The 70763-nt window shown below is 51.4% G+C and overlaps 1 protein-coding gene across 2 annotated transcripts; it reads right to left on the reverse strand.

The window, feature by feature from the left end:
• Window positions 1-3118: 3118 nt before the first annotated feature.
• On the reverse strand, window positions 3119-51502 carry LOC147355878 (sodium/glucose cotransporter 1-like). 2 transcript variants are annotated; one of them, XM_086349088.1, is made up of 15 exons: window positions 51305-51502; window positions 46599-46670; window positions 43550-43654; window positions 41712-41771; window positions 36575-36679; window positions 34977-35082; window positions 33864-33944; window positions 28774-28994; window positions 21264-21399; window positions 18638-18745; window positions 17276-17426; window positions 9865-10033; window positions 7377-7592; window positions 6069-6168; window positions 3119-4070 (listed from the first exon to the last, which is right to left on the reverse strand). In XM_086349088.1, exons 1-15 carry the CDS (start codon window positions 51419-51421, stop codon window positions 3796-3798), a joined length of 2022 nt encoding a protein of 673 aa, XP_086205214.1. In that variant the 5' UTR covers window positions 51422-51502; the 3' UTR covers window positions 3119-3795. The 2 variants fall into 2 exon arrangements, with proteins under 2 accessions (XP_086205214.1, XP_086205213.1); XM_086349087.1 differs by lacking the exons at window positions 3119-4070; window positions 6069-6168; window positions 7377-7592; ... (2 more) ...; window positions 18638-18745; window positions 46599-46670 and having other exon boundaries at window positions 20084-21399.
• Window positions 51503-70763: the final 19261 nt, after the last annotated feature.

Genomic DNA, 70763 nt, shown 5'->3' on the forward strand with positions numbered 1-70763 from the left:
TTCGCTTACCCAGAAGGGACATAGGGACGCCTGCCTCCCTGGGGCCCCCAGGGATGAGCCCCAAGCAGGCCCCCTTGTTCCGGGAGAGGCCGGCTGCCAGGCCCAGGGGGGCTTTCAGGTTAAGTCTCGTTCTCAGGAAAGGTCCTGTAAGAGGGGCGCTTTGAGGGCTCCGTCGGCCTGCCCCGTCGCCCTGCCCCGTCGCCCCTCCGCCACGGCGCGCTGGCTCCAGCTCGCCACCTCCTGGCCACCGAGACCCGTGCACGGGGCCCCTCCCTCCCTGTGGCGGCCGTCCTGGCCCTCCGCCCAGGGCCCTGGTTGCGCCCTGCTGGTCTCCTCTGTAGAAAGACCCCCCTTTCCTAACCTGGCCGATCTGTCCCGCTCTCCTGCACGGTCTCGCCCACCTGGCGGGCTTCCTCTACCAGCTTCCCTTCTCAGCTAGGGCAGCCCGCTGTCTTCTCTCCCTGCAGTCTGAATCGCTAGCGCCAGCTTCTCTCCCGGGTCCCGGCCCCCTGCAAGGAACTTAATACCGACCCTTAAATGTCTCCATGCAAGAATTAATACCAACACTTCACCAACTGCTTTAAAAAAAAGACAAGAGGCAGGGACACTTCCCAACTCATTCCATGAGGCTAATATCACTCCCATCCCCAAACCAGGCAAAGACCTCACGAGGAAAGAAAACTATAGACCAATGTCCTCTACGCATATAGACACAAGAACTCAACCAAATATTAGCAAACCAAATCCAGCCGCGTGAGAAAAGCCTTATATACCACAACCAACGGGCATTTCTCCCCATGATGCAAGGTGGGTTCAACGCGTGACGACGAACCAATGGAACAGCGTGCAAAGAGAATAAAGAACAGAAATCACACGGTCACCTTCACAGGTGCAGGAGAAAGCATTTGACAATCCAACACCCATTTCATAAAAAAAAAACAAAAAACCTTAAAACTAAAACAAAAAACTCTCAGCAAAAACATCCCTGGTGCTCCAGGGGTCAAGAACCTGCCTGCCAGTGCAGGGGATGCGGGTCCCAGCCCTAGACTGGGGAGATCCTCCATGCCACAGAGCAACTAAAAAGCCCGTGTGCCAGAGATACTGAGCCCACCTGTCGCAAGTCCTGAAGCCCGCGTGTCCGAGAGCCTGAGCTCTGCATGGGGGAAGCCACCCCAGTGAGAAGCCCATGCAGAACGACTAGAGCGTGGCCCCACTCACTGCAGCTAGAGAGAGCCCAAGCATGGCAGTGAGGGCCCGGCACAGCCAAAAAGAAACACATAAACAAAGCTTGAAAAACTCAGCAACACAGGGATAGGGTGGAATTTCCTCAACATGATAACATCTGCTAACATCATACTCGACCGTGAGACGCTCGATGCTTTTCCTCCAAGATGGGGAGCAAGACAAGGATGTCCGCTCTCACTACCTCAAACTTGACGCTGTACCAGAGGTTCTAGCCAGGGCAGTTTAGGCAACAGAATGAAACAAAAGGCATCCAGGTTGAAAGAAGTTGTCTGTACTTGCAGGTTACATGATTTTATATGTGAAAAAATTCCAAGGAATACACTTAAAAATATAAGAATAAACAAATTTCACAAAGTTACAGGTTCCAAGATCAAGATACAAGTTTTGTTTTTCTGTACCTGAGCAATGACCCATCTGAAAATGCAATTAAAATAAAGGGTAGGGGACTAATAGAAACCGTCGTGTATAAAATAAATAAGCTACAAGGACATACTGTACAACCCAGGAAATAAAACCAACCCTTTGATAATAACTATAAATGGAGTGTGACCTTCAGAAATTATGAATCACTAGGTCACGCACCTGTAATTCACATAATATTGTACATTGACTATATCTCAACTTTTTAAAAAGCCTCATTTACTGTAGCATCAAAAAGAATAAAACACTCAGGAATCAACTTAGATGTGTAAGACTTGAGTGCTGAAGACAAAACACTGTTGAAAGAAGCGAAAGGGGCCCTAAATGAATGGGGGCCATCCCACCTTCACGGATCAGAAAGACCGAACATGGGCAAGGTAGCACAGAGCGTCTTCACGCGACTCGGAGCCCGTGTGCCCACACGGAGCCCTCCTCGTCCACGCCTGCTCCCGTCCTGCGGGCCCGGTGCGGGGGCTGGGGCGCCCTTCGCCCATGTGCTCAGGCTGGAGAGCCGTTGCTGGGCCCTCCTTCCAGAAGCCCAGCGACCCAAGCCCTGTCCCTTCTGCTTGCTGGCTTCTCTTGGTGCTGATCGGCTCCCTCGTCTTTCCTGCCACTGACTTGCCTGGATCCCTCTAACAGCCTCCCGGTGGGTGTTCTCACCTCCTTTTCACCTCCCCGGCAGCACTCAGCAAACCGGGTCCTATTCCTTCATGGCTGAAGCTTCCAGTGACTCAGGGTCCCAAAGCATGTGAGGCCGGCAGGTCGGGCCCCTTCCCACCTTTGCCCTCCACGCCCCCAGCTCTGTGCCCGGGCCTGCTCACACCCTCGCCCTCGGCGCCCCCAGCTCTGTGCCCAGGCCTGCTCACACCCTCGCCCTCGGCGCCCCCAGCTCTGTGCCCGGGCCTGCTCACACCCTCGCCCTCGGCGCCCCCAGCTCTGCGCCCGGGCCTGCTCACACCCTCGCCCTCGGCGCCCCCAGCTCTGTGCCCGGGCCTGCTCACACCCTGTCACTCTGTCGCCCCGCTGGCTCACTGACCTCCTGCTGTAGTCAAGGGAGGCCTCTTCCCTGGGGCGCCCCTGCCGCTGTGCGTGTGTGCAGAGGCCGCCTCTACTGGGTTTCCTGACTGAGCTCAGTCTCCTCTTCTGTGGAGTGTGGCTGATCCTGGTCCTTCCACCTGGGCTGGGTCCACAGCTTGAAGGTGGTGATGACCCCGGCAGGGAACAGTGGGCCCACCCTCCGCACCGGCCATCCCCACTGGTGCTTCGCTCTGCTTCCCGAGACCATGAGCCCTGCCCGTGACGGTTCCCAGCAGTGCTGGCGCACAGTAGGCACTCAGACATGTCCGCTGAAGGACTGAACGGGGAAAGACGGGCTGGTTCTGACCACACCTTCAGAGGGTGGTTTTTGCAACGCTGGTAGGCCTCCCACAAACCCCTTTGACGTATCTGAGACTTTTTCTAAAGATTCATTTATTCTGGTCTGAGAAGAAGAAAGAGGACGGGGTGGCTGAGGGCGCCCCTGCAAGGACACAGCCCAGGAGTGGCCTCTACCTGACTGCCAAGGGGATCCAGCCCAGGGCTCGCCTCCCAGGAGCAGGCAGACTGAGAGGGACCAGGCGGAGCTCGGCAAGGAGGGGTGTTTCCTCTCCATCTGTCCCCAAGGGGCGCAGCCAGACAGAAGCGAGCTGCAGGGAGGCCTGGTCCTCAGGCAGGGACCAGCTCAGCCCACCACCGTCCAGGCAGGTGCCAACGCCTCTGTCCATGCAAGCCCTGCCTGTGTGACCTTCGGCAGTGGGCTCAGCCCCTGTGGGTGGGCATCTTTGCCAGCAGCGTACCTTTCCAGAGGAGGAGAGGGCACTGCCAGTGGAGGTGGGCACAGGAAGGAAACGGTGGCAGCAAACACAGGCAAGGCTCCCAAGGGTCTCAAGAGGCGAAACGCCAGAGCCAGCGTGGAAGCCAGCGCCTGTGTGCAGCCATCTGAGGGCGTGGCTCAGCGAGCAGAGGAGGCGTGCTCGCCCGCGGGCCCTGCCCTCGCCGCGGGCCTTGCCGCCCTGGGGCTCAGGGCGCGTGCTGGGCGGTGTGAGCCAGGCCCCTCGTCCGGGCCGCCCCAGGCCCCCTCCCGCGCGGCCGCTAGTGGAAGTAGATGTGGCAGAGCGCCGTGAGCAGCACCAGGAGCAGCCCGCAGAGCCCGAGCGCCTTGCTCCAGAGGAGCCGCTCCTCCGGCGCCTCCCTCTCCTCTGTCCCTCCCGACGTGGCACGGTGCGCCGTCCCTTCAGCCATGTCATTCTGCTCCGTCTCAGGCACGCCCACCTCTTCCGGGGCCAGCTTGGGGCTGGGCAGCAACTCCAGGCCACAGAACACGTCCCAGGCCTTCCAGAGGCAGCCCCTGTCCTCTACGAACGTGTCTGGAACCGAGGGGATGGGCACAGTCAGGAGGCCACACACAGGAGGGGTCTTCCCAGGGTCTGGCGTCTCGTGGGGAGCCCTGAAGGGAGCCCAGTGGACCGGCTCCCCGTGCAGACAGTAAGCCTCAGCCCTGGCTGTGGAGTGCCTCCCACCAGCCTCAGGGGCACAGAGAGTGGGGCTGGGGGATCACGCTCGCCTATCATCAGCAGAGACTTCAGCCAGCCCAGAGCCCAGCTGGCACAGGGCAGGCCTCCCCTGCGGGCCTACACCGAGCCCAGCTCTGCAGGTCCAGGGCAAGAGGCTGCTCCTCGGAGGACAGAAGAGCCCCGCTGCCCTGCTCTCTCTGCTTAGCAGCCCTGGGAGTGTCTTCTCCAGGCAGTACCAGCCTCAAGGCCTGACCCAAGGACCTTCCGGGTCCTTGGAAGGGGAAATGTTTTCTCCAGGAGCAGGGGGAGGCCCAGGAACTATAGGCAAATTTCCATCCGTATCTCTGGGCCAAATCAGTGAAACGCCTCCCCCTGGGGCTTAGCCGTCCTTCTGGTGTCTGGCAGTGCGGCCGCGCAGGCCAGCACCACGGCCAGCTCCGAGCGCACACAGCCAGGAACGGTGCCCTCCCTGACGACGACAAGCAGTGTGTCCAGCAGTGCGTGCGGCGACCTGCTCTGCGTCTCACCCCCTTGGGCAGCGGCCGCGCCAGCTGTGCCCCGAGGCTGAGGCAGCACCGGGATCGTGGAGCTCGCCGGCCGGTGTTCCAGGGGCCTGTGTCACGGGGGAGGGGCTGCCGCCGGGGACCCCAGAGACGAGGGCCTGCGTGGCGGTGAGAGGCCTGGCCTCTCAGATGCTGTTGTCAGCCGCCAGGCCCAGAGGGCTGACCCCCCATGCGGCCACAACCCAAGGGCTATCTGAAGGGAGGCAGGACAGGCCAGTGGCCGCGAGCATGTGCTCTGCAGTCAGCCTGCCCGTGCCCGACCTCCCAGCCCCACCACTGCTGGGTGGTGTGCGGAGCCGGGGCAGACACTTCTGGGTGGGGCCGCAGTCTCCCCATCTGTGAACCAGGACGACAATGGCCCGTCACACCCAGCGGCTGGCACATCCCACATGCACGGCAGGTGTGCACCAGCGTCCTCGTGGTCGTCCACCCACGACTGAGGACAGGACTGCGAGGGGCCCCAGGGACACACCCTGCACGTGTGGCCCTGACGAGCAGTTCCCCCGTCCCCCAGAGAGAGCACTCCCGAGAGCCTGGCACCCTCCAGAGACCCGGGGCCGCCTGGCTGTAGGTGTCAGGAGAGGGTCCCTGGCAGGAGTGGAGGTGGGGCCCCAGGACGATGTCCCCCAGACATGCCTGCCACAGCGTCCCCTCGGCGCCCCCCCCGCCGCCCCGGTCCCTGGCTGCAGACTCAGCGCTAATCCCGTTAGGCTTTATCTGCTTGCGTCAGTGCTTCAGGAGGTGCGGGTGCCCTCCCCGCGGCCGCACACGCCTCTCTGACCCCCCTGCTGAGCGCTTTCCCCTGGGCCTCCTGGAGACCCCGACCCAAGCCTCTCCTGGACACTCTCCCTGCTGGGACTGAAACTCAGGTGTCCGCAGCGGTGTCCCTGGCGCCCTCGCGGGGGCAGCTGCCCACCACTCCTTGCGGACAATGCCCGCCTGCGCCCAGGAGCCTCTGGCTTGAACCGCTGTGAGAGTGCCGTGACCCACTGTCCCTCCCCCACCCCATCCTGGGGCACACGGTAATCCGTGCATCCCTCCCGCTCCACCGCAGACACTTCTAGATTGCCAGACGCTTCTGTTTCTCCGCCCCTCGCTTTGTGCCAGACCCTCCCCCGCTCCCCCTGCACCTGCTGACGCCTCCCACCTCCATATTCCTGGGCCAGAACCCCAGAGAGGGGTCTCGGAGGCATCGCGGGGCCTCCGCCTCGAGGCGCTTCTGGGCGTGGAGACTGCGGGCTTGTGGGCGGGAGCAGGCCCCTCCAGTCGCTGGCTTCCGGCCTCTCACCTGGCTGTGCCTGGGGCTCGGGGCTCTTCACCTCTGTGTCCTCATCCAGGTCCACCCTCTCCTCCTGGCTGTTCCGCAAACTCCAACAGAGGCGGTGGAGCTGAGGGGAGACAAGGGGCCTGTTGCCACCAGGGCCCTATTGTCGGGGTTTATGGTGTCACAGCTGGGCACCAGGGTCTCCAGGGACTGAAAAGAGGTGTGGTCATTGGTTCCAACAAGGGAGGAAGGAAGGGGTGGGGAAAGCGTGGTGCTCAGGAACCCCGGGTTTCAGTTCTGGCCTCGCGAAGGGCGAGCTCAGTGTCCTGGGCTGGACACTGGCGGCACGAGGCACATGCTCAGCGCACCTTCTGGCGACCGAGGTCCAGGAAGCTGTGCCCTCCAGGCTGGGAGAAGCGGCCCCGCACCCCTGGTCTGCTGCTCCTGGGTCACCCACAGGGTGGACCCAGGGGCTGATTTCCTGCTGGAAGAACCTCCTGGCTGTCAGAGACGAGCGCTCACACGCAGCCCAGGGGAGGCTTGGCCTGCCTCATCTTGGGTACTCGGTGTCCTGGCCCCGGCAGGGCTCTCCCACTCACACTCTGCAGGTGTCTGCAGGCGCAGAAAGCGGCCGGAGCAGAGGCATGTTCCCGGCCCAGCTCCCGTCCAGACCCCAGGGCGTGTGTCTCACAGGCCCCTCCCTCCAAGCGCCGCCTCCCTTCTCTTCCCCGGACCCTCCCTGCTGGCCTCCAGCTCAGCCAAGCCTGGGGGTCCTGCTGGGCCCACTGGCCACGCCTGTACAGGTGACACAGCGGCGTCTGCTCAGGCCCAGCAGGCCGCTGGCTGGCTCTGGAGTCACGGACAAGTGACCGCACTCCTCGGAGCCCAGGCATTTTATATTCCAACTAGAGTGGCAGACGCCTCTTCCTGGGCAGGGCAAGCGGCCGGACAGGAGAAGGGGCGTGCGGGCCGCTGGCCACAGCTCTGCGGGCATTCCTGTCGCCCCACCCCCACCCGCACCCCCACTGGCCAGGCGGGCGGCCAGGACGACCCTGCTTCTATGAACTCACACCAGAGTGAGCGACCTCAGTGCTTCACAGAAAATTTGTATTTTGAAAGTCAAACGTCTCACTCTGGGTGAATGCTTCATTGGAGGATCGCCTTTTAGTTCAGCTCTGTGCTTAAGGCAAGGAGGTTACTTGCCTGTTTCTGACCCGTATGTCACCCCGACCCCCAGCCCTCCCGCTTCTCTTCAGCCGCTTTTCTCCCAAGCTGCTCCCAGGACGCAGGGCCCGCAGGTCGGCCCCAGAGCACGCCCACGGCAGCACTCACATGTTTGTCTGGAATCGGCACGGTGAACATGGAGATGCCCAGGACGGTGATGAGGCTGATGGTGAAGAGGATCATGGCGAAGTAGAGGTAGTGCACGCCGCAGATGATCCGGGGGCACTTCCTGTTCACGGAGCAGCTCCAGGGCCCGTAGGCAAACTCGGACAGCATGCGACAGGAGCCGATCACAAGGCCGCTGGCCAACCCCCAGAAGGCGCCCTGCAGAGGAGGAGCCCAAGTCACCGGGAGCAGGGTGGCCTGAGCCGAGTCGTCTGGGTCTAAGCTGAGCCCGGCACAGCAAGGGCTTCACGCGCCCTGCAGAGCCGTCTCGGCAGCGGGAGACGACACCGCCCGGACGAACAAAGACCGAGAGGCGCGCACACTCTACCAAGTCCATCGGAGAACTCAGGGAACACTGGAGACACGTCGAAGTCAGATGACGAAGACACATCCCAAACAGTGTCCGAGAAGACCTGTCTCGCCTGCTGCGGTGGGGGCACCTCCATCTCCCCAGCTACTCAGGCACAGACCCAGGAGACGTCCCTGGCCCCTTCCCCCCCAACCCTGCCCTGCCCTCGATCGACCAGTGAGTCATGCTGTCACTCCCACGGAGACCACCTCCGTCACGATCGTCCGCTGTCTCTCACACGGGGCCTCCCTTCCTGGTCTCTCCTCGCCCGCAGTCCGAGGAGCCCGCGTGAGCTCTTCGAAGCATGGGTCAGGGAGTGCCCTGTCTCTGCAGAAGCCCTTGTGGCTTCTCCTGGCCGCCCTGAGAAGCAAGGCTCAGCTGCTCCGCTGACCTCACCTGGCTCCGCCCTCCTGTCGGTCCCCTCCAGCCACCAGGCATGCCCTTTCCCTGTCTGCCAGGCCTCTGCACGTGCCCTTCTTCCTGCTTCGGTCTCTCCCCAGATCTCGGTGGTTCTGGCTCGCCCTTCAGGATGCAGGTTCTAGGCCACTTTCTTAGGAGAAATCTCCCACGACCTTGGCTGATGTCCTTGTGCTCCACGCCCTGCCCCCAGCATCTGCCCTGCTCACCTCCATGCTTCTTTACTTTCCCCTCCCCTTCTTTACTTTTAAGCAGCACTACCCCACTCTCAGAAATCCTATCTGTTCACTGGGTACCGTCTGTCTCCTCCACAGAGACATTGTACTCCTCAGCCTAAGGACTTGGACTTGGGCTTGGAGCCAGTCTCAGGGACGGCTGGATGTCGGAGGAGGCAGAGGATGCAGTGTGTGCAGGAAGAGTCCTGGAGAAAGAACTGAAACCAAAGGCCAGGAGAGTGGTCCACAGGCCCCATTTATTGAAGGAGACGTGCAGGAAAGGGAAGACCGAGGGACAGATGAGGGTGAGAGAGAGGGCCTGGAGAAGTTCTCCAGGCCAAGAAAGGGACCCACAACATGCTGTAACCTTGGACCAGGGTAGCCGGACAGCCACTGACAAGCTCCCCAGTTTCCCTTGGTGGCAGCCCCAACACCCCGAGAGTGACTCAGAGGTGGGAGGCAGACCGTTCTGACCGCCTGCTCCTCTTGCCCACGCCCCTCCCAAGCAAGCACAGGGAGGAGCATTTTCAGAACCCAGACGCCCCCTCACCCCATTCTTGGTGCTAAACTGAGTCCTGGTGAGCTGAGCCGTGGCTTGGTGGTAAAGAATCCACGCCAATGCACGAGACTCAGGTCTCATGTAGGTTTAATCCTTGGGTTGGGAAGATCTCCTGGAGAAGGAAACGGCAACCTACTGCAGTATTTTTGTCTGGAAAATCCCATGGACAGAGGAGCCTGGTGGGCTACAGTCCACGGGGGTCACAAAGAATCAGACACAACTGAGTGACTGAGCGTGCACCCACAAGCTGAGCAGAGCAGAAAGCTCTAGCCAACTGGCCTGGAGGACTGAACACCTGGCCTGAGCCTGCAGGAGGCAGCAGCCAAATGGAGGTGGACAAAGAGTCTCACGGCAAAGCAAAGACTCCGTGGGGAAGGACAGGGGCCACAGAGGGCAGGGGACAGGCAGTCAGCACCGCACGTGACCAGCAGCACCCAGGCCCGGGGGCTGCATGCGGAGCAGCCAGGGCTGGTGGGCAGGCAGGAGCCAGGTCTCAGAGGCGCTGAGCTCAGAATGCGTGCAAGGCAGGAAAAACAAGTCCGGATGTGACTCAACTAACCAGTGAAAAGGTTCTGGCAAACCGTGCTTCCAGTCTCACGGGTGAGATGATCGAACCGTTAGTTGGGACCTTTATCTAGTTCTACATGTGGTGAAGAGATGGTCTTCGTGAAGGGAAGGTGGTAGGAGCCTGGGGCTGAACATCCCCCTGAGCGTCTGACATCTCTGAGCAGGAAAGCATCCTCCTGCAGAGGCCAACAGCAGAGGGCCCTCCTGCGGCTAGACAAGCGTGCAGGAGGGCCCCACGCGCTCTGCCCCGTGCAAGGCAGGGCCGGAGCCCTGGGAGGGCGGAGCCTGCTCCCACCCGCCCACCCCGCGGTGTGAGCCACCTACCTGCTCAGTGACCCTCTTGCAGAAGACGGCCAGCAGGAACGTGGCGGCCACGGGTGGCGTCAGGTAGCTGAGCAGCGTGTGCATGTACTCAAACAGCTGCTCCCTGTGAGCCACCTGCAGGGCAGGCACCCAGGCGACCGAGACGGCGAGCAGGACTATAACAAAGAGCCTGCAAGTTCAACCGAAGGTCAGCGACACTGAGGGGTTTGTGCTTGTCTGTTTAACCTGCCAATAGAACACCTGCAAACCATAAACTATGAGCTAGTTCTAATCACTCCTTAGGGTACATTTGGATGCCCGTTCCTTAAGTGTGGCAGAGGAGACAGCATACCCCTAAACACTAACGGGGCCCGAGGGTTCTTAAAACCCCTTCAACTTCTGGACTGGATCGTGCGTAGATTTTCATCACATTTGGAGGGTGTGTCTTGAGGTGGTCATGCTTACAATATACAATACATGGAAAACGTTACTTCCTTGAGGGATAACGCACTTGTACACACTTCAAATGGAGCACTGACGCGCCTGACTTTACAGACTGCTGTCAGCTCCCTTACGCCCTCGGCTGCTCATGCGGGAAAGCTGCCCAACAGTCCACAACGAGCAACCAAGCAACTGGTGAGAGACAGAAAAGGCTGAGCAAAGATTCCATTGCCTGCAGAGGGAACCGCCTAGGGCTTTCCACTGAAAGCAGAGAGTGTGTCCGGGACTAAGAATTCGCCACATGACTAGAGAAAACTGACGCAGAGTCACACTGCTGCTGCTGCTGCTAAGTCACGTCAGTCGTGTCTGACTCTGTGTGACCCATAGACGGCAGCCCACCAGGCTCCCCGTCCCTGGGATTCTCCAAGCAAGAACACTGGAGTGAGTTGCCATTTCCTTCTCCAATGCGTGAAAGTGAAAAGTGAAAGGGAAGTCGCTCAGTCGTGTCCAACTCCTAGCGACCCCATGGACTGCAGCCTACCAGGTTCCTCCGTCCATGGGATTTTCCAGGCAAGAGTACTGGAGTGGTGTGCCATTGCCTTCTCCGCAGAGTCACACTGACCAAGCATGAATGCCAGGCCCCCTGTGTCAGCCTAGAGGGGTGGGGTGGGGACGGAGATGGGAGGGAGGTTCACAAGGAGGGGAGACGTGTATACCTACGCCTGATTCATGCTGAGGTTTGACAGAAAACAACAAGATTCCATAGAGCAATTATCCTTCAATAAAAATTAAATTAATTTGAAAAAAAAAGAGGCCTCCTTAAGTTCAAGGGAATCGGCTAGGAATTTACCTGCATACTTGAACAAAAGCCAATATTCTTCAGAGGAACATGATCCAGAATTTCTACTATTATCTACAATGTTAAGTATATAATAAAACTTTTCTATGAATGGGGAGAAGAAAGAAAATGTAACCTACAGTCAAGGAAAACAGACGTCAAAAGAAATCAACCGCAAGATGGTTCAGGTATTAAAATGACCACAGGCTTCAAAGCAACTACTACAGTTATCTTAAAGAATTTGGACGAAATGATAGTTATGAGTGAATAGATGGGAAATCAAGGCAGAAAATGGAATACTAGAGAAAATTTTAAAACCAACAAAACAGACACTCCAGAACTAGAATTCCAGTTGAAAATATGAAATGAAAAATTCACAGGTTGGCCTTAACAGTAAATTGGAAATGGCAGAAGAAAGGGCCAATATCCCCAAGGGAGACTGTGATGAAAATCGAAACTGAAGAACACAGAGAAAAAAATTTTTAAAATAAACAGTGCCTCCATGAGCTGTGGACAATATCAAAAGGCTAATATGTGTGTAAGCAGAAGAGGGACGCAGCAGACAGACATGCAGAGAGATAATGGTCAACAATTTCCCAGATCTAGTGAAAAACATTAATTTGCAGATTAAGAATTTCAGCAAAACCCAACCAGCACATCCATAACAAAACTGCTGAAAACCAAAAACGAAGAGAAAATTGTAAAAATCCAGGAAAGAAGACGCATTACATACACAGAGCAGTACTATGAATTATAGATGACTTCTGATCAGAAAGAAGAGGAACTTGGACAACTTTAACAGCAGCAATAATAGAATTAAAAATGCACAAGGACCTGGTAAACATTGTTCCAAAGAAGATATTCAGATGGCCAACGGGTACATGAAAAGGCGCGCAGCATCACTCATCAGGGAGAGGCAAGAACTACAGTGCGATGCCGTCTCATACCCGCTAGAAGGGCTGCCGTCAGAAAGACGAGAGATGACACGTGCCGGTGGGGAGGGGAGAAAGGGGCGCTGGGGACGCTGGTGCGAGCGTAAGCTGGTGCAGCCGCTACGGAAAACAGGACGGAGGCGCCTCAAGAAACCAAAAACAGAACTACAGCTCAGGCTAGTTCCAGTAGTCGCCCAGTCCTGTCTGACTCTTTGCGACCCCATGGACTGCAGCACGCCAGGCCTCCCTGTTCATCACCAACTCTCAGAGCTCACTCACACTCATGTCCATCGAGTCGGTGATGCCATTCAACCATCTCATCCTCTGTCGTCCCCTTCTCCTCCCGCCTTCAATCTTTCCCAGCATCAGGGTGTTTTCCAATGAGTCAGTTCTTTGCATCAGGTGGCCAAAGTACTGGAGTTTCAGCTTCAGCATCAGTCCTTCCAATGAATATTCAGAACTGATTTCCTTTAGGACTGACCAGTTTGATCTCCTTGCTGTCCAAGGGACTCTGAAGAGTCTTCTCCAACACCACAGTTCAAAAGCACCAATTCTTCATCACTCAGGTTTCTTTATAGTCCAACTCTCACATCCATACATGACCACTGGAAAAACCACAGCCTTGACTAGACGGACATTTGTCAGCAAACTAATGTCTCTTTTTAATATGCTGTCTAGGTTGGTCATAGCTTTTCTTCCAAGGACCAAGTGTCTTTTAATTTCACGGCTGCAGTCACCATCTGCAGTGATTTTCGAGCCCAAGAAAATAAAGTCTCTCACTGTTTCCACTGTCTCTCATCTATTTCCCATGAAGTGGCGGGACCGGATGCCGTGATCTTAGTTTTCTGAATGTTGAGTTTTAAGCCAACTTCTTCACTCTCTTCTTTCACTTTTATGAAGAGGCTCTTCTTCACTTTCTGCCAGAAGGGTGGTGTCAGCTACATATCTGAGGTTATTGATATTTCTCCCGGCAATCTTGATTCCAGCTTGTGCTTCCTCCAGCCCAGTGTTTCTCATGATGTACTCTGCATAGAAGTTAAAAAAGCAGGGTGACAATATACAGCCTTGACGTACTCCTTTTCCTGTTTGGAACCAGTCTGTTCCATGTCCAGTTCGAACTGTTGCTTCCTGACCTGCATACAGGTTTCTCAAGAGGCAGGTCAGGTGTTCTGGTATTCCCATCTCTTTCAGAATTTCCCACAGTTTATTGTGATCCACACAGTCAAAGGCTTTGGTGTAGCCAATAAAGCAGAAGTGGATATTTTTCTGGAACTCTCTTGCTTTTTTGATGATCCAGCAGATGTTGGCAATTTGATCTCTGGTTCCTCTACCTTTTCTAAATCCCACTTGAACATCTGGAAGTTCATGGTTCAGGTACTGTTGAAGCCTGACTTGGAGAATTTTGAGCATTACTTTGCTAGCGTGTGAGATGAGTGCAAACGTGTGGTAGTTTGAACATTCTTTGGCATTGCCCTTCTTTGGGATTGGAATGAAAACTTAACTTTGCCAGTCATGTAGCCATTGCTGAGTTTTCCAAAATTTGCTGGCACATTGACTGCAGCACTTTAACAGCTTCATCTCTTAGGATTTGAAATAGCTCAACTCGAATTTCATCACCTCCACTAGCTTTGTTCATAGTGATGCTTCCCAAGGCCCACTTGACTTCACATTCCAGGATGTCTGGCTCTGGGTGAGCGATCAGACAATTGTAGTTATCTGGGTCATTAAGATCTTTTTTGTATAGTTCCTCTGAGTATTCTTGCTACCTCTTCTTAATATCTTCTGCTTCTGTTAAGTCCGTACCATTTCTGTCCTTTATTGTGCCCATCTTTGCATGAAATACCACATGACCTGGCGATTCCACTTCTGGGTATATATCGAAAGGAAACACGGATCGCTACCTTGAAGAGATCGCTGTACACTTTACCTGTTTTTAATAGCCAGGACATAGGAAAGCCTAAATGTTTGTCAACAGGTGAATGAATAAAGAATACGTGGTACATGTACACAGCCTATTTTTTTCTTTTCTTTTTCCCCCCACACCTCAAGGCATGTGAGATCTGTTCCCTGACCAGGGATTCAACGTGAGCCCCTGCATTGGAACCAGAGTCTTAACCACTGGACCCAGGGAAAGCGCTCGATTGTTTTCTGTTCGACCTAGCTTTCACTTAATTTTTATTCTTCTGACTTCTTTTGGGCTAATCAAATATTTTATTGGCTAGTTCATATTTTACTGACTTGTTACACATCCTTGAACTGTCCTTATATCGCTCAGTCTAGAGGCCACACATGCACCCTTGACACGCCTCAGTCTGGTACCAGAGAGCCTGAGGCTGTTTACACTCCGTGCAGCCCCTTCTCGCTCCCTCTGGGATTCCTGGTGTGTCCTGCCCCCGTGTTGCTGCCCCACGGACGTCTTTGCTTACTGCTGTCAGCACCCGCTCCCCCGTGTTGCTGCCCCACGGACGTCTTTGCTTACTGCTGTCAGCACCCGCTCCCCCCTGTTGCTGCCCCACGGACGTCTTTGCTTACTGCTGTCAGCACCCGCTCTCTTCCATGTCCCATATACTCACCCTTTATGGTACTCTCCATCCTTCTCTGAAGGTCAGTCTTCCATCCGGGTTATTTTTCCTGCAGCCTAAGACTCCCCTTTCAGTTCAGTTCAGTTCAGTCGCTCAGTCGTGTCCGACTCTTTGCGACCCCATGAATCGCAGCACGCCAGGCCTCCCTGTGCATCACCAACTCCCAGAGTTCACTCAGACTCAAGTCCATCGAGTCAGTGATGCCATCCAGCCATCTCATCCTCTGGCGTCCCCTTCTCCTCCTGCCCTCAATCCCTCCAGCATCAGAGTCTTTTCCTTTGGTATTTCTTATCATGAAATTCCAATGGAATACATTCTCTCAACTTGCATTTATCAGAAAACATGTTTGTTTCACTTTCACTCCGGAGGCTATTCTGATGGGTACTGAACTTCAGGTGGGCAGTGTGTTCCTAGCACTTGAGGATGTCATCCCACTGTCTCCCAGCCTCTACAGTTTCTGCTGAAAACTCCACTATGCGTCTCTGTCGCCCTTTTGGAGGCGATGCGATTCACTTCCTTCTGGCTGCTCTACAGGTCTCCTGTCTCCATCTCCAGCAGCTCCACCACCACATGGTCTGGGTACGGTCTCCTTTGGATCTATCCTGCCAGAGATCTGTGGGATTTCTTGCGTCTCTGGATAGTTGTCCAGACATTTGGAACATTCTTGGTTGTCATCTTTTCGAAATGGCTTCTGCGGTCACACATATATAATCCCAGAGACATAACGTATCACAGCCATCTGTGTCCCCCGTGCGCCTTTTTTCTTCATGCTTTATTTTGGATATTGCTGACTGACCCATTTTCAAGCCACTTACTGTGTCTTCTGCTTCAGCCAATCCCTTGTTAACCCATCGAGCTGTCTTCTTTTCTAACTCATTCGTTTGGCTGCGTCATTGTTCGCTGCAGCGCGCAGGGTCTCTGTGTAACGTAGGATCCTTCATAGCACGTGGGCTTAGTTACCCTGAGGTATGTGGGGTCCCTGACCAGGGATCAAGCCTGCCTCCCCCGCTTTGCGAGGGGGATTCTTAACCACTGGACGAGCAGGGAAGTCTCCACCACTGAGTTCTTAATTTCAGATACTTGTTTTTCAATTCCAGACCTCCTCATTTTTACAAATTCTAATTCTTTGGGAAAGTTCCCAATTCTTTGCATCTATTTTCCTGTACATATTAACCCTGGTTATTTCAAAGTCTTTGTCTGCTAGCTTCACCTGTAGGCCTACGTTCACACGTATGATCCGCTGCATTTCACACATGTGGTAGTATAAATACAGCGGTGAGCAGGGACATTCTCTCCTCTTTTCTTTCTAGCTCCATCAGACATGACTTGATTTTTAGGGTGATACAGATATATTTTACTGGGTTGAAAGGTACCTACTTTATGAAATACTTTTTCATCATCTGGATATATATGATTTTCCTCTTTTGATCCATTAATACGGTGAGGTGTGTTACCACACTTTCTAATATTGAACCACTCTTGCACTTCTGGAAAATAACCACAGCTGGCAATGAAATGTCATTCTGTTCTTTTTAGTATTTTGTTGGATTTGTGTCCACTATTTTATTAACCATTTTTGCATTGGTATTTAACAGTGAGATGAGGCTTTAGTTTTAATTTCTTCTGTGCTGTACTTGTTAGGTTTTGGCATCAATATTTTGAGCTTTATAAAATGAGTATGTCTTCTCTTTCTCCCCGTGTCCTATAACAATTTACATAAAACTTGTATCTGTTTCTTAAAGTTTCTCACAAAAGTGCTTTTTAAAGAGTGAAATGCTAATCAAAATGTCACAGCAAACTCAATTTGCAGGGGTCACACAGGTAAGACAGTGAGCAAGAGGCGCGGAGCGCAGAGAGCATTTGAGGTTCAACGCAGGCCAAGTTCAGCGTGTGGGGCTCGAGGTGGGTCACCCTACGGAGATGACAAGGCCTGTGTCTGCACGTTCGTACCCCTGTGTTATGCCCAGCATTTGTGGCCTCCTGGTGGATGGTGTAGCCCTGAGACGGGTGAGTTCTGCTTACCACGTGGTCAGGCAGACCAGCTCCCTTTTCTGAGCCACTACCCCCATTTGTACAGTAAGAACAAGAACTAAAATTTACCTTTAAAGGCTGTCCTGAGGACTTAGAGAGACCCTGGAATAATGAAACACGCTCGTTCATAAGGACTACTTTGGGGGTACGTTAATAAACTATGCTCATTATCACTGTCTCACCACTTAATTTTCTCCCAAGTATAAACACTTCCCTTTGTGATTATAAAAGCAATACATCTTCACTGCAAAACTGCAACAAAAACAAACAGCACCATACCACGTGTAAAAGCGCTAGCTCTACACACAGTTCAGCTCAGTCGCTCAGTCGTGTCCAACTCCTTGCGACCCCATAAACCCCAGCACGCCAGGCCTCCCCGTCCATCACCAACTCCCGGAGTTTACTGAAGCTCATGTCCATTGAGTCGGTGATGCCATCCAACCATCTCATCCTCTGTCGTCGCCTTCTCCTCCCACCTTCGATCTTTCCCAGCATCAGGCTCTTTTCTACTGAGTCAGTTCTGAGAGCCTAAATGTATAACGTAATGAGTTATCGGGGGCATCATTTCACTGACAGCAGAAACCCGTGAGATTAGAGGAGTACTTCACCTTCCTGTTATCATGAGCTCCTTTTTAGTGGCCGTCGGCCGCATCTGGGGGTAGATGTCCATGGTGAACACGGCGCTGGCACTACTGTATACGGCGGTCAGGGAGGACATGAGGGAGGCCCAGAGGGCGGACACCACCAAGCCGCGGACGCCTGCGGGAGAAGGACACCGCCTGGGCCTCCAGCTCCCCGGCCGCCCAGACATGAGGGAGGCCCAGAGGGCGGACACCACCAAGCCGCAGACGCCTGCGGGAGAAGGACACCGCCTGGGCCTCCAGCTCCCCGGCCGCCCCAGGAGGTGCCCGAAGCCTGCCGAGGAGCATTCCCACACGCTGAATCTCGCGCAGGGTGGCAGTCCAGCCAAGATGGGTCCATGCATGAAGCCTGCCCTTGCTCGGTGACAAGCCTCGCAGTCTCCGGCTGGGTCCTTATAACCAGAGTGGTCACTCTGGACATCAGCCTGACGGCCCCCCTGCAGCCCTGTAGAAAGGAAACCACCGCTGTCCCCCTTTAACACATGAGACCCAGAGGGCCAGGCCATTAAGCAAGTGACGCAGCTCCTGGGCCTCACCGTTCCCACCTGCAAGGTGGGTTTAAAAGCGCTTCCCACACAGGGCTGTTTTTACGGTGAAGACAGCGCCCAACACCAGGCAAGCACCCAGCAGACGCTAGCTGTAAACACGACGAGCTCAGCTTCTGGCCTGAAAGGCTGCTCAGCAGCAGGGACTTCTGTGAGTGAGTCCCTCCTGCAGTCAGGAGAGCCTGGGGGGTAACAGAGCCCGTGCAATAGTGCCCCCCACCCCGATTCACCAGGGACGTGGGCCAGGCCACGCAGCCCTCCCATTGCCCCACGGCCCAGGCCGCAGCACCCGCGCACAGACAGAGGCTCAGCTGGAGAAGCCAGGTAACCTCCTTCCTGAGCTGTGGGGCGGCTGGCGCTTCCTTCAGTGGGAGCTGTCTACATCGTATTTCAGGGGAATCAATGTCTCCATGTTGTTGGCCTGCTGGTACACAAAGCTAATGTGGAATTTTAAGAAGCCTGTACTCTTGGCTTGGCTCCTCTGGAGGTGGGGAAGCAGGTGAGAGGAAAGCCACCCCTCTGTCGTCCCACTGGCCCGAGCTCCCTGCCAGCGGGATGCCGCCTTGCTCCCCTGTGTCTCCAGGAACCATCTGTGGTGGCAGCGTGGGGAGGGTACAGGCTCTGTGGGTGCAGATGCCCGTGAGACCCGAGAGTCCAAGTGAGGAAGCAAGAGGAGGCCCCGAGGCTCCAGCGACGCAGAGGGCCTCTGCCACAGCCTCACCTCCCCTGGGGCCCTTACTTCGGACCCTCCGCTCCCAGCCCCGGGCGCAGCTCCACTGCTTACCGCTAGGCAGAAGCTCCACCACCAGCAGGGGGTAGGCGATGGGGCTGCAGCTGGCCTGCATGCCACAGTACTTCTTACACTCTGAAGGCACAACACACGCCACCTCATCTGCAGAGAGACAATCGCACCAGCACAGGGCCCGGCTCACCAGGACCTCGGGGTGGAGGGATGGTCGCACCAGCACGGGGCCCGGCTCACCAAGGGCTCAGGGTGGAAGTCGGGGGAGGCGGGGCTTCTGCCAGTTCACCGCTTAACCCGCAGCCAGTCCTGAGACCCCAACAAGCCTTCCGGTAACCCAGTCGGGTGTTGGAAAAGCAAACAATAATTCAGCCTCACACTGACTGGAGGGCCACTCGACCTTCTCCCTTCGTCTCGCAGGGGCTGTTATTTCAGAGGGTGTGGGGAGAAATGTGGACAAAGGCAAGTAAATAAGGGAAAGTGATGGGCCATCGAGAGCTTAAATGGGATAAAAAGCTACCACCTGAGAGAAAAGCAGAAACGAGGAATCCTCGTGGACTAGGAAGAGGCAGGTAGGCCTAGGTTCACTCGGAGAGCAAGCAGTTTCACAGGGGAGGTCGGGGGAGCACGGGAAAACCAAGGGGCAGCTTGTCCTCTGCCTGGCCCCACCCCCGGCCAGCAGGCCCCCAGTCCCCCTCAGTGTGGTCCGAGAAGGGCCCCCGGGCCCCTGGCCATTCTGGACACGCCTTCCCCCACAGGGACCGGCCCCTGCCACTCAAGTGGGCTCCCTGAGACTCGCCTGGCATTTATGCCCAGGCGCAGAAAGGAAGCACTCTTTCCGGGGCTTTCTGGGCTGGAGGCTGGAAGCCTGGCGCCACTGGTGGTCAACTCACAGCAGAGAGAGACTGCGAGAAGGCCAGCTCAAAGGAGGTAAAACGCACATCATTTTCAGTCTAGAGCCCTAATGAACACGGGGACCGCCACAGCAGACCAGACTGACGAACCACCAACGTGGGGGCGTGCAAACCCCGGCTCTGGCCGCCTGAGACCCAGAATCTAGGCCAGAGGCCTTCGCGTTACTGGAAAGCCACCCTCTCCCAGAAAGCGGGTGGAGGCCCAGCTTTCGTGCTGACCGCCCCTCTGGCTCTATTCAAATCCCAGGCGTGTGGATACCATCACAGAGTCTGGCTCTTTCTAGGACTGAGAACAAGTGGTCCCAGGCCCTCGCCTCCCAGGCCCCAGTGCAGTCCCCAGGGCACCTGGTGGGTAGGTAGAGGTGGGGGGGGGCGGGCGGGGGAGGCTGGCTCTTCCTGCATCCTGCCGCCCTCCACCACCCCCCAAGCCACCTCTAGAGTCCAGGAGTTGCAGGATTCTGCCCAGTCTTCCTCCTCAGTAGGTGGGGTGGTCTGTGCTGTGCAGGGGGACTGTGGAGGCAGTGCTGCCAAGCCCAGGGGACTCGGGTCCTAGGGAGCATGGAGGAGGGGACTATTTTTTTTTTATATAGTTTACAAACTTTTTTTTTTTTAACGCGGATCATTTTTTAAAGTCTTTACTGAATGTGTTACGATACTACTTCTGTTTATGTTTTGGTTTTCTGGCTGAGAGGCACCGGGGATCTCAGCTCCCTGACCAGGGACCGAACCTATGCTGGAGGGCAGCGTCTTAACCACTGGGCCACAAGGGAAGTCCCATGGGGCCTGTTTTCTACCCTCTGAGGGGGCACCACCTATGAGGCTCCAGAAAGCGCCGCCTGACAGCCAGAGAGCAGGCCTGGGATGCGGGGATGGAGCACGCCTCTCTGCTGGGACTGGAAGGAGTCAGCGCTAAGAGCAGCAAGTCTCCGGGGCAGACTGGCGGCTGGACCACGCTGAGCCACATCTCCCGCACGTGCCCCTTGGTCTGCCGGGGCTGTCGGACACTGCGGCAGAACACCGCGGCAGAAGACTCGAGGGAGCGGCGGCTCTGCCCCGTGGCCGCGCTGTCGGAGTACGTGCGCCATGAAGGTGTAGCACACGTTCGTCGCTCGGTCGTGTCCGACTCTATGTGACCCCGCGGACTGCAGCCTGCCAGGCTCCTCTGTCCGTGGGGTTCTCCGGGCAAGAATGCTGGAGTGGGCTGCCGTGCCTTCTCCCCATAAAGGTGTAAGGGATAAACAGACCTCGTGCCCAGAGGCAGTGCAGCCAGTGAAACGGGGCTGGAGTTGGGTAAGGGACATCACAAAATTAGGACGCTTCTTCATGGAAGCGGGGACGTTTGCGTGGTGCTGAATGGAAAGAACGTGGGTTGTTCTGGGGTTCCACACATGCCGCCCCTGGGCTGAGAGGCTGACGCACCTGGCACCCAGGAGGGCTCGCACGTGTCGCCCACGGCGGCCTCCCCGAGGCCGGGCCTCAGCCCCACACAGACCCAGCCGCGGCTGCAGGCAGCGTCAGCCTCTCCGCCCTGCCGATGTGCCCCTCTGCCATTTCTCTCTTGCCACCTGCCTCCACAGTCCCTGCCAGACTTATGCTCAGCCACGCCCCTCATCTAAACCCATCGCCCCCAAGAAAGCACCCTGGGGCTCCCTGACACCAGCAGGCTGTGGGGGACCTGACAGCCCCAGGCCCTCCCGAGGCCGGAGAGCCAGGAAGTCGCTCAGTGTGAGCGAGCGCAGCAGAGCAGGAGTTACCTGTGTACAGGACACGGCTGATCATCCCTGGCATGACGATGCTGAACATGGGCAACAGCTTCAGGAACCCGCACAGGACGCAGCCGCCCTTCACGTGGGACAAGTTCTTCCCGGCCAGGCAGCCCTGGACGAAGATCTGCAGAGGAAACGCGGGGGCACGGGGGGCTTTCTCAGACTGTGTGAGCCTGGGCTGCCTCTGCACAGACAGGACAGGACAGCTGGGACCTGCAGCAGCAGCAGGGGGTGCCCTGGGGCGGGAAGCGGGGTGCCGACCGCTCACCCCACTCGTCCGGCGCCCCTGGGCACGCAGGGCCTCAGGAGACACGTGTGACAGAGCAGCGCGTCCTGCTCGGCGCACAGCTGCCCGAGCGGATGGGGGCAGCCTGCCCTTGGCCTCATTGCTAGAGCTGCACGCCCAGCGCAGCGGTGCGGCGTTTACCAGCTGCCGCCGGCAAGGACGAGACTCCCGCCCAGAGGACACAGAGCGCCTCTGCCCGTGACATCAGTCCCAGCACAGGTGCGTCCCTCGCAACAAATGGGCGTTCAGAGCTAGGGCCAACCTCACTCGTCTCAGCAGAAACCAGCCAGTGTAGACCCTGACATGCGAAGTCTCCTGGGGGCACATCACGGCCTGTGTCACGGCGCTCTAAGAGGCGGTGTGCGCTCAGCCCAAGCAGGAGCGCACGCGGGCAGATGGAGAAGCACGTGAGAAAGAACACGCAGACGTGGTGTGCTGCATCGAGAAGAGGCAGCATTCTGTAGGAGCTGAAATGATGTGCTAAGGCATACTGAAATAATGGGGAGAAACGCCCGGCGTGTGACGCTGACTAAAAGGCACAGAGTGCAGCAGAGCCGCTGACACTGTGACTCTGTGCCTAGAGAAAGTCCACGGGGTAAACCGGGGCGGCGACAGCGGCTAATCCTGACGGGTAGAATTTTCCTGTTTTTCTCTAATGCTTTCTTGCTTTTCCAAATGCATTACTTTATGAGTAGGACGAAGAACTCAGAGTGGTCCTGCCTCATGCAACAGGCACTGCTTCTCAGGGGGCCAGGCGGCATCCTGCTGCCCGCCCCCCGGCGCCCTGGGGGCCGCTGCTGGGCTGCTGGGCTACACTTCCCTTGTCAGCTTAGCCCTGCGCACAGAAGAGATGGGCTCTAAGCGAGGGGCGGGAGGAGGGCTGGGGCCGAAGCCGACTCTTATTCTGAGGACAGGACAGCCGTGAGGCATGAAGTCGTTGCATGCAGAAAGCCCTCAGCACTCACGTAGGTGGTCATGTGTCACTAAGTGGGGCGATGGACAAACTCTTGTTTAAAACGGCGGGCACTGTTGTTCAGTCAGTAAGTTGTGTCTAACTTTGCGACCCCATGGACTGCAGCACACCAGGCTTCCCTGTCCTTCACCATCTCCTGGTTTGCTCAGACTCATGTCCACTGAGTCAGTGATGCCCTTCAACCATCTCATCCTCTGTCGTCCCCTTCTCCTCCTGCCCTCAACCTTTCCCAGCATCAGGGTCTTTTCCAGTGAGTCAGTTCTTCACATCAGGTGGTCAAAGTGGTGGAGCTTCAGTTTCAGTATCAGTCCTTCCAGTGAACATTCAGGGTTGATTTCCTCTAGGACTGACTGGTTGGATCTCCTTCCTGTCCAAAGGACTCTCCAGTCTTCTCCAGCACCACAGTTCGAGAGCATCAATTCTGTGGTGCTCTGCCTTCCTTAGTTTTCAACTCTAACATCTATACGTGATTACTGGAAAGACCATACCCTTGACTATACAGATCTTTGCTGGCAAAGTGATGTCTCTGCTTTTTAATATACTATCTAGGTTTGTCATAGCTTTCCTTCCAAGAAGCAGGAGTCTTCTGATTTCTTGGCTACAGTCACCATCCACAGCGGTAGGCAAAGGAAAACAGTTTTCCTTCTGTCCATTTCTTTGCCTCTTTTTTAAATAAAATTTTTTCTTAAATCATTTTCTTTACTTGTTTGGAAGTTAGAGATTCTACTTTAATGCTTTTAATAATTACCTGTAAAATTTTAACATGGATACAACTTCATATCTAAAGAAAACCAGTATTCGCACACTCAACAATTTCAGGCGCACAGACAGATTTAACTCCAACTGTGGTCTCCGAGTTTAGCTCTGTCTGTTTTACTTCCCGTGAGCATAAGTACAATGACTTTCAGGTACTGCTTTAGATCTGTGCCTGTGCTGGCCAGCATCTCTAGCCATCCCTTCTGCTCTCCAGGACTTCCTTTTCCCTTATGCACCTCCTTCAGTATCTAGGGACGGTTATGCCTTTACTTTTATTATGTTTAAAATATTGATTTGGCTGTGCTGAGTCTTAGTTGCAGCATGTGGGATCTAGTTCCCAGACTAGGGACTGAACCTGGGCCCCCTGCATTGGGAGAGTGGAGTCTCAGCCACTGGACCACCAGGATAGTCCCAGTATGACTTTATTTTGCCCTCAGATCAGATCAGATCAGATCAGTCGCTCAGTCGTGTCTGACTCTTTGCGACCCCATGAATCGCAGCACGCCAGGCCTCCCTGTCCATCACCAACTCCCGGAGTTCACTCAGACTCACGTCCATCGAGTCAGTGATGCCATCCAGCCATCTCATCCTCTGTCGTCCCCTTCTCCTCCTGCCCTCAATCCCTCCCAGCATCAGAGTCTTTTCCAATGAGTCAACTCTTCTCATGAGGTGGCCAAAGTACTGGAGTTTCAGCTTCAGCATCATTCCTTCCAAAGAAATCCCAGGGCTGATCTCCTTCAGGATGGACTGGTTGGATCTCCTTGCAGTCCAAGGGACTCTCAAGAGTCTTCTCCAACACCACAGTTCGAAAGCATCAATTCTTCTGCACTCAGCCTTCTTCACAGTCCAACTCTCACATCCATACATGACCACAGGAAAAACCATAGCCTTGACTAGACGGACTTTTGTTGGCAAGGTAACGTCTCTGCTTTTGAATATGCTATCTAGGTTGGTCATAACTTTCTTTCCAAGGAGTAAGCGTCTTTAATTTCATGGCTGCAGTCACCATCTGTAGTGATTTTGGAGCCCAGAAAAATAAAGTCTGACACTGTTTCCACTGTTTCCCCATCTACTTCCCATGAAGTGGTGGGACCGGATACCATGATCTTTGTTTTCTGAATGTTGAGCTTTAAGCCAACTTTTTCACTCTCCACTTTCACTTTCATCAAGAGACTTTTGAGTTCCTCTTCACTTTCTGCCATAAGGGTGGTGTCATCTGCATATCTGAGGTTATTGATATTTCTCCCAGCAATCTTGATTCTAGTTTGTGTTTCTTCCAGTCCAGCGTTTCTCATGATGTACTCTGCATATAAGTTAAAAAAGCAGGGTGACAATATACAGCCTTGATGAACTCCTTTTCCTATTTGGAACCAGTCTGTTGTTCCATGTCCAGTTCTAACTGTTGCTTCCTGCCTGCATACACATTTCTCAAGAGGCAGATCAGGTGTTCTGGTATTCCCATCTCTTTCAGAATTTTCCACAGTTGATTGTGATCCACACAGTCAAAGGCTTTGGCATAGTCAATAAAGCAGAAATAGATGTTTTTCTGGAACTCTCTTGCTTTTTCCATGATCCAGCGGATGTTGGCAATTTGATCTCTGGTTCCTCTGCCTTTTCTAAAACCAGCTTGAACATCAGGAAGTTCATGGTTCACATATTGCTGAAGCCTGGCTTGGAGAATTTTGAGCATTACTTTACTAGCGTGTGAGATGAGTGCAATTGTGCGGTAGTTTGAGCACTCTCTGGCATTGCCTTTCTTTGGGATTGGAATGAAAACTGACCTCTTCCAGTCCTGTGGCCACTGCTGAGTTTTCCAAATTTGCTGGCATATTGCGTGCAGCACTTTCACAGCATCATCTTTCAGGATTTGGAATAGCTCAACTGGAATTCCATCACCTCCACTAGCTTTGTTCGTAGTGATGCTTTCTAAGGCCCACTTGACTTCACATTCCAGGATGTCTGGCTCTAGGTCAGTGATCACACCATCGTGATTATCTGGGTCGTGAAGATCTTTTTTGTACAGTTCTTCTGTGTATTCTTGCCATCCCTTCTTAATATCTTCTGCTTCTGTTAGGTCCATACCATTTCTGTCCTTTATCGAGCCCATCTTTGCATGAAATGTTCCTTTGGTATCTCTGATTTTCTTGAAGAGATCCCTAGTCTTTCCCATTCTGTTGTTTTCCTCTATTTCTTTGCATTGATGGCTTCTGAGTAATACTTAGCTGGGCACCTAATTGAAAGTGGGCATCTTCCTCAGTCCTTCGAAAGGTTTCCTCCTCTCCCTCAGGTTATGCTGCTACAAAGTCTGTTCACCAAGAGGTGACTCTGTGTAGATTTGCACGGGAGTCACTGTGATTCCTGAATCTGAAGAGTCCTGCTGTTACAACGACTGTAAAAATTCTCAGTTATTTTCTTTTCAAATATTGCTTCTCCTCTTTCCTCCTGGAATTTGAAGGAAGTATTTCAATTCCGTCATCCATGTCACAGTCTCTCGTTCACACTTTTTTTGTACTGTTAGGGCAACTGCTTCAGTTCTCTCTTCCAGGTTGCTAACTCTTTCCTTCAGCTATGTTTAATCTGTTATCTTAACAGTTACTGAATTTTACATTTCAACAAGGATATTTTGCATTTCCAGGAGTTTGAGTTTTAAATCTCACTGGTCATTTTTGATGGAATTGTGTGTTCATGTTTTCAGGTCCACTTTCACTTCCTTATATGCGTATTTTGTGTTTGGTATCTAACACCTCGGTTTTGTGAAGTATGGGGGTTTCTTGCCGTGGTGGTTAGGTTCCCGCCTGTTTTCTATCTTTTACAGAAGGATTTTTCTTGTCTTCGAGGCAAGGCAGCATAATGAGACACGTGATAAGCAGAAGAGGAGGAATACAAGCAACAAGGCTGCGCCGCATCACAGAGCACGCGGGGCGCGGGCGCTCTTCCGGCTTCCGGGCCCTCCAGTCCGCACAGCTTGGCGCTCCGTCAGTGCGGCTCTGGGCACGGCGGCCCCGCGGCTGACAGGTGCGAAGCAGTCCCCAGTGTTAGCTTCCCCCGCCACCCAAGCCGGTCTCATCCTCCCACCTCAGTGCGATCGATGCGGTCATCAAGGCCTCATGTGGTCCCTCGTGAACCTGGATGAGGATTTGGGGGTGCATTCTGGGGAACATGCCTGCTTGGTCACAGAGCACAGCATACCAGACTTGATTCAACACGCAGTCCTCCAGAGCAGGCTACCCCGACCTGCACTCTCACCAGAACCGCACGAGGACCCCTATACATCCACGTCCTCCCCAGAGCTTGGCATCATCAGGCTTCCTGATTTTTGCCAGTCTCATTGTGGTTTTAAATTGCACTCCCCTGATAATACTGGGCTATATTTCATTTTCTACAAATTGCCTGTCGCTGTCTTTTGCCCCCGTGGCTGTGTGGCTGCTGGAGTGCCTTTTTCTTATGGGTTTGCTATTAGTCTGCCGCTCACTGCAAACATTTCTAATGGTCTCCTCTGGCCCATCATCCGTCAACTTTGTCTAGAGCGTCTTTGTTAGAAACACCCTCCTTGCAATGTGGTCAAACCGCTATGACTTACACTCCCCACAACTAATAAAGTATTCACCAGTGTTGCCTTCCCTTATTAGAGTATGGGTTTCCTTTTCACAGTTAAGTCTTTAATTCACCGGAAGTCTCCCCTGTTGATTGGTGGAGCCTCCAGAACATATGTTAAATCCCTGCAAGTATGTGAGTCTGTCTCTGAGCTCTTTGCTCTGTTGGTCTGTATGTCGATTCCTGGGAATTTCAAACTGCTTGCGTTACTGCAACTTTGTCGATGTTTAAATATCTGGTCGGGCAAGTTCTCCCACTTTGTTCTTCATTTTCAACCTCGGGTTAGCTATCTGTGACATCCCCTTTCATAAAAGGCTTAAACCCTTTTTACTGTGATATCACACAGGGACGCATGCTATAGCACGTTATGGAGCGCTGTAGTTCCGTTACCGTGGAGCCACCACCCAATTCAAGAGGTGCAACTCTGCCGAGCCCCAGAAGCCTCTCTCCGTGATCCTGTTTTTAAACATCAAGGTAAAATTCACGTAGCGTATAACTATCCGTTCATCTTCTACTTTCGGGCATGCTGTGCAGCATGTGGGATCTGTTTCCCAGCCAGGCATCAATCTTGTGCCCCTGCGCTGGAGATGAGGCGTCTTAGCCCCTGGCCTGTCGGGGAAGCCTCTGTGATTACCATTTAAAGTAAACAGTTCAGCAGCGGTTGGTGCCTCCCAATGTCGCACCATCTCCACCTCTTTACAATGTCAAGACCTTCTCATGACCCAGAACAACACCCAGGCCCACAGAAGTGGTCACTCTCCATTCCTCCTCCACTCGTCCCCTGTGAGGCACTAATTGGATTTTTGTCTCCATGGATTTGCCTGTTCTGAATGTTTCATATAAAAGGAATCATACAACAGGTGAACCGCTGAGCCTGGCTTCTTTCACTGAGCATAACGTTCTTAGATTCATCAAACACGTAGCATGTAACAGAATTTCATTTCTTTTTATGGCTGAATAATATTCCCACACACAGGCACGCGTTTTGTTCATTCACTCCTTGGTGGATATCTGGGTCATTTCCACTTTTCAATGATTGTCGCGAACGCTGTCATGTGCGCTTCTTTTTAACCTCAGCTCTTCCCCTTGCTTCAGAAATGACTGCTTTACCGACCATCTTATTTCCTCCTTGCTTTTCTTTAGTCTTTTGCTACTTAATTGTGTGGGCTGAAACGAGGTAATCGGCACTGCCCGTGCTCCACTCGGTGAGCATGACCGCACAGCCCCTGGCCTCCTGCTCCAGAGGCTCGCTCCCGGCGTGCTGTGCAGCTGCACTTCCTTCCTTTATTGCCCTTCCACCGTATGAACATTTCACAACTCAGTGATCGACCACTGATAGAACCATGTCATCTTTAGAGTAAGCTTTGAGTCCTGACCAAAAAATCCAACTGAAATACTGATTAGCAGCATTTAATTTTTAGGAAAACTGACATTTTTCATGAGCAAAAAACTGTGCTTTGCAGATAATGAGAGGGAAGAAGAAGAAGTGAAAACAGGTGCTGTGCTACAGATGGGACTGGGAGAGAGACCCCTTTTTAAAATGTTATTATTTTGCAAACATGCTGCATTTTAAAAAGTTTTTTAAAAGTTTTTTGGCCATACCCCACAGCACGTGGGATCTTAGTTCCCCATCCAGGGGTGGAACCCACGTCTCCTGCATTGGAAGGCAGAGTCTAAACCAATGAACCATCAGGAAGTCCTCCACCACCACCTTTTTTTTCTTAACTGCCACATTAAACTTTTTTCCCAAATTTTAGAGACCTCTTTTAGACAGCACACGGTGCTGCGGCATCTGGGCACCGCATGAGGCTGGGAGGGAAGCCTGCCTGAGGTCCCCCCGCCCCCGCCCCCACCGGCCGCAGACCCATCAGCGCCACCTGTCTCCTTACCTGGTCAGTGCACCAGTAGTACAAGGAAATGGTGGAGAGGCCAAAGACGACCCCAGGCCAGGGGACGTCTCCGGTGACGGGGTCTCGGAAAACGTGGAAGGCGTCCGCACGTGGTACGAAGCACTCCATCGGGGCGGTCCAGTTCCCTTCCTGGGTGACGGTCGGCTTGGCCTCCGGGTACCTGCTCTCTAGCTCCTGGTATCCGCCTATCTCGTTAAAGGCTTGAAAACACCACACAGTCGCTCAGTACCTTCAACTGCACAGGAGCCGAGACAGCAACGTGTGACACGACAGTAGCCGACACTGTGCATGCTAAGAGAAGAGACCCCCTCCTCCAAGGCGAGAGCAGAGCAGAGTGGACACGGGGTCAAGTGCCCAGCTCCCCGTCCTCCTGCTGCTGGGGACAGATCCCTCTCTCCAGCTGCACTCCACCCTGCATGGCTCAGGTGGGCCTTGTCAAACCGTCCACCATGCATTCTGATCTGGCATGTGACCTAGGCCTGGCCAGTGCTCCCTGTCTCTGGGCAGCTGACGTGTCAGGAATGGACTTGAGACCCAGGCCCAACTAATTTAAACAGAACTTGTCCCAGGAGCCTTCTGCTAAAGGCACCAAAAATGCCTGCTTCCTTGCTTTGGGGTGCTAAGCAAGAATGGGAGTGTGAGGTCCTTTTGTCCACCTGGCTCTTACAGAAGCCTGTGTCAAGCCATGCTCAGAAGTAAGATGCCCTGGAATTTCCAGTCATGTGAGTCAAGGAAGTACTTAATTTGCTTCAACTGGCTTTGAACTAGAGTTTTATCACAAGTTACTCAAAGAATCTCGACTAAATCAGAAATTAACATTCATTTTCCTGCCATCCTGGCAAAATGTTTGTGAGACTTCATGTTTGGGATTCTCCTCAGTGCTCAAAGCATTTCTTCCTCCGTATCCTAACCAGTGTAAAACCTTATTATTAAATAAAAATGTCTTTAAAAGGCACTAAAACACATGTAATCCCACCCACATAACTAAAAAACACCCTGTGAAAGTGGAAGTCACTTAGTCGGGTCTGACTCTGCAACCCCAGGGGTTATAGTCCGTGGATTCTCCAGGCCAGAACACGGAGTGGGTAGCCTTTCCCTTCTCCAGGGGATCTTCCTAACCCAGGGCTTTGGCATAATAAACCAAGTTCCTTTGAATTTTGAAATGGATCCCGAATCATTTGGAGTCAAGACTAGTCAATGAAAGATACTGAGTGACTATAAAATGAGTAAGACACCTCATGGCACTTCTAAAAACAATCTCCATGGGGATTTTTAAAAGGTGAGCTACAAAGCCACGCAGATATTAAAAGAAAACAGGAAAAGTATCTTTATGAAGTTGGGTGAGGGAGTAGAACATTCTTAAACAAAGCACAGAAAGAAAAGAGAGGTTGATAAATGTGATGTTAAATTTTCAAGTTTATATGACAGAAACCAAATAAAAAATTTGTTAGACTGCAAGAAGAAATTTGCACCATGTATGAAGGATTCACACATCCACAGCCAAGGAAAACTACGGGAAAGAAATCTGTCAGTGAACACGAACATGCAATTCACAGAGCAGGAGTCCGATGGCCGTTAAGTGTGGGAGAGGACGTCCAACCTCACTCGTGTCCGGAGAATTCAGATTAAAACAAAAATGAGACACTTCCACCCCTTCACTATTAGGCCTATTTTTATCATTTTTAAAATGTTATGCGTTTCTTTGGCTGTACTGGGTCTTAGTTGCGGCAGGCGTGATCTTCTTAGTTGCTGCATGTGGGGTCTAGTTCCCTGAGCAGCGACTGAGCCCAGGCCCCCGGCACTGACAGGGGAGAGCGTTAGCCCGTGGACTGCCAGGGAAGTTCCTGGGCGTATTTTTAAAAAGTCTTAAGACATCAGGTGTTAGATGGGAGGTTAGGAAACACACATTCTCATACGTTTCTGAGAATGTAGTTAAAACTGCCACTTCGGAGAGGAAATTGAGGGATTTCTTGACAAATCCAGGAATGCAAGGTTAACATTCAAAACCAAGTTAATCTAATGTGCTATGTTAACAGAAAAAGGAAAAAAATAATCTGATCACCTAAGCAGATGTGGAAAAAACATTTGATACAGTTCAAAACCTGCTCATGATAATCTTAGCAAACTAGGAACAGAAGGGAACCTTGTTAGGATGACAAGAAGTATCCACCAAACAAGAGACAGGGAGTATCTAACGGTGGTGCAGCCAGAGCTTCACTGCAGACGAGAAAAGAGGCGGGGCCTGGCGGCTCCCTGCGCCATGTGCGTCCCGCCAGCGTAAGAGGCAAGAAAAGGACACGAAAGGCGTAGTTTGGAAAAGGAGGAAACAAAAAGCCAACTCTCCTCCTGGGGGCTGGACGCAGTGTTCACTCTGTGATACTTCACCTCACTACCCACTTTCATTTGTGCCCTTTGCAATAAGAAGTTAGTAACAAGCACAGAACACACAGTGGCTCTCTCTCTACCCATATAAAAACCTGCCTGAGATACAGTTCCAGTGGTGAAAAACAGAGGCAAAATGTTCTCATTCTATTAAGATGCGTGTCTCACAGATGGATGCACTTGCACAGGCACACAGCTCATTTCGTGTTTTGCTTTCTCGCACTTTGCAGGTACTGCGTTGCTTCTGTGTTTTACACACTGAAGGTCTGTGGCCGCCCTGCAGTGAGCGGGTCTGTCAGTGCTCCTCTTCTCCCAGCATTCTTCCTAAAGTAAGGCACGCACCTTGTTTTTAGACATAATACTGTTGCACACTTAATACAGTACTGCACTACACTATAAACACAGCTCTCGTATGTACGGGAAACCAAAACACCGTGTGACCTGCTCTGCGGGGTATCCGCTTCATTGCTGTCATCTGGAGCCAAACCACACTCTCTCCAAGGCCTGCCTGTACACTGTCTCTGGAAGGATGTACACAAGACTTAGGATACTGGTTGGCTCTGGGGAGTCAAACCGAGAAAATGAGTGATAAATACCTCGCCTGGTACCCTTTTGTTTTCCTTGTGTATGCACACGTACACGCGTGCTAAATTGCTTCAGTCGTGTCTCTTTGCGACCCTATGGACGCTAACCCGCAAGGCTCCTCTGTCCGTGGGATTCTCCAGGCAAGAATACTGGAGTGGGTTGCCATGCCCTCCTCCAGGGGATCTTTCCAACCCAGGGACTGACCCTGCGTCTCTTATGTCTCCTACATGGGCAGGCAGATTCTTCACCACTAGTGCCACCCAGGAAGCCCGCCTTGTGTATCTACTAATTAAAAGTTGACAATTAAAAAAGCTGTATGTGCATCAGTTCCCACAGTGACTGGTTTGAAGACAACATTCATTTGTAACTGCAAGTTTCTGTGTATTTTAAAAAGAAAACAAGCCCCACAACAGTTTACTTACCAAAAGAGCCAGCATGGACACCCCAACTAAAAAACCGTTAAATTTCTCAGAATGTGCCATGGTCTGTTTGGGCTGCTGTAACAAAACAGCAGATAGTGGGCAACTTCCCTCCCACAGTTCTGGAGGCCGGGACTCCAAGCTCGAGGTGCCAGCCGCCTGGGTGCTGGCCACGTCCTCAGGTGGCAGAAAGGACGAGGAAGCCTCTGGGGTCTCTCGTAGAGTACTAACGCATTCATATAGGTTCTTCCCTCAGGAGCCAACCACCTCCCAATACCATCACACTGAAGGCTAGACTTTCAACTTACGAATTTTGGGGGGATAGAAAAATTCAGCCTGTAACAGTAAATGATACATAATTATTTAGAGATATAACTCCTAACATTAAATGCATTATTCTACCTGCCCCCAAAGTTTAACTGGATATCATTCTCAAGTATTGGGATGGTCCTGGCAGATTTTAATAAAGTTTATATTTAATACTAGCACACAAATAAACAGTGACTCAAAGAGTATTTTATAATTTTGTCACTCAAATCGGTCGTTGCTTCCAAATGCTTTAAGAAGTCCCTGGACCATGCCTGAAATGTGTTTTGTGTCCCAGAAGCACGGTGCTGAGTAGACAAGGAGCACTGACGCTCCCTGAATGGTGAGACTGCGGTTTGTGACCCTGTGGGCCGACATGTTCTCCTTCCATGGGGCTCAGTGATCTGCCCTATGGAACCATAACCCTTCAGCTCAAGTATCATTTCAGTAATTTTCCAATACCTGAGCCCAGAGCTTTTCCTTCTAAGTTTCTGCAAGACAAACCTGTGACCCACCACCAAGCTCAGTAAGGCTCCCCCAGCCAGGGGTGCAGGCGCTGTAACAAGCTGTCCGTGTGTCGGGGCTTTCGTGCTGGAAGGGTGCGGCTCGGACTTCTACCCCTGGTGTGCTTCACCAGCAAGTCATTAGCCGAGTAACTCGGCTCCTCCTCAGTCAACTAAGGACGGGAAACGTAGCGAGGCGGCCTGGTGGCTGTGATGCTGGAGGAGGCAGGACAGCCAAAGCCCTGCCTGGCACCTGGTCCTCAGTTCGTATGCGCTGTCACCCTCGTTCATGGCTCTCACTAAGCACCTACTGTGTGCATCAAACTACCCACTGTGTGAAGGATATGATGGCTCCGGTTCTCAGAAGCTCTAGATCTGGGGGTCTGACTTATTTATGTAATACAATGAACAATCAAGGTAAGCACCAACAAAAAAACGTCGTGTTGGAAAAAAACAAGTGTCGTGTCGCGTGGGTAGTGATGCAAGTCCAGAGAACAAGGATGCAGAGGTGTGACAATCACGGAGTCACAGGTTTGGGGGCGGGTTTCCGCTGAGCCTGACAGATGGGTTTAACTCAGTGGACAGAAGGAGAGGGGCTTCCGACGGAGAGAAGGGCATGGCTCCAGCGTGGCGGGCCACCCCGACTGCTGCTCAAAGCCCTGGGGTCTGGCGCCACCCTCCGCCCCTCGACTCCTCTTTCTCCACGAGCAGAAGTTTCCACCCCAGGTGGTCAGCACGACCTCAGACAATGCTCACTCATGGGTCCTGAGGGCCTCAGTCCCGTCTGTGAGAGGACAGTGCTGAAATGGCCCCAGGCAGTGGCCAGAGCCCCCCAACCCCACCATGGTGCCCAGCAGTCTCTAGATTTACTTACCATAGCCCATTAACAAGACAGAGCCCAGAACCACGAAGCCAGCGTGTAAGAGATCAGTGTAAACCACGGCTGCAAAACCACCTGCGTGGGCGAGAGAGGGGCGAGGGAAGCCTGCCTGACTCGAGGGCGTCACTGTGCGTGCCCAGCGCACTCGTGTCCTCGTCTCCACACCCACAGCTCCACCTGTGGTTCAGCGGGCCTGGCTGCCGGCTACGCTGAGCCAGGTGCGTGCTGTTCTCCCCCCTGAACAGCCTCTGTGATCTGCTGCTGGAGTCTCACTCTGCCTAGCTATATCCCAATTTCCTTTTACTCCCATCTTCTGGATGAAAATCTGGTAGTTTTTCCTAAGCAAAAAAAGTATACAGGTCTTCCCTGACTTAGATGGGGTTAAATCATGAGAAACTCATTGTTAAGCTGAAGGGATCACTAGATTGAAAATGCATTTTCTGTATCTCACCCCCCAAACATCACAGCTTAGCCTCGCCTGCCTTAAATGTGCTCAGAACACACACACTAGCCTACAGCTGGGCAAAATCATGACCACAGCCTATTTCATGATGACATGATGGTCATCTCGGGTAACTTACTGAAGACCATGCCGTAGGCTGTCTGGGCAGAGGACGGTCGCTCACCCCATGGTCTTGTGGTTGATGGGGAGTGGCTGCCACCCAGGACTGTGACTGTATCATGTCACGTGTTGTTAACCCAAGATGGAATCAGTATTAAGAATTGAAGTGTCCACCTAAAAGGTCTCATCCGATGGCCTGCCCAGGTCACCAGCCACCAGGACGACCTAAAGCGGGCGCCTCCCTTCTCCCCGTCTGCACCCTGCCCCGTCATCCCACAGCCTGCTGTGTCAGGCCGGCCCCACCCCAAACACAGCCACTGCCAGCCCTGCCCAGCCCCCTGGAGAGCCCCTGCCAGTCTGACGAGACTTCCGGGAGCAGGGCCCCACGCGGGCACCCCTGCCTCGTTTATGTTCAGGCCTCAGTGGTGTGACTCACAGTCTCAGGGAAAGTGCAAAAGCTGGACCTATCTCAAGTCTTCGGGTCTCCACTAAGAGGCAGGGCCTTCGTGTCAACACAAGTACCTGCAGGGTCAGAGTGACCTCACCTGTGACGGAGCATATGCCGGTGACTGACAGCAGGACCACAGTGGCCAGGTAAACATCCAGCCCCAGAACCAGCCTCATGAACACGGCGCCCGTGCAGATCTCCACCTGAAATGAGTGCAAAGGCGGTGGGCTGCACTTGCATTCCCCAGAAAGACCCCGATCTCAGAGGCCGTCTTCAATCAGCAGGTCAACTCCATCCCCAGTGGACACTAGGGGAGGTCTCTCCACGTTCTGCTGGGTGACACAGCTGGTGGCCATAAGTTCAGCCAAGGTCAGCACTTTTAAGGCTTGGGTTAATCCAGTTAATGCAACTTAGTCTCTTCCTACTTGGAGCCTCAGAGTGGGGAGTGTGCTCAGAGAGCGGGCTTTTCCCGCAGTTTCACCAGCGGGGCAGGCAGAGGGGACAGCTTACTAGGACTGGCGAGCTTTTTCTGTAAAGGGAAGATGCTGAACGCTGTGGGCTTTGTGAGACATAGACTGCTTCTGGTTTTTACGGCCCTTTAAATGGTAAAGACCATCTTTAGTTCAAGCGCTGTACAAAGCAGACCTCTAGGCTGACAGCCTGCGGGCTGGCTCTGTCGACCGTGGGCTGTGCTGACGCCGACTCTGCAGCGTGTGCGCTTCACTTACTGGCTAACCTCCCGCCCCGCTCCTCTGGTCACCACACGCAGGGGCACGATCGGCAGAGGTCTTCCCAATGTATCCGTGCACACACTGATTGTTCACCAAGTGCCAACCACACGGTAGACACACGGCAGGGTTCAGAGGGCCCTAGGGTTACCAAAACTCGGCCAGTCTTCAAGGAGGACTCCCTCCTAATGTTTAGGAGGGAGGCAGACCACCAGATAGGCAATTTTCATGCAGTGTGATAAGCGACGCTCATTCAGTCATTCAAAGAACGCTTCTCTCCGTGTTTATGTGCTAACCACGTTCTCAGCACGCTTCCAGCCCCAGAGCTGGCTGGGAAGGCAGGGAGCAAGCCAGGCAAGGCCCAGGGGCTCAGGAAGCTCATCGGGGAGTGCAGACAGACAGTGAGGAGGGAACAGATCCGTCTTCTCACATGCTAGCATGTATCAGGAAACAGAAACAGTAACAGAGTGGAGAATGAATGGGTACACCCAAGGAAGGCCTCTCCCAGGAGGCGATATGTGAAAGATCTGGGGGAAGAACACTCCAGACGTAGTGCAGAGCAGGTGTCAAGGGCTGCAAGTGGGAATAAGCTCGTAGGATCCGAAACACAGTATGGGAAGGAGACCACGTCAGAGGCAGGGTCTGGACTGGCCTCACAGGCCATAGCTGGGGGTTCTGGTCTCTGTGAGGGTGGAAGGCCGTGGACTGTTTCAAGGAGGGGCGGGGCACCTCCTGATAACATCATGGGAATAAGCCCAAGGTTCTCTGGGAACACAGGCTCGGGAGGCAAAGAAGGCGCTCTGCCGCTTCTCCTGTGTACTACCCAGCTGCTTTTTCTCTGCTTTAGTTTAGACAGTGGAGGCCGACATGTGACTCAGGGAGCCCAGAGTAAACTCCTGGGGCTCATCTAGTCCCGCCTATCGGTTTCCATGTTTCCCTTCCCTGGACTCGCCTTTACACAACTCACCGAGATCTTACTGAAGATATAGATGACTAAGTACAGAATAGCGAGGAGGAACTGGATCCGGTAGCCACCAAACCTCTTCCTCAAGTATCTGGGCAGCGTCACTACCTGAAGAACAGTAAGAGAAGCCCCTGTGAGGCAGAGGGCTCACGGAGTGCCGGCTGGCACGGAGACACAGCCAGGGAGCCTCGGGTGCTGTACACGAACACCTGCGGGGGCGCGGGAATCAGGAAGGAGAGGTGATACCGCTGTCTTCAAGAAGCTTGGAATCTAGCTGCTGTTCAGTCTTTGGAAAGTGGAAGTAATGACGTTGCCTATGATGACAAATGACTTTCGTGACATAATCATACAGCAAAATCGAATGTTTTATCAGATACTACAAATATACCACGTTGTTGAGAGACACACGACCTGACTCCACAGCCCTCCGGGTCCTCCGTGCTCATGCTGCTGGTGTGCGTGCGGGTGTCCCGAACCATCCTGCTCATTTCTGCCTCCACCATCTCATGCTACATGTGCCCAGGGGCAAGAGCACCCCTGTCGCTCAGCAGACGCCTGGCCCCAAGCACAGGGACTCACGGAGGCAAAGGCACCCCCGGTAACTGAGTGTCCTCCTGTGCACTCACCCCGCCTCACACGTGCGCGTCCTGGCTGCTCCCTGCAGCCCTGGCTGGGGGTGCGACACCCGCAGCTTCTACTCGTTTCCCTCCAACTGGTCCCCAGTCACGCCTGACACAGTCAGTCAGCCCCAAGCCGTCCCACACCCAGGGCGCCGTCACAAGGTATGGCACAGCAGCTCACAGGGTACAGACACATGGTGGTCGTGCAGCCCCAGGGCCGGACGCGTGCAGTGTCGGGAGGCCAGTTCCCTTGGGCCGCGAGGAAGGGCGGGCCCGGCCCCTCCCCTTGGCTGGCGGCCGTCTTCCTGCGGCTGCCCAGCCTCCCCTCTGTACGCCTCTGTGTCCAGTGTCCTCTTCTCATAACGTCATGCTGAATTAGGACCCGCCCTCACGACCTCATTTTAACTCAGTTACTGCTTTAAAGACCTTATCTCAAAAGATGTCACAATCTAGAGTGCTTTTCCTGGGATTACAGCTTCACAACTGCAAGCGTTAGACTGCAAGGCAAACCAAGCCTTTCACGGTTTTAATGCCCTCTCTACAAGTATTTTAAATGCTTAAGTCTTATGAGGCGTGGTTTACACACAGTAAAACGATCCGATTTTAAAATCTGAGGAGTTTGGGTAAATGCACACAGTTGTGTGGTCACCACCACACGAAGATACAAGGCACTGCCAATGCCCCTCAGAGCCCCGAGGGCGTGTGGTCACCACCACACGAAGATACAAGGCACTGCCAACGCCCCTCAGAGCCCCGAGGGCGTGTGGTCACCACCACACACAAGATATAAGGCACTGCCAACGCCCCTCAGAGCCCCGAGGGCGTGTGTCTGGGACCTTCTCCACCCGATCCTGGGTATCCAGCTCACCTCCCCTGGAGCTCAAATCCTGTCTGGCTACTTTCACCTGCCACCACGCCCTGTAGGTCATCCATGCTGGCACTTGACTCCTTAGGGCCGCCGAGTGCTGTGCTGCAGGCTGTCTGTCCGTCCCCCACACAATTCAGGTTATTTCTAGGTTCGGACGTTATGACTGGAACTTCCTGCGCAGTCTGGGTGTGGACCTGCACCTTCATGTCTCTGGGGTTGGGGGAAGCACCACACCCAGGCACAGAGCAGCTGGGTCCTAAGGCGTAACTGGGCAAGAAACTGCCAGCCTGTTTCTAGAGTTCTCTCTGGAAAGGCAGGGGGTCCCCGAAGCTCCACAACCTCTCCTGCTCTTGATGCATCAGCCCTCTTTATCTCAGCGGTTCAGTGTATCTATGTGGGATCCTAAGTAGCGTTTCCCTAACCATCAGTGAGAGCGAACACCCTTTCATGTCATTATCTGCCATTTGTAGTGAAACGTATGGTGAGATGCTGTCTTGTTATAAATTACAAGAGCTTTTTAAAAAAATGTGTATATTCAGGACATAAGTGTTTCATTATGAATCATTTCAGTTTAGTTCAGTCGCTCAGTCGTGTCCGACTCTGCGACCCCATGAACCACAGCACGCCAGGCCTCCCTGTCCATCACCAACTCCCAGAGTTTACTTAAACCCATGTCCATTGAGTCGGTGATGCCATCCAACCATCTCATCTTCCATCGTCCCCTTCTCCTCCTGCCCTAATCTTTCCCAGCTTCAGGGTCTTTTCCAATGAGTGAGATCTTCGCATTACGAATGTGTTCTATAAATATTCCTCCGCAGTCTCTAGCTTGACTTCTCATTTTCTTAAAAATCTCTTTCAAAGAGTAAAGTTTAAAATTATACTTTGAAGTCCAATATATCAATTTCTCCCTTTATGGTTTGTATAAGAAATGTATACCTAACCAATAACCTTCATTTTTTTCTTTGCAATGGTTCTTCTTTAAATTGATGTCTAAATGACATATAACCTTATATCAGTTTCAAGTGTACAACATAATGTTTCAATATTTGTATATATCTCATCTTCTTTTTGACCACACAACTTGCAGGATCTTAGTTCCCAGACTAGGGACTGAACTGGACCCTGGGCAAGGAAAGCATAGAGTCCTAACCACTGAATCGCCAGGGAATTTGCTCATCTTCATTTTAAAAAATACTTCTGCTGGGCATAGAGTTTTTGGTTGACAGCTTGTTCTTCCTTTCAGCATCTGGCTGCATCATTCTGATGTTTTCTGGCCTCCACTGTTCTGAGCAGAAGTCGTCTATCAAGCATATCACTGTTCCCCTGCATGTAACGTGTGATTTTTCTCTCACCATTTTCAAAACGCGCTCTTTAGCCTTGCTTTTGACATTTTCACTGCGATGTGCGCCTACATGTAGTTTTGTGTTTACTCTATTTGGTAGAGGGTAAGCTTGCTGAACCTGGAAATTAACGTTTTCACCAGAGGAGATATTTCCAGTTATTATTTCTTCAAATAATGTTTGGGGTTACAATTTGGGGGCACCTGTGAGCTTCACAATCTTCGCTCAGATTCGGGAAGTTCTCAGGCTGTAAGCGACCTTTCTGCCTGCCTCTCCCCCTCTCCTCCCGGGGCTCCAGGAGGTGCTGACTGTTTCTTCCACGGTGGCCCATCGTCCACACGGGCTCTCTCCACTGTCTCTCATCCCTCTCCCCTTGCTCTCCTCTGACTGTGCGTGCTCAGTCGCCAAGTCAGGTCTGACTCTTTGCGACCCCAGGGGCTGCAGCCTTGCCAGGCTCCTCTGTCCCCAGGCAAGAATACTGGAGTGGGTTGCTACTTCCCCCTCCAGGGGATTTTCCTGACCCAGGGATGGAACCCACATCTCCTGTGTCTCTGGCACCGGCAGGCAGATTCTTTACCACTGAGCCCCTTGGGAGGCTGATTCTCCTTGACTGGGTCGTTTCGAGTGGCCCGTCGCTGAGTTCACAGGATCTTCCTTCGCTTTGCTGAGTCTGCTGTAGACGCTTTCAACTGCAGTCTTCACTTCGTTCACTGCAGTCTTGAGTCCAGAATTTCCATTTGGTTATTTCTATGGCTTTTCTCTGTTCAACTAGTTTCCTTTACGCACTGTTTTCTTTACTCTGTTGAACTGTCTTTCTGTGCTTTCTTGTAGCTCACCGAGTTTCCTTCAGACAACCATCCTGAACTCTTTATCAGGTAGATCTCTGGGGTTCGTCTATGTTAAACTACCGTGTTTCTCTGGTGGTGTCACATTTTCTTGATTGTTCCTGCTCCTTGTAGTCCGGTGTTGCTGCCTCTGCACTGAGGCAGTGGTTACCAGCCCTTTCCCCTGACTGCTTCTGGAGAGAGACAGCTTCCATCAGTCCTGCTAGGGCTTCTGAGACTTTCTCAGACCTTGTCTATGGACGCACTGGCTTCTCACGTCCTCTTTGATCCTACAAAGCCAGGCTGTGTGCTGACGGCCTCCCGAGGGTGGGCCGAACGCTCACCTGCGGCTCTCCCAGCTCCACAGTCAGGCTGGTTTCTGCACGTGCCACTAGCTTTCCGCCAGGGCTCAGCACCCGCCACTGGGGATAAGCAAGAGGAGCCGGCTGACGGGTGGAGGCGCACGTGGGTGATGCTCGCAGCACGGCAGGGGTGTCCGTGGGCAGCTGGGCAGATCTGCAGGTGAGGAGCCCCCAGCAGCTCGCTGGCAGTCTTCCTGAGAAGAGTCTATGAGGGGGCTCTGTGTTTCTCTGATGCCGTCTGAGAGCCCTGGGAGCTGCCCTCCAAGTCACGCCCTGTCCCCTGGTCCCACAGTGCACTGCAGCATTCCGGAGGGAGGGAGAGCCAAGCAGGGCACTCTGGCAGCACACTGCACGGCCGGTGCAGCCAAGCCCGTTCACGTGCTCCCTTCCCTCACGGGAGACACCTCAGGCTGAGACGCGCTCTCCTGGCACAGAGCTGTGCCGCCTTGGGGCGGCGGGTGATGTGGGTAAGTAGGCCCGCCCGGCTCACCCTCTTCAGTGCGTCGAGTCTTGGATGTTTTTCTCCAAAAGAATGACTCCTGCACTTCCACCAAGGCCCCTGTGTGTGGTTACCGTCTAAAGTGGGATCCTCTGACAGGAAGCTCTGCCTGCCGTGCTGGTGACACCGCTCCAGGCAGCCCTGTGGACGCTGGCCCTGGGCCTCTCTTCTCGGCCCCCTCGCCAGGCGCTGACACGCCTGCCCTCAGCTCTCGTCACACTTCAGGACCAGCCTGTCGGGCTCCGCACAGCCTGTTCTGGATTTAGGGAGACTAACGCCGTTAGTTCTGACTACAGTGTTGGGCTGCTGTCTTCCAACTGTTAACAGAGTTGTTCCCTTCGTTAATTTAGGTCTTATTTTTTAACAAAGTTTTAAAATGTTTTCTACAAAAGCCTTCAGAGGGGAACCCTTGAATAAGATCCAGAATGAAACACTGGCAGTTACTGGCTCCTGTTTATCCGTGTCAGCTGATATAATTTCAGGCATTTCTTAGAATTTAGGGATGTCAGTACAAGGATCAAAAGATTGAGAGGTTTAACTTGTCCTCTAAAATGTTTTTATGTACAACTATAATATTTGTAAGAAAAAATACTGCAGAGACCAGACTAACTGATCATGGATACTCACCCCAGACTTCATATAAACAGGAGAAAACACCCAGCCAAGAGCACAGAGGATGAATGCGGCCTGAAACCAAGAAGAGAAGAGCGATTACATCAGCGTCCCATCTTGAGCAGGCTCTTAAAGGGGCGGCAAACTCAGTTACTAACTGTTTTGAGCCCAAAAGCTGCATCACTCCTGGGAACCCTGCAAACAGCAGCCCGAGAATAAGCCTCCAGGAGGAAATCACCTTACAGACAAAATCACCTTACGGGCCTTGGTCTTTGCCTGCAAAGGCGCATTCTTAATTTTTTCGGGGTGGGGGGTGGTTTGTGCTTAACTAAGCCAATCTTCAAGATATTTATTAAAAGTTATGTTTGCTTAGATCCAGATAGGATCAAAGATAACTGATCATTAAATAAAGAAAGACAGGTTGAAAAAAATCAGAAACCATTCAGAGAAACAGTAGAGAAACTATGCCAAAATTTACACAAGTTATTCAAATTAAGTAATACATTTTGCTTCAGCTTTCTTTACAAAGAAGGCAGCGGAATATAAGGAGACGCTAGTAAATTCTGATGGAGAAGGCAATGGCACCCCACTCCAGTACTCTTGCCTGGAAAAATCCCATGGACAGAGGAGCCTGGTAGGCTGCAGACCATGGGGTCGTGAAGAGTCGGACATGACTGAGCGACTTCACTTTCACTTTTCCCTTTCATGCATTGGAGAAGGAAATGGCAACCCACTCCAGTACTCTTGCCTGGAGAATCCCAGGGATGGGGGAGCCTGGTGGGCTGCCATCTATGGGGTTGCACAGAGTCGGACACGACTGAAGCGACTTAGCAGCAGCAGTAAATTCTGAGAGGTAAACTGTGGTAAAGGCCAGGGCTCCTTATTAGGATTGGAGCTGACTCTGTTAGAAGTGTTATTTCTTTTTGTAATCTACCAGGAGAAAGATGAGACCCAGAAAGAGGGAGGTTTCTGATTTATAAAAAAGGTCAGGTGATTTATATAGATATAGGTTAATTAACCCAAAACTTATAAATTCACTTATAATTTAGGTGAACAAACTCTACATCCTACAACAAATATATCCATATCCCACAGATTAAAAATAAATAATCCATTTTATGTTTTATAGTTGAAACTGGTATTCATAGATTAATTAGGAGTTTTATAGTAATCACTTGAATGTCTCAAAGAACTCAGCTGACCCTATTCTCAATGTACAGATGACTGACTCCCATCTAGTGAAAAATCTGCATAATGCTAAATCTGCCTCAAAAACAAACTGAAAAATGACTCACCCAAGGGTGAAGCTGAAGGAGTTTGGACAGAATCAGCACTCAAACCCTAGTTCTTTTGATTCCACATACGGTGATCTCTAATCAAACACAAACTTGTCCCCACTTCCGTCAATTTAAAGATCTGTGAAATGAAAATGCAGGTACTGCATTTTCGGAAAAAAATCTGTGTGTAAGTGACCTGCACAGTTTAAACGTGTGCTGTTCAAGGGCCAACTGTACACCGCAAACGTGTATACCCAGACAAATACACACACACATGTATACACACGTATCTGTGTGTATATACACGAATGTTTATGTTTGTATATATTTGTTACTACGATCCTACCTGACTAGTCTCCTAACTGTACTCCCATGGTCCCTGGAATAAAAACACTGTCTGTCTCTTTTTACTTTACTAAGAAGAATGAAAACTAGCATAATCCTTTTGAGAAATGAAAGACTTGGTTCCTTCCTTCTATGACTTCCCAAGGAGTCTTTCGCGTTTACTCAGGCCTTTCTGAATTTCATCTGGACACACAGAAGTGGAGGCTTGCTGCCACCAAAGGCACTACTCACGTTCCACTCGAAGGCCCCAACAGCAATCCCCGAAGACGCCCCTTTTCCAGCCAGACCCATGAAGTGGCCAGTGCCAATATTTGAGGCGAAAAGAAAAGCACCTATCTGAAAATCAAAAGACAATTATAAAAAAAAAAAAAAGACAATTACAGACCAGAACTCTTATCCAACTCCAAAAACTAATTTTCACAAACGTAACCTCAAGCTGAATTTCACATTTCCTCAAAAGAGAGTACACTTGGGCAGAATTCCCATTTGCCCTTTTTCTATACTAAAGCCTCACCATAAACCAGAAGCCAAGTAAGAACAGGATGAAACGAAACAAGCAGCACCGCCGTTCTTACGCTGCCCTAACCCCAGACTTACTGCAGCTGCAGGAACACCGGCAGGAGTATGACCTCATCACTGTTGGAGGTTAACTCAGAGACACTTACCGCTGAGCTGACCATAAGAGCACGGTGAGAGTGCTAAGGCAGTGAATACGACGAAACACAGTGTAGCCTAAAGGAGCTCTACCAAGTGGTGCGAACAAGGTAAACAGCATTTGTACTCAATCCTATTAAAATGGACTGTGTGCATACACACTTGTGCACACGTGTGTTTCTACACAGATGGGTGTGATTCTGGTAGTACATATATAAAAAATACTTTTGGGGACTGGAATCACTGTTACAGAAATAGAATAGGGAGAAAATTTCAAGTTCTATAATTGGATTTTAACTTTGTGTGTTTTTTTTTTTTAACAACCAGCATCTGTTACTTTCAAAATAAAAAATCCCAGAGGCATTTAAAATGAACAAAATCCCTCCTAAACCAATAATAGCTTTTTAGTTGAGTAGAGAGAGCCATAAAAATCCAAACCCAAATACTGCACTGTATGTGACAGAAGATCACTGCAAACCAAATTATTAAGAGAGGCTGAAAATAACAAGGCCTTTTAGGTAAAAACAAAGAAACAAAGCACTGACAAAATAACATAAGATAAAGTAGCATTCAGTACCAAGGGCATTAACTATGACAGAGGTTTATTTGTTTGTTTGAACCACCACTCGCAGAGTGTACTAGTTGGAGGACACAATTGAGAACACGCGGCACCAAACGTCTTAGCAGCCAAGAATAGACGGCAAACGAACCTCAGGAGAGGCACGCAGTGATTACTCAAGCAGTTATTTTTACTTGCTACCTTTATCATAATAATGAAGACCTACGTACAGTTTAAATTGCCCAAAAATATGGCACATATATAGCGGACTGTCCATATGCTGTATCACTATGCAACTGTGTATAAAAGTCTATCTATCTACCAACATTTATAAAGACTTAGGGAGACCTTAGGACATTATTAAATAAAGTGTTAGTCACAAAGTCATGCCCAACTCTTTGTGACCCCATGGACTGAAGCCTGCCAGGCTCCTTTGTCCATGGGATTCTCCAAGCAAGAATACTGGAGTGGGATGCCATTCCCTTCTCCAATTAAATGAAAAGGTAGGCTAAAAAGTCATCATTTATTAATTAACTATAAATAAACGTCCACTGCGAACTATGTGCCAGAAGCATTCCAAGTACTAGCCATCAGCGAGTACAACAGACCCTTGCCCTCGTGAAGCTAACGTCCTGTTACACGAGAGCATAAACAAAGTAAGTCAGGGGTTATTTTGTAGCACAGAAGCCAGTGGTAAGCAGTGAATTCCTACAGAGAAGGAGAAGGTAGGAAGGCAGACAGAAGTGCTGAGCGGTGGGGCGGGCGGCGCCGGCCTTCCTGAGGAGGGCTGAGGGCAGCCCGGGGGCCTGCGGGAGCGGGGCCTCCAGGCCACGGGAGCGGCAGGGTCAGAGTCCCTGAGGTAGGAGCACGGCTGAACGTCTCAGGGTCATGCAGGTAAGGAGGTGCAGGTCATCCGTCTGTGGCCCGACAGACTGGGTGACATGCTGGGTGAGCAGGAGCCCCCAGAGGGCCGTAAGCAGTAAGGCGGCACGTCCTACCCCTTGGCTGCCTTGCTGAGGCTGGAAGTGGAGGAGCGCAGGTGGAAGGAGGGAGTCCAGACAGAAGCTGTTACAAGGAACCTGCCTGAAGGATGATGAGAAGCGGTCTTCCTGATGGACTCCCTGATGGACTAGAAGATGGGCTGAGAGAGAATGGAGAGTCGGATGCGACTCCCCGTGTATCAGCCCGAGCAGCTAGACGGCTGAAGCTGCCCTTCAGGGTCGAGAGACGGCGGGGCGGGTTGGGGGGCAACCGCGCAGAGGCCGTGTCGTGTGCAGTGGCTGCCAGGCCTTCCAAATGAGGGGCTAGATGGGCAGAGGGACACAGGACTGGAGTGTAGGCAGAGAGCTGGGGCTTGCCAGCATTCCAGCAAGTGGTCTTGAATGCCAAGTCGCCAGGTGTGGGAGTGTAACTGCAGAGTTAAGAAGCCAGGGAGACGGGAAGGAAGCAGCCAGGGGACCTCGAATGACTGGCTGGTGAAGCAGCAGTAAAGGTGGGAAGCCCAGAGGCAACACGGGGCAGGAGAGGGCACTGAGTTTCAGTCTCACCACCATGGAGCCAGGTAAGAGGAGGCCTGAGTACCAACCCAGGGATAAGCCCCATGGAGGCCCCGATGAGAGCAACTCATACCCACTGGACACTCACTGCCTAAGTAGAAGTATAAAAGAAAGAAAGCTGGAGTGGCAAAACTACTCTTTTATTGCAATTCCTTTTAATAATACCATACCACAGTTTATTCATTAAGCAGTAACTCTAAGAATGAAAACAGGAGTCACATCCAACCCCCAGTCTGCACTGCGCACTTCAGAGAGCAGGGCTCCCTCCACCTCGTCTGGGCCCCAGAGCCCAGCGCAAGGCTCTGCACCTCCCAGGCACCTAGTGACAGCTGTCGGACTAAACTGAGCCAAGGGAACACTTATGTCAGCAACTACTTGAGAGCTGAGGGAACGACTACTGAGGTGGCTTTCCTGATTCAGCAACTCTACATTGTGTGGGGTAAAGGGCACCTTCGTGGAAGTAGTAAACAAGCCCACATGCAGCCCCCGGGGCCACACGGGGCACGCTCACCTGCCACCACACGAGGCTTCGTCCCGCCAGGAAGAAGTCTTCCTCTGTCCCACGGCTGCACGACATGATAACCTTAAAAAGGGGTGGGGGAGTCCAAGTAACCAGTGATGACTTCATTTACAGGTAAACGTCCTTTGCAGAGATCCCATTCCCCTCTTCATTTTTTTGTTTGTTTGTTTGTTTAGGAACAGAAGTCTTTGCCCACTGAGTTAGAGGAGGGCCCATGGTCCCTCCCAGCTGTGAGACTGCACGGGCATATCCATTTCTTTACACTCCTGTGAAAACAATATTACCTTATTTCCTGCGCCCCGCCCCGCCCCGCCCCGAATGGTTAACCAGCGCTGTGGTTCCCATCAGTCTGGGAGATGAGTGGTCTGCAAACGCCTTAATCGACTGGGAATGGAGAAGGTGAACACAGCCCAGCTTCTTCCAGGAGGACAGTCACACTGCCAAGATTATGGTGTCCTCCCCATGCACCCAGAGGCTCTCTCCCCCGGTCCCCAGCTCTGATCCTCAGACTCCAATATGGTCAAGGGACAATCCCAGGGTTTCTTGGATTGCCTAAAACAGCAGGACTCAAGGATGACCGCTGGTTGACAAAAATGTGTTTCTCTGGAGTGAACTTATGACAGCCATCCAGAGTATCTGTATTATAACCAAGTCCCCTCACAGCACCAAAGAAACGCTCTCTAAGTCAGGCACTTGAAGCCAGTCTCAGTCGTCCATCCACTGAGTGCTAGTCAGGAGCCTGTGACGCTCAGAGCCGGCCTTTCCTAAGGAAGCATCAGCAGGGTGTAAGGACATGCACATTAGGACTTTTAGAAGGAATTTACAAAACGGTCTAAGGTGAATAAAATCACACCAGACAGGGAGAGAGGAGGTCCTGGGAAGAAAGTGGTTACACACATCTTGCCTCTTTGTTCTTTCCTGCTCTCCTTCTAGAATGATCCACCAACCACGGCCCCTTCCTTCCTCCCTGCTCTCCTTCTAGAATGATCCACTGACCACGGCAGGAGGGCTGCTGGAGCAGAAGGTGCATTCACTACTTTCTCAAAGACCTCAGGCTGAGACTGATAACAGAGACAAACAAACAAACATGTAAATGTGTTCCCCGTAAGCATCTTAAAGGACCCAAGACACCAGCAACAAAGACAAGCTTTCCCTGTGGGGCTTCACGGACAGAAGCTGATGAATGATTTCAGAAAGGAGCAAATGTGGGCAATTCCTATCAGTAAAGAAAAGGGTGGTTTGCTTAATAACCAGAAGAAAATAAAGCTCGAGTCTTCCATCACATTGTATACAAAAGCAAATTCCAGATGTTCAAGAGATTTATATACTTGTAAAAATCCATAAAATATTGGAAGAAATTTAGAATAATATTTGTATATCCTTGGAGTGGGGAAAACTTTGCTGAGCAAGCCAGGAATGAAATCTAGATGTAAAAGAAAAGAGAGATATTTGACTTATTGAACTGTCAGAAAGATGCCAGTAACAGTCTAGACCGAGGGTTCTCACCCCACCCTCCAGGGGACAGCTGGCACTGTTTGGAGATACTTCTGGCTGTGCAGGGGTAGGGCTTGGGGCGCTCCTCAGCATCCTACAGTACGCAAGGAAGACCCCACAACAAGGAATCATCTGGTCCCACACGTCAGGAGTCCTGAGGCTGAGAACCGCTGGCCTAAAGAATGACAGTTTGGGAAAAACAAATTAGCCAACTCAAATGACAGACAAGCTGATAAACGCAAGGTTGAACAACCCAATTCAAAAATGGGCACATAATCTGGCTATTCACAGAAAAAGAAAATCAGTGGACAACAAGCTCGCGAGGAGATGGTCAGCTTCACAGGAGGCTGTCTAGAAAGTGCAAATCAAAGTTGCGGTGACTTATCACTATTCCTTCATCAGCCTGCCCCCACCTCCTTCCCAAAATTAAATTAGAAGTAACACACCAGGTCAGCGAGAGCTTGGGGCAAGGGTGTGCTCATATGCTGCAGAGCAATTCCAATTTCAGGAATCCATGCTACACAGATTAAAAGCACAACACGTTAAAACTACGACCTGGCAATAGCCTCAGCGTCAGTGAGTAGGGAAGAGCTGAATCACACACACTTCTCTGACTATCGTGCAACTGACACAGACACGAGCTAGCTCTCTGCTCAGGCCCAGAAGCACTTCACGTCGCGGGGTGAGGGGAGAAGCGAGCTGCGGAGTGACGTGCATGACATGCCCACGTTGTCGGCAGAACCAAAATCACAGACTCTGCCTGTATGTCTGTGCCGTTGTTTAGTCGCTGAGTCGTGTCCAGCTCTTTGGGACCCACGGACTGTAGCTCGCCAGGCTCCTCTGTCCGTGGGGTTCTCCAGACAATACTGGAGTGGGTTCCCACTTCCCTTTCAGGAGTGTGTCTCTGTAAGCACTGAGAAAGGGGAGGAGGAACACATGGCCCCTGGGGATCTCAGGAGCTGGGAAAGGATGAGGAAGAACAGTGACTGCTTCTGACAGTTAACGGATCTTTTTACTTCTTATAATTAACATGTGATTAAAAACAATATATGATTTTTTAAGAAGACCAAAGGAAAAATAACAACACAGAGAAGGAAAGAGATGAAAGCATTCTGGACAGCAGCGCATGCTTTCTGGCTCCTAGAAGAACAAACGGAATAGCGGGTTTCCTTTGGAAGCGTCCAGAAGGTTCACAGGTCCTCTGAGCCTGGCCAGACCTAGGCCCCTCCTGGGCCGAGAAGAAAGCTGGGTGGGGCTTCCTGATTGAGGGCAGCTGGGGGAAGGATCCCCAACAGGCGCCCACCACTAGAGCGCAGCCTGGGCGGCCTAGGAGCATGCTGCCCACTTGCGTGTGCGCTCAGCCGTGTCCGACTCCTCCTGACCCCATGGAGTGCAGCCCACCAGGCTCCTCTGTCCATGCGAGCTTCCCAGGCAAGAATACTGGATCGGATTGCCATTTCCTACTCCAGGGGATCCTCCCGACCCAGGGAGCAAACCCTCACCTCTTGCATCTCCTGCACTGGCAGGCGGATTCTTTACCACTGCACCACCTGGAATGTTTCTCATAATGGAAGCCAATTTGAAAAAAAAAAAAAATCATTCATTTGAATGATCTAGATAAATCTCAAACTTCTTTCCACTTGGAAGAGATACAAAAAATTCTCTTAAGAAGATGGAGACCATATTTCCATTACTCCATCTGCCCACTCACACAGCATGGTGAGCCCTCAAGAGACTGTCCAAAGATCCTGCATGGAAGGGCCAGATTCTGCACACTAAGATCTGCTCATAACCTCACGAAGCACTCCGCTTAAAGGTCAAATGCGCAGGTAAGCTCCAGCTGGGCGGGAGAGGCCCAGAACGAAATCTCCCCCTAATCAGCAAACTGTGACATCGTCACCAGGTACTCCTGCTCATAAAGCAGGCCAGGGAGAGGCTTCTGATGGTTAACAGCTTAGCCGAGGGGCCATACCATGACCAAAGCCAGAGTCTTCTGCCCTGCCCTCTGACCTTCTGCTGTCTGGCTCTGAGGGTGTATCTTCAGGACATCTCTGTGAGTACTTACAAGTTAAGCGAAGAGCCAACTCATTGGAAAAGACTTTGATGCTGGGAGAGGCTGAAGGCAAAAGGAGCAGGGAGCAGCAGAGGATGAGATGGTTGGACAGCTGCTGCTGCTGCTGCTAAGTCGCTTCAGTCGTGTCCAACTCTGTGCGACCCCATAGACGGCAGCCCACCAGGCTCTCCCATCCCTGGGATTCTCCAGGCAAGAATTCTGGAGTGGGTTGCCATTTCTTCCTCCAATGCATGAAAGTGAAAAGTGAAAGTGAAGTCGCTCAGTCATGTCTGACTTGTAGCGACCCCATGGACTGCAGCCCACCAGGCTCCTCCGTCCATGGGATTTTCCAGGCAAGAGTACTGGAGTGGGGTACTGGAGCGGGGTGGTTAGACAGCAACACTGACTAAATGGACACGAACTGGAGCGAATTCCAACGGAGAGGAGCTTGGCGTGCTGTAGTTCATGGCATCACAAAGAGTCGGACACGACTTAGTGACTGAGCAACAGGTGAAGCGTTAGCAGGCAGATGGCGGTACCACAGACCCAGTCTCCAACCCATTAAGAGAACTTTACACTAGAGACTATGTAAGTGCTCAATTCAAATTCAATGGGATACTTAGGGCCCTGAAGTGGATGTGACCTTTGAGGTTTCGCAGCCAGGGCCTCTGATGGTTCCCCTCATGCCTCAGGAAGGGGCAGCTCTAGGTTCAGAGCCGCACTCCATCATTCCCTGTGGTCACTCAGCCTCTGCCAATCTGTTTTTCCTCATCTGTGACCCACAGCCTGGTTTTGAGGATGTGCCACACTCAAAGCCCTCAATACCCAACCCGGCCCTGTAGGGGCCTGCGGTCGCTCCTGCGACCATGACTACAGCACCTCCGTATCACACACAGCGTGGGTCCCAGGCCGTGCGCACTGGACCATCTGACCTGTTTATCTGGGCGGGCGGGTAGGGGAGATGGGCTTGCACCTGCTTGCCCTTCTTCTTGGTGGAGCAGCTGCACAGGGATGCTGGAGAGCTCCCGGCAAAGCGCTGCGCAGGAGCGGGACAAGCGGGAGGCGAGGCGGGGGCCGGGGGACAGGCAGGTGAGGGTCGGGAACGGCCTGGGGTTCGCTCCTCCCCTCCCCCACGCCAGGCCCCACTCACCCACAGCGCGATGCCCAGAACCAACAGGAAGTACAAAACTATCACCAGGACGTCCAGGGCGCTGCTGGAGCTGAAGACCTGAGCCGTCCAGCCGAAGCCCTGCCAAGGAGATAGCATGGTGCTGCGTGCCAGCGAGTGAGCACCACCGGCGGACTGAAGGTTGCAACGGCCTCAGTGGGACTCTGGCCACTCGGCCGCGGGGCACGCTGGGAAGGGCCGCGGGGCACGCTGGGAGGAGCCGCGGGGCAGCCTGGGCGTTCCGGCAGGCCCCGCGCGGCCCGATGCCTACCTTCTGGAGGCGGCTCTTCGAGGGCAGCCCATTGGCTGCCAGTCCAGGCACCGCGCCGTCCGGCCTGTCGCCAGAATCGCTCTGCCCTGGACCGAGAGCTGGTCGTGGGGTGGGGCTGGCTCAAGGCTACCGAGCCGCATGGAGCCTGGGGTGGTGGAAACCAGCGATACCCTCCTGTCTTTATTTACCATTTCGATCTTCTATACCTTGTGGGTTTGGGACATTGACTTGGATTTACTAAAATATTGCATTTGAATATTATGTATCCAGAGTCCTGAGTTTTCTTGGTTCCCCCCTCCTCTTAAATTCTGCTTCAAGGAAACTGCCTTGCTCGCCTCCCCCAAATCATGGCCCTGAGTGGACCAGCTGATCACAGAGGGTCCTCAGCTCTCTGCAGTTTGATCTTTTATGGGTGATATGTGAATTCTCAAGCTGGGCCAAGCCTTAATTTCCTTGGTGTGCGTCTCTGCTGAGTTCAAGTTCTAGAAATCTTTGTCAATAATACAAATAACAGTAACAATAATAAGAGCTACACATAGACTTACTTCTGTGCACTTTATATGTATTAACCCCTTTGTACGCATGCTAAGTCGCTTCAGTCCTGTCCGATTCTTTGCGACCCCGCGGACTCTAGCCAGCCGGGTCCTCTGTCCATGGGACTTTCCAGGCAACAATACTGGAGTGGGTTGCCATGTCCTACCCCAGGGGATCTTCCCCACCCAGGGATGGAACTGCATCTCTTAAGTCTCTTGCATAGGCAGGCGGGTTCTTTACCGCTAGCTGCCACCTGGGAAGCCCATTAATCCATTTGATTCTCCCCCAAAACCAGTCAGTCTGTGGCTAGGACTACAGGGCATGAGGCTTGCAGCTGGTCAGAAGTCTATGGCCTCAGCTTCTTGAGCAGAACTCTTGTGTCCTAGCTTAGATCAGTGCTATTCAAAACATATAATGGGAACCACAGATCTTCATTTTTTCCAGCTTGATTGAGGTATGATTTGCAAATAAAAGTTGTACATTTAAGATGTACAATGCAATGTTTGGTATAAGTATACAATGTGAGATAATTGCTATAATCAAGCTAATATCAATCACCTCAGTTGCCATTTTTCCTGTGTGTAGTGAAAACGCTTGAGATCCCTCTTAGAAAATTTCAGGTATACAATATGTTATTAACAGCACAGTAATCGCTGTGCTGTCCTTTAGGTCTCTGTAATGTGTTCATCTTATAACTGAAGGTTGGTATCCTTTGATCCATATCTCCCTTTTGCTCCTAGTCAACCATCCTTCTCTTCTGTTACTATGAAGGTTTGGTTTGTTTTGTTTAAGATTTCACATGTAAGATCATGCAATATTTGTCTTTCTGTCTGGTTTATTTCACTTAGCATAATGTCCTCCAAGTGCCTCTCCATCGTTGCAGAAGGCAGGATTTCGCATTTCTTCATCCGTTCGTCTGTTCGTGAACCCTTAGGCCTTTCCATAGCTTGGCTGCTGTAAATAATGCTGAAATGAACAAAGGCGTGTAGACATCACTCTGAGGTAGTGATTTTATTTTCTTTGGACATACACCCAGAAGTGTGATTCTTAGGTCATAGGATACTTCCGTTTTTTGAGGAAACTCATGCTGTTTGCATAGTGGCTGTACCAGTTTACATTCCGACCAGCAGTGTACTGGTATTCCCCTTTTTCCCACACTTGCCGATACTTGTCATCTTTTGACTTTTTTGCTAGAAGCCATCCTAACAGGCGAGAGGGGATATCTCACCGTGACTTTCACTTATATTTTCTTGGTGATCAGTGATATTGAGCATCTCTTCATATACCTGTTGGCCATGTTTATGTCTTCTTTAGAAAAATTTAGGAGCTATTTAGGAGCTTTGCCCAGATTTTGATTGGGTTGCTGTTCTGTTTTTGCCATTGATTGTATGAGTTCCTTATACATTTTGGATATTAGCCCCTTATTGGATATATTGTTTGCAAGTGTTTTCTCCCATTCTTTAGGTTGCTTTTTCACTTTCTGTATTGTTTCCTTTGCTGTAAAAATTTAAATTTTCCAGTAGCTACATTTAAAAAGTAAGCAGGTGAAAATAATCTAAATAATACACTTATTTTAGTTAAGCCAATATGTCCAGGAAGTCAAAATATTAACATTTCAGTATACAGTCAATGTAAAAATTGTTGGACTATTTTATACATATATATTTCCACATTAAGTCTTTGAAATCTGGTGTTATTTTACACTTACCGCACACCTCAATTTGCATGCTACCTTTTCATCAGAAATACTTGATCTGTCTTTAGATTTAACAAAATTCACAGTTGAAAAAAATAGATTCACTTACTACGTTGTTCTAAATATACGTGAAAATTTTCCAGGAGCTGAATATAGTCCCAGAATTTCATTTTCCCTTGTCAATGGCAAAAACAGTTCATCTTTTTAGATGAATTGATTTGACTTTGATGCAAAAGCCCATCAGTTTCAAAATTATGTCTTTCCAAATTAAGTAATTCACTAACTCTTGTTGACTGAGTATCATTAACATTGAATTCAGAGGCATGATATAATTTGAAAAGTGTCTCTAAATTGATCAATATCACAAAGCATTCTTCCTTCAAATTTTTCTTTGATTTTTTGCTACCAATTACATAACACAGCCAGTTAAAGTTAAAATCTTTAACATATTGACTGGTCAGAAGAATGTGTAAAATAATTATTACTGATTTGTATTATGGAGCTTCCCAAGTAAAAATTCATATACCCAAGTATAAATTTTTATACTTGGGTAGCTAGCTTATGGGCTTCCCTGGTGGCTCAGATGGTAAAGAATCCACCTGCAATACAGGAGACCCAGGGTTTCATCCCTGGGTTGGGAAGACGCCCTAGAGGAGAGCATGGCAACCCACTCCAGTATTCTTACCTGGAGAATCCCATGGACAGAGGAGCCTGGTGACCTACAGTCCTAAAGGCCGCAGAGAGTCGGACATGACAGAGACGCAGCACAGCACAGCTAGCTTACAAATAAGCTTTTCCTGTTTTCAACTATTCAAATTTAGCTCATTCACGCTGCTGCTGCTGCTAAGTCACGTCAGTCGTGTCCGACTCTGCAACCCCATAGACAGCAGCCCACCAGGCTCCCCCGTCCCTGGCATTCTCCAGGCAAGAACACTGCAGTGGGTTGCCATCTCCTTCTCCAATGCATGAGAGTGAAAAGTGAAAGTGAAGTCGCTCAGTCATGTCTGACTCTTAGCGACCCCATGGACTGCAGCCCACCAGGCTCCTCCGTCCGTGGGATTCTCCAGGCAAGAGCACTAGAGTGGGTCGCCAGTGCCTTCTCCAAGCTCATTCATATATGGTGCGTATTAGTGAGTTTAAATATGTATAAATACAGACTGCTGTTTTTGGACCTTCGCTTATTGAACATTCAACAAGCATTCCTTTCATTTCTAGAAGATCTTGAATTGAAATTGACATTACAGTAATTCTTTGTAAAATTTCCAAGATTCGGCCAATGAGCATTGGCAAAAGCACATCAGCAAATTCATAGCCTTCAATTTCTCTCAACAGTTCTATACAATAGTGGTGATTTGTGTTAGTTGCAAATATACACAGAGTGATTTAAACAATCGTGCCTATCTATGATGCTGTTCATAAAGTCTGCTATAAAAACTAAGCACAAAATTTTTAAATATATATCACAAATTTGAATAAAGCAGTTTACCTTTTGTATTTTATAATCCCATTAAATCTGGAGTTTTAACCTGAACGCCGGTAGAACAGTGTCTGTCATGATAAAAACAAACAAAAATGCAGCTACTATTTTCCCTTCAGATTTAGCTGAAATTCTTCTTTGACAACGTCAGAGGTTTAAAAGATCCAAGCCACAAATTCAATCTTTTTTTTTTTTTTGCTCTGCAGCTTGTGGGATCTTAGTTCCCCAAACAAGGATCAAACCCAGGTCCCCTGGCAGTGGAAGCAGGGAGATCTAAGCACTGGACCACCAGGGAATCCCCAGAGTTCAAGCTTTTAGGTCACCGACCGGCCACATTTCTTCCTAGGTCTGGATGTCCTTTGAGACAAAAGGTATTCAAAATATTAACTGGGCAGGGTCTCATGTCACATGACTCAACTAAAACCAAAGAGAAATACTTGCAAATTTTCAAATTTTGAATCCATTTTTGGTGTTATTGGAAAGACCTTGTATTCCATGGGCACCTGTTTTGAGGCTTTAATTGAAAAATCTCCCTCTTTTTGTAAAACATCTTTTGAATAGTATTTTCCTCCATTTCCTAACACATTTCCACAACCAAAACAATTCCCTTTGTCATCTTTCCATCTAAATTGTTTTTCTTGTTAGTGCAAGATTCCAAGCTATTTTAAATCTGGCCAAAGTTACAAACTCAAATGCTGCTAAAAATCATTACGATGTGTTTTGGATGTTTGTTTCTGATTCCAGGCAACTAACTTTATATATATATATATTTTTTTTTACCGCAGAGCAAACATTAAAAAAACCAAATCCACTATGTAGTCTTTAAATTTTATATTAGTGTTCACTGTATTATCTTTATTTTTCACACACCCAATAAATATGTCTACCATGAATCGTGAAAAGTGAACGTGTCAGTTACTCAGCTGTGTCTGATTCTTGGCGTCCCCAAGGACTGTAGCCTGCCAGGCTCCTCCGTCCATGGGATTCTCCAGGCAAGAATGCTGGAGTGGGTGGCCATTCCCCCTCCAGGGGATCATCCCCACCCAGGAATCAAACCCAGGTCTCCTGTATTTCGGGCAGATTCTGGTGGCACTACTGCGCCACCAGGGACGTCCAGGCCTACCACGCCAGGACGCATGAACGCGGTGTCCTTTAGACGGATGGATTCCTTCCTGTTATGAAGTGACCCCTCTTGGACCTGGCAATGTTCTTTGCTCTGAAGTCAATAATGTTAATATAGCCTCCTGGAGCTTTCTTTTGTTTAGAGTTGCGTGGTATATCTTTTTCTATCATTTTATTTTCAATCTATTTGCACTGTTTTATTTAAAGCAGACGTCTTGTAGCAAGTGTAAACTGGGTCTTGCTTTTTATGTAATCGGAAATCTAGACTCTAATCAGCGCGTTTAGGCCGCTTGCATTTGCTGTGGGTGCTGGTGGTGGTTTCAACACAGCATCGTGTGGTTTTCTGTTTGTCCCGTGTTTGTGGCCTTTTGTTTTTCATTAATCGACGCTTTAGGGCTTATATTATATACACATCTTCAACCTAACCAAGCTCACCTCCAAGTGATACTTAATCCATGTCGACTACAGAGTAAGAACTTTATAATAGTATACTGCCATCTCTCCCCTCCTAGGCTTTGCAATATTTTTGTCATATATTGTCACGCACTTTGCATTTTTATTTATAAATGGTACTGCTTCTCTTAACAGCTTCTTATCCTTTAACAAGATGTAAATAATTTTAGAAGTCTCTATATTTGCCCACATTGTTACCATTTCTAGCTAATGGGAATGCTCTGGACACAAGTCCCTTGTTGGACATATGAATTGGAAATAAGCCTCATTAATTGCAGCTGATTGCTCTAGCATCTCGACAAAACCCTGGGGCATGGGTTACTTCCCAGACTGTTCCAGTTAAATCTGGGCTCGTTTGCGAGGATCATTTCTGAGGTCAGTGTTTGAGATCCGTTCTGACCTCTTTTGAGTTGTCCCTTTTTCTCTGGTAGATTAGCAGTCTGTGATTCAACTTGCACCTAAAGACACTACAGTCTCCTTTTAATCTCTCTTGACCTCAAACTCAGTGGTTTTGAACTTCCTCGTACTCTGTTGCAAATAAAGTCAGCTTGTTTATGGAAGGGCTTAGAACAGTTGTTTTGTCTTTCCTCTCTGCCCGGAAAAAACCTCTGAGCCACCACTCTGAGGATGGGGCAGGGGTAGCGGTGTCATCTCTCGGGATGACAATCCTGTTTTAGCAGTGGCCGTCACCAGGGTGCCTTTGATCTGCTTGACTCGCTTCTTCCAGCGTGGAACGCGCACTTTACAGGTGAGTCGGGCTAGGCTGATGGATGTCCTGGTGTTTTGGCAGCAGAACCTCTGTGTCACAGACTTCACTCACCTGGAATGTACCCTCTGCAGCAGGTGGCTAGGGGTGGCAGGGTGGGATGAAAACCACTGATGACCGCTCCTCTCAGGAAGATGTCACTTTGGTCTGGATCTGGGTGGGGAGGGTGCCCTGAGTGTGACCTTGCCGGCACCCAGGGGGAGTGGAGGTGGCGGGGGGAAGAAGGAAATAGGTCATGGCTGCAACGTTACAGACTGTCACTGCCTTCGCCAAGTTTTAGCAGATTTTCTTGAATAAATATTTCATTTTTTGTATGCCTTTAGGCTCATTTCCAGAGACATTAAATATATAGAAACTTTACATGTATATAAAGATGGTATAGGAGAAGGCAATGGCACTCCACTCCAGTACTCTTGTCTGGAAAATCCCATGGATGGAGGAGCCTGGTGGGCTGCAGTCCATGGGGTCACTAAGAGTCGGACGCGACTGAGCGACTGCACTTTCACTTTTCACTTTTCACGATTTGGAGAAGGAAATGGCAAACCACTCCAGTGTTCTTGCCTGGAGAATCCCAGGGACGGGGGGAGCATGGTGGGCTGCCGTCTATGGGTTCACACAGAGTTGGACACGACTGAAGTGACTTAACAGCAACAGCAAAGATGGTATATATTTATATAGAAACAATATATTATTTCTTAAAATGTATATGTATAGATTTAAAATGTGTAAATAATAAACTAATAAATATACTTGTATATTACATCTATATGGTATATATTTGGTATTATATATGGTATATATTTATATAGAAATAACATGGTGCTACTGCTGTTAAGTCGCTTCAGTCGTGTCCGTCTCTGTGCGACCCCACAGATGGCAGCTCACCAGGCTCCTCCGTCCATGGGGTTTTCCAGGCAAGAGTACTGGAGTGGGTTGCCATTTCCTTCTCCATATAGAAATAACATATTATTTCTTAAAATTCGTATGTATAGATTTAAAATATATAAATAATAAACACAAACAAATACATAATATTATACATACATAACTATAAACCTATATTTATAGGTTATGTAAATAACTAATAAATGTATTTATATAGTATTATAAACATTTGTATATGATAAATATGTAATTCTAAATATACAAATAAATATATTTAAACACCATAATAAATTTAAAAATAATTTTCACACTTTCGCTGGGGAGTGTGTCTGTGGTTCACTTCATGCTATTTCAGAATGGGAACTGTCCGCCTCCCAAATGGGCTTTTGAGATTCCAGAAGTGGACACCTAACTGGATGCTTAGAGGACTATTGGGAAGGAAGGAACAGGGAGACTTGAGTTTAGACATTCCTAGTGAGTCAAACCTACTTCTTCTTTAATTAAATTTTTTTTTTTTTTTTTTTTGCTGGTCACACATTAGTTGATAGACTAACACTCTTGTTACCTTGAAGTTTAACTTTCTGAGCCCTTTGGGGTGAAGAACACTCATAACCTCATGCCACCTCCCATTCCCATCTCCCATTTCCCTCTGGAAGGTGTCCTGTGCTTGGCTTTGGCAAATATATACATATATTTAATTTTTATTTCGAATCCACATCCCCCTGTAGCAGAAGCTGGAATCTTAACCACTGGACCACAAAGGAAGTCCCAGTTCTGGCTTTTAGATCCGTGGCAGCAACAGTCTGGAGATGACCCCTGTTTCTAGGCCACCTTTCGATGCTGTGTCGTGTCAATCCGGGTTGCGTCAGAAAACAAACCACACTAGTAATTTGAGACCCATCGAGGGTAGATAACGCCTGGAAGGGTAACAGAGGGCGCTGAGGGGCCTACTGTGCTCTAGGGAGCCCTGCCAGGGAGAGGAAGGCTGGACGGTGAGGAAAGCGACTCACACAGGCTGAGACTGCCCCCTTTCCAGAGGCAAAGCCACGAGGCCAGACCTGGACCCCGGAGGTGCCACCACTGCGGGGGGTGTGGGGGCGATCGGCGGCAGGAGCGGCTCCGGGGTGGGGACACGTGGCCTGAGGACGCAGCGGCACCAGGAAGACAGAAACGGCAGCCGGGGATTTATACGTGGATTAATAACCTTTCCCCCCACTGCAGGTCCAGAATCTGGAAAACGGAGGCCTGGGCCTTCTAGAAGATTCTCTATTGCAGGGAGTCAAAGACAAACTTTTGGTGGTCAGCAATCTGTGGGGCGCTTGGGAGTACGGAGCGCTATGTAATAATGGTTTTACAATTGTTAAGGAACCTGGGTTTATCTTCTTTTTTCCCCCATGGGCAGCAGGCCCAAACACTGAAACACCAGAGGTTTGCAGCAAAGAGCGGGTTCATCCACAAGGCAACCAGGCAGGGAGACCAGAGAACGCTCTGGAATCTGCCTCCCTGTGGGCACGGGCTGGCTGCTCACGGATGAAGACCAAGCAGCAGGTGGCGTGGGGCGTGGGGAGCCTGCGGAAAGCGATGGACAAGGTGCGGGACCGCGGTCCCCGCGGTGGACCCAAGCTCCGCCTCTGCGCTGCAGCGCGAGCTGGGGGCGGAGCTTCCAGGGACCCGCAACCACGCCCAGTGGGAGGGTCCGCGGTCCACCCAGTCCTAACAGCTCAGCTCCAGCTAGACGCCGCTGAGTCCGGCTTTCTAGAGAGCAACCCCGGCGGGTATTTTATGGTTCTGGCTTCCTGATTGGAGGACACGCGAGTCTTAGAACACCCTTGATTAGTGCAGGCAGGCGGAATGGATTTGACTAATCATGACCCGCAGTTTCACCATCTCAGGGGCCGCCCTCACCCCCACCTATCCTGCCAAAGGGGGGGCCTCGGTGCTGAGATCGGGGCCACACGTGCACTAGACGGTCGGTCAGCGCTGCTGCTGAGCGGACCCGGGGCCATCCTCACACCGCCACTGACCCCTGTGCTCAATAAATGGAAGGAAAGCGAGAAAAGCACTTTCTGGCCGCGGTGGCCTTGCGCGTTCCTCCATCACCATCTGCTGGCAGAGCCCGGCATGGCACCCGCTGCACAGAAACCTCCGTGTCCGTTTGGGTGCCCCATCCTTGACCCCGAGATAGCACCCTCCTTCCAAAATGAAGGACACCTGCCTCCAAGGGTCATTATAATCACAGCGAATTAACTGTGTTAATTCCTCCTCAAGTCCACTCACAGTTCGACGGAGGAAGTGTGCTGCTGCTAAGTCACTTCAGTCGTGTCCGACTCTGTGCGACCCCAGAGACGGCAGCCCACCAGGCTCCCCGGTCCCTGGGATTCTCCAGGCAAGAACACTGGAGTGGGTTGCCATTGCCTTCTCCAATGCATGAAAGTGAAAAGTGAAAGTGAAGTCGCTCAGTCAGGTCCGACCCTCAGCGACCCCATCGGCTGCAGCCTTCCAGGCTCCTCCATCCATGGGATTAGCCTCCAACAACTCTATATAAAATAATACTGAGAAGAAGAGAACGTGCATTAATAAATGCAGATACACCTGCAAAGGGGCAAAGAAAAAAGACGCAGTCTCCTCAGTTCTTCCTTTTCCACGGCTCATGAATAGGGCTGCAGATAAAACAGGATGCCCAGTGAATGATTTTTTTAGCATAAGTATGTCCCAAACATTATAGGGGACTGGAATGCAAAAGTAGGAAGTCAAGAAACACCTGGAGTAACAGGCAAATATGGCCTTGGAATACAGAATGAAGCAGGGCAAAGACTAATAGAGTTTTGCCAAGAAAATGCACTGGTCATAACACCCTCTTCCAACAACACAAGAGAAGACTCTACACATGGACATCACCAGATGGTCAACACCGAAATCAGACTGATTATATTCTTTGCAGCCAAAGATGGAGATGCTCTATACAGTCAGCAAAAACAAGACCAGGAGCTGACTGTGGCTCAGATCATGAACTCCTTATTGCCAAATTCAGACTTAAATGGAAGAAAGTAGGGAAAACCACTAGACCATTCAGGTATGACCTAAATCAAATTCCTTATGATTATACAGTGGAAGTGAGAAATAGATTTAAGGGCCTAGATCTGATAGATAGAGTGCCTGATGAGCTATGGAATGAGCTTTGTGACATTGTACAGGAGACAGGGATCAAGACCATCCGCATGGAAAAGAAATGCAAAAAAGCAAAATGGCTGTCTGAGGAGGCCTTACAAATAGCTGTGAAAAGAAGAGAAGCGAAAAGCAAAGGAGAAAAGGAAAGATATAAACATCTGAATGCAGAGTTCCAAAGAATAGCAAGAAGAGATAAGAAAGCCTTCTTCAGCGATCAATGCAAACAAATAGAGGAAAACAACAGAATGGGAAAGACTAGAGATCTCTTCAAGAAAATCAGAGATACCAAAGGAACATTTCATGCAAAGATGGGCTCAATAAAGGACAGAAATGGTATGGACTTAACAGAAGCAGAAGATATTAAGAAGAGATGGCAAGAATACACAGAACTGTACAAAAAAGATCTTCACGACCCAGATAATCATGATGGTGTGATCACTGACCCAGAGCCAGACATCCTGGAATGTGAAGTCAAGTGGGCCTTAGAAAGCATCACTACGAACAAAGCTAGTGGAGGTGATGGAATTCCAGTTGAGCTATTCCAAATCCTGAAAGAAGATGCTGTGAAAGTGCTGCACGCAATATGCCAGCAAATTTGGAAAACTCAGCAGTGGCCACAGGACTGGAAAAGGTCAGTTTTCATTTCAATCCCCAAGAAAGGCAATGCCAAAGAGTGCTCAAACTACTGCACAATTGCACTCATCTCATACACTAGTAAAATAATGCTCAAAATTCTCCAAGCCAGGCTTCAGCAATACGTGAACCATGAACTTCCTGATGTTCAAGCTGGTTTTAGAAAAGACAGAGGAACCAGAGATCAAATTGCCAACATCCGCTGGATCATGGAAAAAGCAAAAGAGTTCCAGAAAAACATCTATTTCTGCTTTATTGACTATGCCAAAGCCTTTGACTGTGTGGATCACAATAAACTGTGGAAAATTCTGAAAGAGATGGGAATACCAGACCACCTGATCTGCCTCTTGAGAAATCTGTATGCAGGTCAGGAAGCAACAGTTAGAACTGGACATGGAACAACAGACTGGTTCCAAATAGGAAAAGGAGTTCGTCAAGGCTGTATATTGTCACCCTGTTTATTTAACTTATATGCAGAGTACATCATGAGAAATGCTGGGCTGGAGGAAGCACAAGCTGGAATCAAGATTGCCGGGAGAAATATCAATAACCTCAGATATGCAGATGACACCACCCTTATGGCAGAAAGTGAAGAGGAACTCAAAAGCCTCTTGATGAAAGTGAAAGTGGAGAGTGAAGAAGTTGGCTTAAAGCTCAACATTCAGAAAACGAAGATCATGGCATCCGGTCCCACTACTTCATGGGAAATAGATGGGGAAACAGAGTCAGACTTTAAAAAGTGTCAGACTTTATTTTTCTGGGCTCCAAAATCACTACAGATGGTGACTGCAGCCATGAATTTAAAAGACGCTTACTCCTTGGAAAGAAAGTTATGACCAACCTAGATAGCATATTCAAAAGCAGAGACATTACCTTGCCAACAAAGGTTCGTCTGGTCAAGGCTATGGTTTTTCCAGTGGTCATGTATGGATGTGAGAGTTGGACTGTGAAGAAGGCTGAGCGCTGAAGAATTGATGCTTTTGAACTGGGGTGTTGGAGAAGACTCTTGAGAGTCCCTTGGACTGCAAGGAGATCCAACCAGTCCATTCTGAAGATCAGCCCTGGGATTACTTTGGAAGGAATGATGCTGAAGCTGAAACTCCAGTTCTTTGGCCACCTCATGCGAAGAATTGACTCATTGGAAAAGACTCTGATGCTGGGAGAGAAGGGGACAACAGAAGATGAGATGGCTGGATGGCATCACTGACTCGATGGACGTGAGTCTGAGTGAACTCCGGGAGTTGGTGATGGACAGGGAGGCCTAGCATGCTGCGATTCATGGGGTCGCAAAGAGTCAGACACGACTGAGCGACTGATCTGATCTGATCTGATCTGATGTCCCAAACATTGCACGGGACATAATCTTTAATCCACCTTTAAAAAAATAAACTTTATTTATACTATTTCATTTTTGCAGGTCACACAGTTTACAGCCTAAAGACCTGGTCACTCTGAATTGTAATTTTTTGAACCCTTTTGTGGTGAAGAGTACCTGTAACATCGAGAGGTCATCAGACAGTCCTCTTGAGGCTGGACCCATCTCTGCCCATCACCGCACAAGGGGGACCGGGGAAGGCCCGCCCGGCCCAGCACTCACACCGCGCCCCCCACCCCTGCAGGCCGGTTTTGTGAGGCGCCCCCGAAGCCTGGAAGGAATTCCACGGTCTCCCGCGCCCTCTAGCGTTGAAAGGTGTTTCGCGTTCAGTTCAGTTCAGTTGCTCAGCCGCGTCCGACTCTTTGGGACCCCATGGACTACAGCGCGCCAGGCCTCCCTGTCCATCACCAACTCCCAGAGTTTATTCGAACTCATGTCCATTGAGTCAGTGATGCCATCCAATCATCTCATCCTCTGTCGTCCCCTTCTCCTCCCGCCTTCAATCTTTCCCAGTACCAGGGTCTTTCCAAATGAGTCAGTTCTTCCCACCAGGTGGCCAAAGTATTGGAGTTTCAGCTTCAGCATCAGTCCTTCCCATGAATATTCAGGACTGATTTCCTTTAGGATGGACTGGTTGGACCCCCTTGCAGTCCAAGGGACTCTCAAGAGTCTTCTCCAACACCACAGTTCAAAAGCATCAATTCTTTGGCGCTCAGATTTCTTTATAGTCCAACTCTCACATCCATACATGACCACTGGGAAAACCACAGATTTGACTAGACAGACCTTTGTTGACAAAGTAGTATCTCTGCTTTTTAATATGCTGTCTAGGTTGGTCATGGCTTTTCTTCCAAGGAGCAAGAGTCTTAATTTCATGGCTGCAGTCACCATCTGCAGTGATTTTGGAGCCCAAAAAAGTAAAGTCAGCCACTGTTTTCCTATCTGTTTGCCATGAAGTGATGGGACTAGATGCCATGATCTTAGTTTTCTGAATGTTGAGTTTTAAGCCAACTTTTTCACTCTCCTCTTTCACTTTCATCAAGAGGCTCTTTAGTTCTTCACTTTCTGCCATAAGGGTGGTGTCATCTGCATATCTGAGGTTATTGCTGTTTCTCCCATCAATCTTGATTCCAGCTTGTGCTTCTTCCAGCTCGGCATTTCGCAAGATGTACTCTGCATATAAGTTAAATAAGCAGGGTGACAGTATACAACCTTGATGTACTCCTTTGGAACCAGTCTGTTGTTCCATGTCCAGTTGTAACTGTTGCTTCCTGACCTGCATACAGATACTCAGGAGGCAAGTCAGGTGGTCTGGTATTCCCATCTCTTTCAGAATTTTCCACAGTTGTGATCCACACAGTCAAAGGCTTTGGCATAGTCAATAAAGCAGAAGTAGATGTTTTTCTGGAACTCTCTTGCTTTTTCCATGATCCAGCGGATGTTGGCAATTTGATCTCTGGTTCCTCTGCGTTTTCTAAATCCAGCTTGAACATGTGGAAGTTCACGGTTCATATACTATTGAAGCCTGGCTTGGAGAATTTTGAGCATTACTTTGCTAGCATGTGAGAGGCGTGTTTCGTACACAGGTGGTATTTATTAGTGATCAGGTGAGGATGATGGTCCTTTACTAGGAAGCACATTTGGGGCATGTTGGCTCAGGGGCCGAGCTATCAGCCTGCATCGCGCCCACAGGCATGGCGTCCCCCTGGGCCGGGTCAGCTGTGGGCTGTCCTGACATGGGCTTCCCTGGGCCTCTAGCCCCGTGTCCCTCCCAGGTCAGTGTCCAGCGTTGCCCTTCTGGTTGTGGACTTGTGCAGCGGTCTCAGCAGATGCAGGGGTGACCCTAAAGGATGTATTGTGGCATCCCAGCACTGTCCTCATCCCAGGTTTGCTGGCCAGCAGTGATGTGACCGGGGAGAGGGGCTGCTTTGGGGACAATCGCTTTACAGTCAGACCTTAAGGGCATAAAGCATCTGAGCCCCTCCTTGTGGGGGTTCCCACCATCTCAGGCCCATCTGTCCCCACCCCCTGAGCATCAGAGCCAGGGATCCTCACCAATTGCCTTCCAGCAAAGGACAGCCACTGCGGTTGATCTAATTGAAGGTGTCCCAGCACCCCAGCCCTCTGCTGGAGTAAAAATGACCCGAGCCTGTGACCCAGCGGTTCAGAAGCCTGTTGTCCTGTGTCCACTCCGAAGCTGTGACCCGCCCTCCTGGGCTGGAACCGCTGCCACATTGAGCTTAATTATCTGCTCTGTGACCACCGTCCTTATCTTACACCTGAAGGATCTAGAAAAAGCCAAATGCGGCCTCCTTGGGGGCCGTTTGTCCTGGAAGGTCAGACTTGACCACGGCAGGCCTCACCTCCACTGTCCTCTTACCTCCCGTGAGGTTTCTTCTATGAAAAGCCCTAAATTGAGGATAGTCATTTTTCAAAAACGTGACATTTTTTAAATTCAGAGCTACTCCTGAAGCCAGCGTGTCTGTCCTCGAAGCAGTGGTGAGAGGTGTGGGAAGAGGACCAGGTCTCCTCCCCTCCTGACACTCGGAACCAGGAAATGTTCAGGGGACACAGAGCTCAGTGTCCAGCCTCCCTGTCACAGATGTGGCCTCTGGGAGAGGTGAGGGGGAAGGAAAGCTGGTCTCCCCCCCTTGCTCACGTGCCTACAGGGTTTTTGAGGGCCTGTGCATGTGGTCCCAACCTGTCCCATCTTCTGGGTCCCTGGGAAACACACGATTCCTTTACACACCCCTGGACGGGCCCCTCTGGCCGCACTGTCCTAGGGGTGAAGCTCGCTAATCCTGGAGTCCCCACTCTGCATGGCGTGGGCTGGAGGGAAGAACTTCAGCCTCCTTCTGTGTCCCCCCCCAGAAAGGCCTTCCCAGAGCAGCTGCCTGTGTCCTCACGGCTGGCCCCTCCCCTCCGGTCTAACCCTGTGTGGCTGGGCCGGCCTGGGATCCCCACCTGTCTCCTGCTGTTCCCTGGGCTGCTGGCTGTCTGCAGGTGCAGGGCCCTGGCCCGGAGAAGCCCCATCAGAGCCCAGAGGACGGGAGTGGAGCGGGGAGGTGAGCCCCGGAGTCTCGAGGGGCCAGAGGCAAAAGACTGGGCTGTGTCCCTGGAAGGCAGTTTCCCATGAAACCTTCAATATAGGCCTCCCCAGACGATCAGCCTGATCTGCTACTTGGATTCCTCCCCGTAGCGAATGGTGATTGGGTTCTACATGGACCCGGGACTTCTGTTTGAATTATAATCTTTCCCCCACTGCCCCTCCAGGGATCTGGAAAACGGAGGCCTGGGCTAGACGGAAGCTTCCTCCAAGATTCTTTATTGAAGGGATTCGAAGAGAAACAGGTGGTCAGTAATCTGTGGGGGATGGAGGGGTGAGCGCTACGTGTAACGGTTTTACTGTTGCTACGGGACCAGTTTTGATGTCTTTCCCCTTCAAGAAGCAGACCCAAACACGGAGATGCTGAGGTTAGCAGCACAGAGCGGGTTCATCCACAAGGCAACCAGGCAGGGAGACCAGAGACGCTCTGGAATCTGCCTCCCTGTGGGCACGGGCTGGGTGCTCACGGATGAAGACCAAGCAGCAGGTGGCGTGGGGCGTGGGGAGCCTGCGGAAAGCGATGGACAAGGTGCGGGACCGCGGTCCCCGCGGTGGACCCAAGCTCCGCCTCTGCGCTGCAGCGCGAGCTGGGGGCGGAGCTTCCAGGGACCCGCGACCACGCCCAGTGGGAGGGTCCGCGGTCCACCCAGTCCTAACAGCTCAGCTCCAACTAGACGCCGCTGAGTCCGGCTTTCTAGAGAGCAACCCCGGCGGGTATTTTATGGTTCTGGCTTCCTGATTGGAGGACACGCGAGTCTTAGAACACCCTTGATTAGTGCGGGCAGGCGGAATGGATTTGACTGATCACGATCTGCAGTTTCACCATCTCAGGGGCCGCCCTCACCCCAACCTATCCTGACAAAGGTTTTGGGGCGGGGGGGGACCTCGGTGCTGAGATCGGGGCCACACGCGCACTAGACCGTCGGTCAGCGCTGCTGCTGAGCGGACCCGGGTCCATCCTCACACCGTGACTGGCCCCTGTGCTCAATAAAAGGAATGAGAGTGGAGTTGGGGCCCCAGCGCCACCCAAACGTCTTCCAGGACAGGACGCCCCGGAGGAGACACAGACTCCGCCCCTGGGCCCGGATCCCTCCTTCCTGCAGGTCCGTTGGCTGAACCAGGTCACACCTGCTTTGAGACACTCTGTTTCCATCTGTTTGGTGTGGATTTTGTCAGCACAAGTTCATGAACCAGCGAACTGAAGATCCTCTAGGGGAGAGAGTCAGTAGAGGTTTTTGGTATTTTTTTTTAATTGTAAAATTCATATCACAGGAAATTATCCGTTTTGAAGTGGGTTCAGTGGATTTGGTACAGGCGTCATGTTGTTCCAACCACCATCTGCATCTACTTTCAAAGTACTGTCATCGCCCCAAAGGGAGGCCCTGAACACATTACATGCTAGCTCCCGGCCCCGCTGGCTCCAGACCCTGGCAGCCGCTAACGTTGCTGTCTCTCTCGGGACTTCCCTGAATTCTGGCTATTTCATGTAAATGGAATCGTACGATAGGTGACTTTTGTGTCTGGCGTCACGCGCTGAGTGTGTTTTTGAGGCTCATCAGTACTGGATCAGCCCTCCATTCCTTTTAATGGGCAAATGAAATTCCACTTCATGTATATCAACATTTGTTTGGGTAAGCGGTTATGTGCGTACCTGCCTAGCCGTGGAGTTGCTGGACTGTATGGTGATTCTAGTGTAACCTTTGGAGAAGCTGTCAAGCTGGTTTCCACAGCAGTTGCACCGTTCCATATCCCACCCTCAGTGTGCAGAAGTTCTGATTTCTTCACATCCTTGCCAACACTGGTGATTTTACATTCTTTAAACATTACAGTCATCCTACTGGGTGTGTGACATGGCATCTCATTGTGGTGGTAATTCTTGTTTTCAATAATTGCTAATGATGTTAAGAACACCTTGGACTGCAAGGAGATCAAACCAGTCCATCCTAAAGGACATCAACCCTGAATATTCACTGGAAGGACTGATGCTGAAGCTGAAGCTCCAATACTTTGGCCACCCGATGCAAAGAGGTGACTCATCGGAAAAGACCCTGATGCTGGAGAGATTGAAGGCAGGAGGAGAAGGGGACGACAGAGGAGGAGATGGTTGGTTGGCATCACCGACTCATTGGACGTGAGTTTGAGTAAGCTCCGGGAGTTGGTGATGGACAGGGAGGCCTGACGTGCTGCAGTCCATGGGGTCGCAAAGAGTGGACACGCCTGAGCGCTGAACAACAATGACTTGGGCATCTTCTCATGTGTAGCTGGGTCTCCTTCACAGGAGCAGCAGCTTTTCCTTTGTCAATGAGGGTGCTTGAAGGGGGAGGTGAGAATCCCTGTGGTCGGGCCTTCCAGGACCCCAGGACCAGGATGGGGAGGACGTGCCGGGGCGGGCCAGGCCAGACTAGGGCTGGGCAGGGGCTGGAGGGGCCTCCGCTACCCCCACCTGTGAGCTGCACAAACTTCCGACATCAACCCTGAACCTGGCCCGTCCCGCCGAGCGGGCCTCACCTGGCCGTTTGTCCCCTGTCCCACGCCCCGCCGACCACGGGCTCGGTTTCTCTTCCCCTTCCGGCTCCCTGCTGTCTCCCAGAGTTCTGTTTAGGGCAAAGTTAGACCTAGCTTTAACCTGGAGATTCCCAGGGGCAGCCAGCTGCGTGGGGTTGAGGGTACAGGGCCCGCGGGGAGCCCGGGGCTGCTGGCCTGAGGCCGCTGGGCCCCGAGCAGCTGGTCGCCAACGGCAGCAGCAACTGTCAACCCCAGAGGCCACAAACGTTCATTTTCCACCTGACCGGCCCTCCCAGCCCTCCAGGGAGTGAGGTTCCATTATCTCCAACCCCAGCTGCAGGGAGGGGACCCTCAATCAGGGCTATCCTGGCCCCTGGCCACCTCGAGGCCCGGGCGGGCAGGGAGCTGATCTAGGGGCTGGGGGACGCAGGGGCGTCAGCGGTGGACTCCTTGGCCGACCCCCCAGCGCACGGGCAGTTCCAGAACAGGTGGTCCTGACTCCTTGCCCCCAGCACTGGCCCACAGCGGTGCTCACTGAGGCTTTCTGAATGAGTGAGTGAGTGAGTGAATGAATGACTCCTCACGGCTGAGAGGCCATGGAAAGAGTGGGGGGTGGCGGTGAGGTGAGGGGGCGCAGCTGGTCAGCCAGCAGTTCCCCCTGTGTCCCGGGGGCAGGTCCCAAACCCCGTCCTGCTGTCTGAACCTCAGTTCTCTCCTCTGTGAAATGGGCCCACAGAACCCACCCTGCTTTGCTATATGGACTCAGAGGACCCATGACCCCCTCCAACCTGCCCCCCTACCCCATACCAAGTCAGCATAGATTGAGGAACCCGGGACCCCCACCCTACGGAGCCTCAGGGGGCCACTGACGTCCAAGGGCTGCGGGGTCATGGGCTCAGCTCCTTGCTCCTGGGGATGGAGGTGACCCCGGGAGAGGCCCTGGGTGCCCACCGTGGGTGTCTGGTCCTGAGCGGACCCCAGGAGGCTGCCTCGGCTCTGGGGACCTCAGTGTCCTCACCCATGAGGGGAGCACCCTCCTCCCAGGGTGGCCTGGGGACCCAGGAGGGAGAGCAGGACCCCCGGGTGGCACTGGCCAGCCCCATCCTCACGGCAGAGAGATGACGCCTGTGGCTGAGCCCGGGACAGTCAGCCCCCGCTGGGCAGAGCGAGGAGGGGTGGTGGCAGTGCACTCAGTTGGCCGCCGTCATCGGGGGGCTCCGTGACACCCACCCAGCGCCCAGCAGGGCCCCTGGGACATGGAGAGGGGCAGCCAGCTCCCCGGACTCCCCGTTGCCAAGGACCTGTTCCCAGCTGCACTGAGTGGGTCAGTGGCCGGCAGCTGGTGGGGCCCAGGCCTTGTCCCCGATCCTGACCGGAGGTGAGAGAACCCGCCTCCGGCGGCCCGGGGGAACCCAGGATCAGGAGTGGGGGGCATACCGGGGAGAGGCTC

This window comes from Bos grunniens, chromosome 17, assembly GCF_055505025.1.
Source record: "Bos grunniens cultivar Pamir isolate PY7600 chromosome 17, Bosgru_T2T1.0, whole genome shotgun sequence".
Classification (NCBI taxonomy): Eukaryota; Metazoa; Chordata; class Mammalia; order Artiodactyla; family Bovidae; genus Bos; species Bos grunniens.

Excerpts from the sequence above, each read along its gene's own strand:
- LOC147355878 (XM_086349088.1), bottom strand. The coding sequence starts at position 51,421 with ATGCTATCTCCTTGGCAGGGCTTCGGCTGGACGGCTCAGGTCTTCAGC. Across the intron at positions 35,083-36,574 it reads ATATCTTCAGTAAGATCTCG|GTGGAGATCTGCACGGGCGC; the intron begins GTGAGTTGTGTA and ends CACTCATTTCAG. Across the intron at positions 28,995-33,863 it reads TGTCTTGTTAATGGGCTATG|CCTTTAACGAGATAGGCGGA; the intron begins GTAAGTAAATCT and ends GGTGTTTTCAAG.